The following is a 72089-nucleotide window of genomic DNA, read 5'->3' as shown; positions in this document are numbered from 1 at the left end:
AGTGCACGTGAAAGTCTGTGTGCGCCTTTTAAGGATGGGGTCTCCATTTCCCCCATTCCCGTGGAGCTCCTGTGCACAAGCCCCACTGGCCTTCAGTGCCAGATGCTTCGGGGCTCTTTCTCCCTGTGCCAGATCCCCACATGTGAGAGTTTGATATGGGGCTCAGAACTCTCACTCCTGTAGGTGAGTCTCTGTGAACCAGTTAGTTTCCAGTCTGTGGGGCTTCCCACCCAGGAGGTATGTGGTTGCTTATATCACATAATCATCCGTCCTACCTCTTGATGTGTCCTCCTCTTTTTCTTCTGGAGTAGGTTATCTTTTTTAAGGTTTCCGGTCCATTTGGGTTAAGAATGCTCAGTCTTTAGTTATGAATGTTGTTGTTTTTAAGAAAGAAGTTGAGCTCCAGTCCTTCTATTCTGCCATCTTAATCCCATCCTTCTCTGTTACCATTTAGACCGTAGCAATTTAGAGTCATCTTAGTACAGTTGCAATGACTCCAGCTATTTAGCTTGTATGACTACTTCCAGTTTTCTTCTTCCACAAAAAGTGAGTACATACCTGTCTTATTTAAGTGCAGAGAGTTCTAGAGACTAGTGAACTTAGACTCTGGAGCAGGAGGCAAATTAGTGCTGATCTGGCTCTGGTTGGTATCTTGGAAATTCAGAAATGGTAGAGGCTCATTACAGAGAATGTTCCGTGATTCAGCGAGCCTGGAACAAATGTAGAGAAGGAAATTAATTTGGGAGTGAGAAGTTAGAAGTTTAGGGACATTGTAATGGAGACAGAAAGTAATGACTTTGAGCCGGGAAGTAGATTGATCAGTCTGGCACAGCGGTGCATATTTCAAATGTGCTGCTCACCCAGGCTTGGCATTGCAGGTGTTGATCTCATGGTCGGACCCCGGGCAGGAGGCAGTGCAGGCACATAGGCACTCAGCTGGCATTTGGAGACCAAGGAAGTTGCAGGAGGATCACTCATCGCTAGATCCCATGAGCAAAATGGGACAAACATGGGTACACCACGCTGCTGACTGCTGTTCTCCCCAATGGGCTTATGGTGGAACCAAAGCCTTGCCTCCTTTACTCCACGTGCTTGAATGAGGACAAGCTCATGCTGAACCAGAATGATGAAGAGTGTGTTGTTTTGGCTGGAACCAGATGAGGACAGGTGGTACCACCTGCTATAAGCAATTTCCTTCCAGTTGGCTCTAGAGCCCCCATTCCTGGTCTTTTTGCAGTTTGGTGGGGTTGGGGCTGGGAGGTGGAGAGTGAGAGAGGAAATCTGAAGGTGCTCAGATGTGCCAGTAAATCATAACAGGCTTTCACAGGCTGGCAACCCCTTTCACACACTGCAGCAGACGCACTGGCATTGAGAGATGGTTATGCAAAGACACATCTGAATTATTGATGCTCTAGGATCCCTGTGGTGACCTCTTCCTACTGCAGATGCCTGAGATCTTTCTGTGCTTCATCAAGGTAGTAGAAATTCTCATCATTGTAGAGAGCTGAAGTCTGTGGAGCTGAGAGTCCTGGAAAGGGACCCTCCGGGAGCCCAGCCTTCCTTCAGCTATTTCCCTGGTGGACAGCTCCTCAGCCCATAGATTCATTCTCAGAACCTGTCCTGCAACAACCTCTGGGTCTTCAGGAGGTTCAGCCACAGCAAGACAGGAAGGAGGAGGAAGCTTGAGATGGGTTGTCTAAAACTGTCTCTGTTAGCTATTGAAGGTGACAGCATAATCTCTTGCAAGTCAGGTGGCATCCAAAAGCCCATATTTCCCCACAGGAGCCCAGCGTTTGATCACAACCATGCTTGGTTTTGGGAGTATTCCCTTGTGGGAGCCACTGTGCCTTGGAGCAGCTTGCTTAGACCCTCTTTCTGAGCCTGTCTTTCTTTAACTAGCTTGTTAAATGGATGCTTTGTTCATAAACAACAGGCAGGAAAAGCAGGTGCAGGCACTGTGGCCTCCCCTGGATGGAGGGGGATGTCAGGGTGGGAGGAGCCTTGCTTGCTTGTCTTCAAGGTCTGTGCTCAGCTCTGCAGGATGGCCAAGGTGCTGCTCTTGCTAAGAATCCTGGAGATGCTATGTCCTCTGTTGTTCTCAACATCCTTCATGCCTTGAACCTTCATATGGTTCCACAGAGCAAGGAGTGTGGGGTGTGCCCCTTCGTGAGGACTGTGATCATACTTGTCAAATGCCCACGTGGACCAGACACTAAGCCAGATCCCATGCATAAGTTATCTTTGACCCTCATTGTGTCCCTATACAGTGGATATCATTTCCATGGTAGCTTTAGCAGCGAGGGAGGTAGACAGGGTGATGTGAGTGGGATAATAACATTCCCAGAGAGTTTCCATAGTGGTGCAGTGGAAACGAATCTGACTAGGAACCATGGAGGTTGTGTGTTTGATCCCTGGCCTTGCTCAGTGGGTTAAGCATCCAGCATTGCCATGAGCTGTGGTGTAGGTCGCAGACGTGGCTCAGATCCTGCATGGCTGTGGCTGTAGCTCTGATTTGACCCCTAGTCTGGGCACCTCCTAGCTCAGGGTGCAGCCCTGAAAAGCAAAAAACAAAACAAACAAACAAAACCCAACCAACCAACCAAACAAAAACATTCCTGGGGTGGGGGGAGACTATTACTGTGGGTGAAGGGGTTAGGAATAGCAAAGGTGCCCCTGAAGGGTGAACCGAACAGGAACAACCAGGTTGTGTGGGGTGTGTTCTCTGGGCTTTAGAGGAGGATGCCTTCTGGCCAGAGCAGGAATCCAGGCAGATTTTGTTTTTCTGGCTAATTGGACACTTGTTCAGGTGTCTCCTCACTCATACAACCAGGCAACAAAGTGGCCGGCCGTGTCCGCAGGGGGGAACCAGGCAAAACAAAGCCCAGAGCTGTGTAGTGCTATTCATTCAAATTAATGACCCTCATCCACAAATGAAGCTGATGCCTGACAGATTGCTGGCTCTGTGAGGGCAGCAGGGGAGAGCAGATGAGGTGCTCTTCCCACAGCGGGATGATGGATGTCAGCCTCACTGCCCTGCTCCCCATGTTGCCTCTTCCAGATGTTTCCTGTCTCCCCACCCTCCCATGCCCCCATTGCCCAGAGGACTGCAGGTCCCTGGGTTGCCCAGGGGCTTGTCTCCAAAGGAGGGGTCTGCTCACTGCCTCAGATGCAACGTTCCACAGATGGCAGCACTGGGAATTCACTCCACAGGGGCTGGTCTGAAGTGGGAGGAATTTCCAGGCAGCCTTGAGGATGCGTGAATGCCACGTAGGCACAATTCTGCTATTTATCTCCGCCAAAATAAAGATGTGTGTGATGATAAGGCTTCTTTCCTTCACGCCTTCAGCCACCCAGGCAGTGTAGGTACAGAGTCAATATGACGGGGCTCTTGAGATAGAACTTGATCTTCACAAAAAAACCCTTTGGAGTGGGTTAAGTTTAATTTATTTTGAGCCTGGTGACTCAGGGAAGTTAAGAGATTCTCCAAAGGTCACTGGGCAAGTAGATGATAAGGTAGGATTCGAATCCAGGTCCTCTCGTTCCAAAGACTGATTTTAATTTTACGTCAGTGACTATCCTATGTTTCTCCTTTGTGCTCATTAGCATGGAAATAGAATATTCAAATAACCATGTGTCCAGAGGATCACACAGGCTGGAACTTGAGTAGTCCTGAGACATCATCACCTAATCTCACTGCCGACTCAGCCGTGCTCTACTCCTGGTTGTTGTAGCAAGGAAGGGGTGTCAGGAGGTCGACACACCTGCTGTCCATGCTCTTCCACCAAGAAAGACACCCAAGGGAAAGGGCTGAGTTGTCAGCATTTTCTCACACCCAGCTTTGTGCATGGACACGAGCTCACCAAGTCCAAAGGCACAGGCTGTTTTGTTGATGTCACACATTTCTTCTCCTTGGGCCTATCATTAGAGCTGTAATAGTTCCTGCAACACTTGCCTCCAAGCCTGGATAGTGGTCCTCTGTTCTAGCTGGAAACAGGCTTTCCTGCTGGTGTGGATGGAAACCCAATCAATGTCCCATTCCTGACCTCACCCCCCAGGTTGTGTGTGTGTGTGTGTGTGTGTGTGTGATAAATCCAAACTGTGATTTTCTGGACTGCAGCCTTCGTGGTGAGAGGCACTGCTATTTAAATAACATGTTTTCTTTTCTGTGAAGAGGGAGTCTCATTCTGCACCAGCTCTTCCATACATCTCACTGCAAACACAAAGCCCCGGGAATGTGAGCGGACCTCGGATTTGTCCCGTGTTTGCTAATTGCCAGAGACCTTTCTGTTTAAACAAGTGCTTCTTTCATTGCAGCCTTTCCACAAACACAGCTTTGGAGAGAGTTTATATTTTTAGGGGAAAGTAAATAGCTCCATGTTGTACTATATTAGCAACTGTAGATGGTGTGGAAATCTGCGTCAGGCACAGTATTTCCTGCTTTGGGAGCTGAACCCAAATGCTTCTCTTTGTTATGTCATTTCTTCATTCATTCATTCATTCATTCAGCAAATCCACATTGCATGTCTTCTATGAGCAGGCCACGTGCTACTTGTGGGAATATAGAGGAAAAGGAATTTCTAAATTGATCTCTCAAGGACCATCGTGGTCTAGTGGGGGACAAAGGCCATGATACAGATTCTAATACACAGAGGCAATCATATCCTATGAAATAAAGAGAAGGGACTTCCGACCTCCTATGGGGGAGGAGAAAGGATGTAGAGGAAGGTTCCTGTGGAAGTGGTAAAGTGGTTAAGACTTAGGAGAAGGAACAGAAATGAGCAAAATGGAAAAGGGAGCACTGTCTTGATTTGCAAGAGCATTTTTAACCTTAAAAATTTTTTTTTAATTAAAGTACAGCCGATTTATAATGTTGTGTCAATATCTTCTGTACAATAAAAAGTCCCAGTCATACATATGTATATTCTTTTTCTCATGTTATCTTCCATCATGTTATATCACAAGAGATTGTCTGTAGTTCTCTGTGCTGTATGGTAGACCTTATGCTTATCCATTCTAAATGTTTGTACCTACTAACCCCAAACTCTCATTCCATCCCACCTCCTCCCCTTCCCTCTCGACTGTTGTCTATGGCTGTGAGGCTGTTTCTGTTCTGTAGATAGGTTCATTTGTGCCACATTTTAGACTTAGGGTATTTTTAAAGGCTTGTAAAAGAGAACATTTGTAAAAGAGAATGGTGCATTGCAAGTAGCCTTATTTGATTCCCTGGGGTCTGTGTGACAGAAGGGAGTGCTGAGAGGTTAGATTTTGGAGAGAGAAAGGCAGGGACCAAATTATGAACTCCCTTGCCTAGAATGCTTGCCAAGGGAGGAGCTTAAAAATGATCCCAAAGCAGTGGAATGTCATGGAAAGTTTTTATGCAGTTGACCTTAATGTATTTACATTTTAGAAAAATCATGGGGATTGCAGTGGAACAGAACAGAAGCATTTGTGTCTGATGATCAGTGGCTGAGCAGGTCGGGGAGAGTCGGCCAATCCCGACCTATTTAGAAAGCAGAGTTGAGGAGACCAGAAGGTGGTTTGAGTGCAGGAGAGTGTGAGGGGAGGAGGAATGAGTTCCAAGTTACTGGATTGATGAACTGGAGTTGGGGGAAGAGAAGTTTAGAGAAGGAAGAGCCTGGCTTGTTCCCCAGAGCTCTGGAGACTGAGGGACTGGGCGCCGTCCAAGTGGACATGTCCAGGAAACAGTTGTTTATGTTGATCTGAAGCTCAAAAGAGAGAGCTTCTAGAGACCTAGCCTTGGGAAACAGGAGCAGTTGAACATAGAAGAGCATGTGTGATATTCCAGGGAAAGCAAGAGAGCACCTTAGTGGGGAGACCCTGGAGAACATGGAAATTTAACAGACTGCCGTGGAGAGGTGCTCGAGAGTCTGGAGGTACACTGATGTCTAGAAGTGGCCACCGGAGAGCAAGACAGGAACAAGGTCACCCAAGTCAGAGAGAAGAGACGTTTAAAGATGGAGTTGCCAGCAGCATCAAATGTGGTACAACATAGATGAACTTAAAAACTGTGGAGACCCCAGTAATCTTTAGGAGGTGACAATGTGGAGATGCTTTCAGGAAGCTACGCTGTGAAGCAAAGAGCAGAAGAGAGTCAGCCGCTGTCAGGGCGTGTGCCGTCAAGGGGACTGACTGCCCCACATCACACAGGTAGCGCCTGCGTTTGTGACCTCCAGGCTTGGGTGAGGAGATGCAGTAAAAACCATGGGTCATGAGCTGGTCAAGAAGTAGGAGGACTTGTTTGAGAAAGACGTTGCTCCAAGTAGATCAGGAGAAAAGACCAACGTTGGAACTACTCATTGAACATGGTTTCCTCATTCATACATTGTCAAATCCAGTTCTCACAGTGTTGTGATTAAGAGTGTAGGCCCTGGACTCTGGAATCGTATTGCCTTGGTTCGAATTTCAGTTCTGTCATTCTCTGGCTGTGTGAGCCTGGCAGAGTTCCTTAACCTTTCTGTTAAGGAACAATTCCCCTGCCTGTAAAATGGAGATAGTGAGGGAATCTTCCTTGTAGCATTGCAGTACATTTAAAACACTTTGCACAGTTTCTGACACACAACTATTATTCAGTAAGTATTAGGTTTATTGTCCTTATAATATTTTGTATTCATGTAGTGCTTTTGATCATATGTGATATTTAAAGCTTCTGCACACTTTTATTGACATTAAAGAACTCAGAAAGGGTATTTTTGTGTGAAAAATTTGGAAATAAGGTGTGTCACATCTACATGGCTCTTTCACAGTTTAAACCAACTCAGGGAAACTGGGACCCAGGGGTCCCTGTGACGTGATTAAGATGAACCAGCTCATGGACAGAGCCATGACTTACATCTAAATCATTGATTTCATGCTCAGAGTTCTGATCCTGAGGATCACAGAACTTGAGATTTAAAGAGGGCTTTTAGTGGAGTTCCTGTGGTGGTGCAGTGGTAACACACCTGACTAGTATCCATGAGGATGTGGGTTCAATCCCTGGCCTCACTCGGTGGGTTGGGGACCCGGTGTTGCTGTGAGCTGTGATGTAGGTCACAGACACTGCTTGGATGCCACGTTATGGTGGCTGTGGTGTAGGCCAGCAGCTACAGCACTGATTTCACCCCTGGTCTGGGAACCTCCATTTGCTGCAGGTAAGGCCTTAAAAAAAAAAAAGTAAATAAATAAAGAGGGCCTTTAGTTTAGTGGGTGAATGAGGATGGACTTTGAAACCAAAACTTCTGTTGGATTTAGTCCAAGCTGGACCATCATCCTCCCTCCAATCTTTATCCGTTCAGCATCTTTTCCATCAGTCACTCTTGTGAGATTCAGCAATTCCTGTATTTCAGAAGTTCATAATCTTGATGGCTTTTGTCATGAAGTCTATTTTTATATTGTTATAACTGGAAAATATTATTTTTGTTGGTATTTATCTGGTCAATATTTTGGTTAATATAGGTTTTCACACTTTTACTTTCAAACATCAGCATCTGTGTTACTATCTTCATTAAGTACTTGGTGTTTGCTCATGGCAGGCACCTCCTTTTCTCCTTTCACTGCCCTTGCTTCTCCCCCATTACCTCTCCTCCCGCCTCTCCTCCTCCTCCTCTGTTTCCTGGTCTTAGCTCCTTCAGGCAATGATCCTCATGCTTAGTATTCATTAACATCTCCAGAGGAACATGCTGAAAAGGAGAGTCCAGGGCTCCCCCTCAGGGCTCCTGACTCCTGAGGTCCCCGGTGGGATGGGGGACTTTGTTTACAAACATCTCCACTGGTCCCTTGCTGGGAGACCTTGCCTTGAATGAGGGGTTTCTGGGGGCGTTTGGGTGAGAGGATGTAGTGCTGAATAAAGATGTTTTCATTTGAAGGAAAGGATATAAAACCATGACAGCGCTTCCAGTCCCAGAGAGCATGGGGTTTTGAACTGACTCCACAGTTTGATTTCCTACTTTTCTTATTGAACAGGAAAAGGAGCTTCCCCAGAAAGGGCTCCCATAGGGGACAGTGGCTTCTATTGGGAGGGCTGGGGGTCCACTGGCCCTGAGGTGGAGGAAGGCACCTCTCTGAGCCTTTTCCATAGAGAGACAGCTCAAGTACCTTTGGTCCTGGACTATTTGAAAGTGTCCTGTCGATCTTTTTAGTCTTCCACTTAATAAAATTTCTTAAGGCTGACTTTATTGTATGTGATTGGAATATGACCATGACTAAGTCCAACATCTGTTTCCAAGGAAATCACAGGTTAGTGGAGGTGGGATGGGCCTGGGAGCCTGCAAAGTGGAAGAGACAGGAAAAAGAGGTGCAAACGAGAAATTACAGAGGTGGGAGGTTTACAAGTGTCTACGATTCTTTGGGAGGCTTCAGAGGGAAGCAGAAATTGAACCTGGCTCCTGGTCACTGAGTCCTAGTGACCAAAAGTAGAGGAAAGATTGAAACAGACACAACAATCTGTTATAGTCATATGAGTATGAAAAACACAATTACCTCATCAAGTGGGGTTTTTTGAATAATTAAAAAAAACAAACAAACAGGAGTTCCTGTTGTGGTGCAGCAAAACGAATCCAACTAGTATCCATGAGGATGCAGGTTCAATCCCTGGCCTCGCTCAGTGAGTTAAAGATCCAGCATTGCTATGAGCTGCAGTGTAGGTCGAAGATGCGGTTCGGATCCTCTGTTGCTGTGGCTGTAGCGTAGACTGGCAGCTGTACCTCCGATTCGACCCCTAGCCTGGGAACGTCCATATGTTGTAGATGTGGCCCTAAAAAAGGAAGCAAGCAAACAAACAAACCCAACAAAACTAAACAAAATAAAAAACCCTCAGAATGGATACTCCTTAAAAGGCCCATTTGATCTCTTTGTTTTTCACATTCAGGTGGCTTTTGTAGGAGACTCACTGCCTCTCCAGATAGCACAGTTGCTCCTCCTCAGGCAGCCGGGCTCTCTCCTCACTGGTGGAGGGGTGCGGTGGGGGATGGGGCAGTGGTCTGTTTACCTCACTACTTTTCCATTTCCTCTTCAGCTTCTCACTAACTATCAACGATCTTCTCATTCAATCTGTGTTTCTCAAACCTTCTGTTTATTGCATTTGACTGTGTGGACAGCATCTATCTTTCAGTAAGTCCCCCTTCATCCTCTTCCAGCTCTGCTAAACCAGTCAGGTCATTAAGACACTGACATTATTTCTGCAGAGAGTAGAGTGATTAACTTCTCTCAAGGGTGTCCATCTCTGAGGATGAGGAAGGGATTGATGAGGGGAGAACCTGAGAGGCGATTTGACAGGCTACAGGGTAGTTATGGTGATGCTAATGACACTATCCAAAATCAAGACTTGAGGTGTCCCTTGAATTGTGAGGGGTGTTGGGGCACATGAATGGTAGTGTGTTGGGTCCCCTTCAGGATGGTAAGCTGCAGTTATGTAAGCAGGGCTTATCTGGAAGTTCTCTGAATTTCAGGAAAATCGGGGCTTAGAATGTTGGATGAATCTCCTGCCAAGTCAACAAATGATGGTTCCTGGCAGACAGTGTGGACTTCTCAAGAATGTTGATTTCTGTCCACTACCTCCTTACTTATAGTTTCAATTTCCTTCCATTTTCACAGGTCATACGTGTTTTGGTTTAACCTCCCCAGTACACTCGTGGGACCATGGACAGTCAGCCTGTATTTGGGGGCCATAGTGGGTCAGACAAAAAGAAAAGGTGGGCTCTGGCAAATCCTCCCTCCAAATCAGCTACTGGACATTGCTGAGCTGTCCAGTTTCTCTTCTAAAAAGGCTATGAGATGCTTTAGGCATGGGCAGAAAGCTGGTTTGGAACAGGAGAGGGGTATGGGGGTGCATCAGAGGAGGGGGGAGAACAGAAGGTACTGTTTATCTCACTCCTGCCTTCAAGCGAGACTTCAACTAAATCATACCAGGAGGGTCTGAGTCCTCGTCTTTATTCAAATACCAGAAAAAGACTAGTTTCTATGACACATTACAAGAAAAAGATTTTGTTGCCTAACAATTTTCACTTTAAGAAGGTCATTATCAAAATTAGCACATATTTACTGAGCCTTAGTTGTCATTTATGGAGTCCTTATTATACACCCAGGATGGTTTTCAGTGCTTTAGGTACAGGAGCCTCTTAAAACCAAATAACAGTTGTCTGAAGTGCTGCCAGACTTAGTGTTCAGATAGGAAACCGATGCTCCAATAAATTACTTATTCAGGGCCACGTGGTCAGTAAGTGACCGAGCCTTCATTTCTCTGAGTCTGAATTGCATGCTTCTGATTGCTTCTCTTCACTGCATATAGCACAAGACACAAGGATATGTTTAAAAGAATAAGACACAGGCCCTATTTTCAGTGCTTACAACACATTGTGGATTCTAAGTTCTTCACACTTTATTTAAACCTACTGACTCTCCTAAGACTTAGCAAATCGGAAAAGAAAAAAAATTCTTTGGATATTCTTTTTCTCTTTTCTTTTTTTCTTTTTTTAGGGCTGCACTCGTGGCATATGGAAGTTCCCAGGCCGGGGGTCGAATCAGGTCAGCCTATGCCATAGCCACAGCAACACGGGATCCAAGCCACGTCTTCGACCTACACCAGAGCTCATGGCAACTCCAGATCCTTAACCCACTAAGTGAAGCCAGGGATCAAACCCAAATTCTCATGGATCCTAGCTGGGTTTCTTAACTGCTGAGCCATGAAGGGAACTCCTCTTTGTATATTCTTGATCTTTAATAAAGACAGTTCCTAATGTCACTTCTTAAAACCTTTTTGATGGTTCAAGAATCACTCTCTGATCCATGTTTCCATGGACTGTTGGTTGTTGTCTTCTGCGTGTCTGAATTCCTACTGAGGTTTCTTCCATGGTTTAAGTGCAGGTGACTTTTGTACCGAGAGGCAGCATGTGTCCTGGGGAGAAAGGAGTCAGCTGTCCTCAAGGATCAGTCCTATGTCTAAAGGCCTTGTCTCCTCCTCCACCCAGGCCTTCAGCCCTGAGTCTAAGAGCCCATAATTCCCAGTAAGAACTCAGAATGAAGAGTTCCCAGGTCCCTCTCAGCTTCCACCTGTAACATCCATCCTCTTTCTTTCCTAGCATCCCTGCCTCTCCTTCCCTCCACATGGACACTAGCCCTTCTGAGCTGTTGAACAAGGGCTCTGCCATCCTCTGACCAAGTGGAGGCATGTGACATAAGGGCACCTTCTGAATCCCCTCTCTTGAATTTGAATCTTCAGCTGAGCGAAAAAGAGATTAAACATGCTTGTGTTCACCTGTCTGGCCAGCTCCCCACTTTCTTACTTTTTAGATGGCTAGGGCCACCTCTGAATGGTCTTTGTGTGTTTCTGATGTGAGGACCCAACATCGTACCTCAGATTCCTCTTTGCTAAGTTGACCAGATGTGGGTTCCCTCCTGCCACCAGGTAGGATGACTGATGCTCCTCTCCATGACCAGCACTCACACACTCATTTACTCAGTAAACATTTCTTAAGGGTCTGATGTGTTGCAGGTACTGTGTCCTCTGGGGAAGAAGGTTCTGGGCCACAGCAGCAGCTGGAGCCCTGCTGTATGCACCTTGAGGCCTGTGTCTGGCTGAGAGCCGTGTGTGGTGTTTGCACTGGGGGCATTTCAGGATAATTAATAAGCTTGCTTTTGCACTGGTGAGCTGGTGCTGACACGGGGCTAGCAGGTGCCCTATCTCCCTCTCTTCCATCCGTCTTTATTGGATTTGCACTCCTTTGCTTTTTGTCCTTCTCTTAAAGGCAGCTGGAGATGGATCTGCAGGGGATCCCCTCAGGACGATCCCAGCCATGGGAACGTCCTCTGTGTGCCTGTGCTGGTTCTGAGGACTGCTCTGCACCCCAACCTACCCTCTGCCTTCACCAGTTTTGTCTTCAGTGAACAAGGGGCTGCACGATCACCCTGAGGATGGTGTCGCAGGCATTCCCAGGGCGGCTTCCTCAGTGACAAGCTCTAGTATCACTCCCTCGTCTTTACCTTCACATGTGTGGCAAAAGAGAAGCAGAGATCTTGGCCATTGTGCTATATGTGATTCAGAGGAAACACAGTTTTATGCTATTTTCTTGTTCCTCCCCTTTCTGAAAAGCCTCAGCTTGAGCTCTAGATCCAACCTCAATGCTGCCTTGCTCTAACACCTTCTCGACCCTCCTGCCCAGTTTCTCTTTTTTGCTCCCACAGCCACAGAGACACAGTCCATCCGCTCAAGGCAGAAACTTGGTGTCTGTTTTGTCTCTCCTCTTCTCCATCCCCTACGTGTAATCAATCCTCAGTTTCTGCCAGGCACATCCTCTTATTTCCCCTTATTATTTTTGCATCACTACTTCCATATTAGTTCAGACCATGGTCACTTTTTGGTCAATGTTTTAATTGCAAAATTAGAAACCAAATCATCATGTGCTGGCCATGGAGTTCACATCCATATTATTTTCCTTCTGCTTTCTTCCAGCACACCCCGCCCCCCAAGGGGAAGGCTTGCCCACACAGTTCTGCCCTATTTTACTCCCTTAATCCATGTTTGGAGGATCTAAAGAATAGCCTCATTTTATTCCATTGTTTAAAAATGTTCAGTGAGTTCTGACTGTCCTTGAGACTGGACAGACTACTTAGTGTCCTATGGATCAACTGTTTTTGTTTTCTGTTTTTGTCTTTTTTTTTTGGGGGGGGTGAACCCCTGGCATATGGAAGTTCCCAGGCTAGGGGTTGAATTGGAGCTGCAGCTGCCAACCTACACAACAGCCACAGCAACAAGGGATCCAAACCGTGCCTGAAACCTACACCACAGCTCCTTAACGCCAGATCCTTAACCCACTGAGCAAGGCCAGGGATCGAACCCAAGTCCTCATGGATACTAGTCAGGTTTGTTTCAGAACCAAGACAGGAACTCCTGGATAAAGTTTGACTTATGGTCAGGGCCCCCCTTCCTTTGAAAATGCCTGATCTCCTTCTCCTTAAAGTTAGTGCCCAGCACAAACAGGCCAGGCTGGAGCCACAGGGCCCTCCTTCCTAGGATGTCTTTTCCCGCCCCCATTCCTCCCTCACTCAGCTGCACTGTGCTCCCTTCTCTGTTCATTTCATCTTCTCTGCGTGTCCACAGGAAGCCTTTCCCACTCCTCGTAACCTGGGTCACAAGCCCTTCCCTTGCACCTGCAGATTGTCCGCAGTTACTCACAGCATCGTTTACTGCAGCGTGTTGGAATTACCCCTTTGTGGACTGTTCTTGCCCTGGATGGGAAGCTCTGTTAGGGTAGGGACTGCCTTGCATCCACCATCACTTTCTTCTCGACGCCTCCTCTGGTGTATCAGGTGCTTGGTTATTGGAGGGCTACAGGAAATGCTCTTTATTATTTCCCCTGGATTCTCTGCTGGGCGACTTGCTGATATATGGATGAACGTACAGACAACGCTGGTTTGTAATTTCCTGTCCTGTGCCCACGTTCCCCACTAGGTGGTGTGTTCCACATTGGCTGCACCTGCATTGTTCTCTTCTGTCTGTACCACATGGGACTTTATACAGTTTCTGCGTATAGTAGGCACCGACTGTGTGCTGGTTCTTTCTAGATATTTGGGGTACTGTGGCAATCGTGTGCTCTCTGTCTTTTCAGAGCTCATGTCCCACATGAGGCCATGGACGTGTGTGGTTGGAGGAAGCAGCACCTTTGTCTGTAAAACGAACACGCCTTAGCTGACCCTTGAAGTCTTAGTCCCCTGGCAGGACAGTGTTCTTGAATCCTAGCCCTCAGCCTGGAGTGCCCCACCGCCGCTGAGATGGTTATGGAATTAAGGATGTCCTAATGCCTACTCTGGGGTGAGCCTGCTCAGTTCATGCAGCTCAGAGTGGTTTGTGATGTGGGTTCTGTTGCTGGTATGAAGTCCCTCCTCAAGACCCAAATCCTGACACGTCACTGGTGGACCTTCAAATCCCCAGGAGGTTTCCATGGAAAGCCTGCTCTCAGTGCCACGTGGTGCAGAGAGCCAGAGGTGAGGCGGCCTGGGAACTCTGGTTATTGCCAAAGGTCTCATGGAAGGTTCAGTAAGCTAGAAAGAAGCTGAAGCTCTTACTTCTTTTTACTGTTCCTCATGTGGGTGCTGTGCTGGGAAGACAGAGCAGCAAGCACAGGCTTTCTTAATCTTGCCAAGCAGAGATAACATGGAGAAGAGTCTCTGGGCAGGAGAGTCCTTTGCTGCTTTCCCAGATCTTGCTGGAGATCTCTGGAGATGGAGGGGCTTTCCCTCCCGAACAGAACTCTGGCGTCTGTCCCCTTGCATTTGCTGTGACACTGAGGGTGCCCAGGAGCACCATTATGCTGCACCCTCACCACCCCTGCTCTAGAGGTTAATGGTGCATCCTCACGGCCAGGGCCTCCTGTGTCTATCACTCTGCACAGCACCTCATGCCTAAGTGTCAGCCGCTCAACATTACCTGCTCAGCTCTGGAAGGACCCAGAGCAGCCTGGCTGGGACGCCAGAGCCTACAAGTCCACTTAGGGAAAGAAAAGCCTTTTAACTTAATTTCTTCCTCAGAATTATTTATGTCCCTGATCAAAAAAGTGCTCTTTTACCCTTGCAGTGTCTTCTAAATGATGTCAGATGTTACCGATGTCACCCAGCGGCAGGATTCTCAAGTTGCAGGCTGCTTAATGCTTTGGAAATGATGTGAGGCTGAGAGCTGTGTGCAGTGCAGTGGTGGGGAAAGCTCATTTTCAGGGTCTGGCATCCCCAACTTATCTGAATTAGGGGACCCGTGAGTTACAGCAACTAAGTGGCCTTCAGAATGGATAGCTCCCTCCGGGGCTGAAGGCCGACCAGGAAGCCCCATTTGCCCAAATACCCTCCAGCAGCCGTTTTCCTAGCCAGCTCTAAATGCACGTCCTGAGGAAGTCTCAAAGATCTCTCTTTTCTGATTTGGATTAGTGAGGGGCCTGGGTGCTGAGAGGCATAATCCCTAATGCTTATGGGCCAAATTTAGTGCCCTTCCCTGCTGCCTTATTCCCTGAGGTCTCCCCAGCCTGGTCTGACTGCTGGAGAGTGACGAACAGTTGTGCCCTGAAGATTAAGATGTTCTCATCCACACAATGGGGGGAGAAGAGCTTTTCTTCATGAGTTTTAAAAAGTATTTTGGTAAATGTGGGCTGCCGGAACACAATACCATACACTAGGCAGCTTAGAAACACAGGGATTTATGTCTCCACACTTCTGGAAGCTGGAAGTTCAAGGTCATGGTGCCGACAGGTTCAGTGTCTGGTGGGGTCCTGCTTCCTGGTTCATTGATGGCTGTCTTCTCACTGTGTCCGCACGTGGAGGACAAGGCGAGGGAGCTCAGCGGGTCTCTTTTATACGAGCACTGATCTCACTCGTAACTGCATCATCTGCCAAAGGCCCCACCTCCAAACACCTTCACATTAGGAATTAGGTTTCTACTTATGAATTTTAAGGAGACCAAAATGTTCAGTCAATAGCAACACATCAGGGCATCTTATAAGATGTACTTTCCTCAGATGTGAGCTGTAAGGCCATTTCCTACCTCAGAACTTTCACCCAGTCTTACTTATTTCCTTCAGAGCATTTATGATCTTCTGAAATTATTTCCTTTAATTTTGTTTGTTGTTTATTGTCTGCCTTTCTTTCCCCAATACCCATCAAGATGTAAGGTCTAGAGTCAGACAATTCTGGATTTCCAGATTCTCTGGTTTATTGGATTGGGTTGTAGCAGACCATTGTTCTTGCAAATATTAAATAAAAAATGTCTATTTGAAGACATTGAGGCATGTCTTCAAATATACTGAGGCATGCAGACTGGAGGACCAAAATACCCCAAACAGGAAATCTCAGGGGCATTTGAGCATTCTGCAGCTCTTTTTTTCCATTGGGGCATTTGCTTATTCTGGGCTTGAAATAAGGGGCCGAGGATTCAGAGAAGGTCTCAGGCAGAGGACCACTGCCAAGAGGCTCAGAAACAGGCAGAGGTTTTGGCAAGTCTTCCGGGGCTGGAGAGACAAAAATTAGAGATTTGAGGGGGCCAAATCAGGAAGGAATTCTGAAGAATCGAGCCTAAAACTTGGCCAAAACATTTGCCAAAATCTCAGATTTCAGGAGATGATGAAACCTTAGCAGAAAGCCTTTGAAAAACAGCACACAACCTTTGATCATCTTATCATATAAAGGCAATACGAATTAAAATTCAGGGTGCACCAGTGTGACTGATACCTAGTGAAAATCCCAGGGTTTCCACTGGGGCCTCTAAGGAGCAACTGGAGGTAGGTAGGGCCTGACTAGAACTGTGATCCCTCCTTAAAGGGATGGGTGAAAGTCCAGATCCATATTCTGCCTGAATGTGACATCATTTAGAGCTGCTACAACTTATTATTTTTGGTGTCATACAGTCAGTAAAATATTGTCAGACATGCCAAGAAATGGGGCTGAAAATCAAGGGGGAAAAAACCAACAGACAATAGGAAATTCCAATATTCAAGTCACCTCTTGGTCATTATCCAACAAGAATGTTAAAATAACTACAACTAAAATATTCAGGAAATTAGAGGAAAGAGGGACAAAAATAAAATTTCAGTAGAGAACTTGGAATTTAATTTTAAACAATCAACTGGTGGGGTGACCATTACCCACATCTGAATATGTGAAAACATTTCACAAAAATACATACAATCTGAATAATTACTTTATTAATAGTTAACAGTATTGTACCAACATTGTTGTCTGGTTTTTATAATATATGCGGTAATGAAAGATATTATTATAACTGTGTAATTCTTGCAACTTCTTGTGAATCTCAAACTATTTTAAAATAAGAAGGTACAATGTAAAATAACTAAAATATCCAATGTGAATTCAAGAACTTAAAAGTACAGTTGTTGAAATGAATTCAGTAAATAGGTTTAACATTAGATTTAAGCAAGAAAAATACAGGTCAATAGAAAATATCCAGACTGAAGCACAGAGGGAAAAAATATGAAAATGCAGAAAAGAGGTTAAAGTATGTATCAGACACAGTGAATAAAATAATGCAGTTGTATTCCAGAAATAAAAGAGAACTAGAATGGGTTAGAAAAATATCTGTATAGCACAGGGAACTATATTCAACCTGGGATAGACCATGATGGAAAAGAATATAAAAAAAAGAATGTGTGTGTGTGTGTGTGTGTGTGTGTGTGTGTATGTATGTATATATATGTGTGTGTGTATATGTGTGTATATATGTACATATATGTATGTATGTGTGTACACACACACACACATATATACACATATAACTGAGTCACTTTGCTATACAGCAGAAATTGGCACAACATTGTAAATCAACTACACTGTAATAAAAAATTAATCAGAAAAAAATTAACCTTTTGATGATTTTTTCCAACCTAATAAAAGGCAACAAACCATAAATTCAAGAATCTCTATGAACCCAAGCAGGATAAGTATAAAGAAATTTAGCCTTTACAGAATAAATCTACAGAAAATCAAAGACAAAGTGAAAATATGTAGATCAATATAAATAAATGTGACACACACAAGACAATAAAAATAATGTTTTGTCTTGTGGAGTTGAAAATAAATGTGGGATTAAATATAGAGCAATTACAACACAAATTTTTTTGGGGGGATAAGAGATTTAAGATATTCTAGCGATCTGGCATTGAAAGAAAGTCCTAGAGCTAATAATTTCTCTCAGAATGTAGTTAAAGATTTATGTTGTAATCTCTAGGATTACTTCCAAAATAAGGATAAGTAATAAACTCATAAAGGGAGAAGGTAAAATTATAAAGAAAAAATTAATCAAATAATCAACTATTAATTAAAAATAAAAAAGGCAAGAAAGAGGAGAACAGAACATAAACTGATCTGTCAAATAGAAATAAATAGTAACCTATAAGTATTTACCATAAACCACAGGGAACTATGGTCACTATCTTATGTAATTTATAATGGAATATAATCTGAAAAAATAAAGCAATCATTTTGCCAAACTGAAACTAGCACAGTATTGTAAATCAACTATACTTCAGTAAAAAAGAGAAATAAATGGTAATCTAACAGATAGTAATATACATTTGTCAGTAAATACATTGTCAATGAACTAAATAGCCTAAGTGACATACTAAAATTGTCAGTATGCTGCATGAGATGTCCCTCAAATAAAGACCACAGGAAGTTTGAAAATAAAAGAATGTAAAAAGGTGAAACATACAAACAAAAGATTAGCATATTTATTGGCTCATATTATACACTTAATAGATAGTTGTTGGATAAATACATGTGATTCTTGTTCAAATTCTGATGGTAGTGAATAATCCCAAATAATTTTGTATGGATTTATAAATAGGCATATTTAATTTTATATATTTATTTATTTTACTCCCTTCCCCTTGGCAACCACAAGTCTATCCTGTATGTCCATGAGTTTGTTTCTGTTCTGTAGATAGGTTCATTTGTGCCATATTTAATTTAATTTAATTCAATTCAATTTTATTTTATTTTATTTTTTGTCTTTTTAGGGCTGCACCCAAGGCATATGAAGGTTCCCAGGCTGGGGCTCAAATCGGAGCTGTAGCTGCCAGCCTATGCCATAGCCACAGTAACACGGGATCTGAGCTGTGTCTGCGACCTATACCACGGCTCACAGCAATGCTGGGTCCATAACCCACTGAGAAAGGCCAGGGATCAAACCTGCATCCTCATGGATGCTAGTCAGATTTGTTTCCACTGAGCCATGATGGATGTGCCATATTATAGATTCCACATATAAATGATATCATATGGTATTTGCCTTTTTTGACTTAACTTCACCTAGTATGAGAATCTCCAGTTTCATCCATGTTGTTGCAAATGGCACTATTTTGCTCTTTTTAATGGCTGAGTAGTATTTCATTGTATATATGTACCACATCTTCTTAATCCATTCATCTGTTGATGGGCATTTAGGTTGTTTCCATGCCTTGGCTATTATGAATAGTGCTTCAGTGAACATAGGGGTGCATGTATCTTTTTGAATGAAAGTTTTGTCCAGAAAAAGGCATATTTAATTTTGAAATTCATGTTGACTGATTGTGTTGGTGGTCAGAGATGAACCCCCCTGAAGGGGAGAATCTTAATGGTGATATTTTGTAAAGTTCATAATGAAAGGAAGTCTTTTTTGATATTCATAGGACTAGATTGTCTATATATTCAACTGTTAACTGTTCCTTTATTGATTTACTATCATTTCTGATCCTTCTGGTATTTCTGCTTTATTACAAGCTCTGAAAGGCAAGGGTAGGTTCAAAAGAACTTCCAAGGACCCTCTACTGCTGTAACATAAACTGAAAGAATGTTTGCATTCACTCTCAGATCCAGTGATTGAGTGGAAGTTGGAATACCCATAAAAATTCTGTTAGTAAAATCTGGAAAGACTTCAAAGAGACCATTGGTAAGGGCTCGAAAGACAGAGAAGAAAATTTGCTGGAGGTTAGAGAAAAAGGAGGATTTGTTTTATATATATGTTCATGTATGGGAGAAGTTTTTATGGCATGGTCACCTGTGATAATGTAGAGAAGAGAAAGGGTACTGAATTAACTCATGGATCTGGCCAGAGAGATTTGCAGGCAGCATGTGAAAGGTGCCAAGTGGCTTCTTCTAGCTGCCTGTTATAAAATATGAGTGGAGATGAACTAAAGAAGGACCCATTTAGTTTCAAGCAGAATTTATAAGAAATGGAAATGAACTCTGGCTTACTGGGTTCAAACATAAAATTATTTCTCATCCCCAGTCTCTCCCAGCCAAAGCTTGCCCTCAGGGAAGAGATGAAATCTAGGGCATTATGCATAAATTATGATTTCAGAGTAAAAGTCTCAAAAGCTGTAAGACCTTTTGTTGAGACTTCAGAAAGAGTTAAGGGCATGCCTACTAGTAAGGCTTCTAAGAATATTAAATCTGTGTCTCTTAGACTAGATTTGCTAGAAAGGAATCTTAAGGGACTACCCTGTCGACCCTTTAAGGCAGACAGAAGGCATCGAAGGACCTTAAGAGCCTAGTCCACAGTATCTGGACTCTGAGGCCAGTGGAGGAAAAAGGAAAGAGACCAGCTCAGAAAGAAAAAAAGGACTATGGCCTTTCCATCAGTGAATGGGTTATAATTTGATATACAGGAAGACTACACGTTTTTTTAAAGGAATTATGTCAGCTAGAACTGAAAGGAACAGAGACAGTAGAAAAGTTCTTTAGACTCTCCTTCTTATATGAGTGGGAAGAAGAGGAGGAGGAGGTTTTCAGTTTAAAACAAGGGCTGTTTCTTATGGAGAGAAAATAAAATTCAGGGCATGGAACCAAAAGCCCAGAGGAAAGAATGAGGAGTATTTTCTGGGAGTAGGACTGGGCCCTAAGCAAGGAACTAGCAACCTGTGCCCCACAGAAATTTCAAAAATGCCGTGAAACAGTGACTGCTACATACCCCTTATTTCTCCTCTGTGGGAACAGGTGGGTATATTGTGCTATCCTATTCCTGTCTCTCCATTATGTCAGGGCTGGATGGGTGGGTGGGCAGATAGGTGTCTGTTCATTTCACAGGTTTCAGATCAAAAGAAAATGAATTCAAGGAGCTGTTCCAAAGGAGGCTGATTTGCACCTGAGATGATAGATTCTTAGGTTTTGAGCTGTTCCTGGACGGCATAAAAACTTACCAGCCTGGGGAGAGAGGGAGGATATTTTGCACGAAGGAGGATTCTACATATTTGGAGACTGGACTGTGATGCTTTGTGCTGAGATGGTCACGGTCAGCTCCCTCCTTTCCTGTGGGCAGTACCTGCCTTGAGGCGTGTCTGCTTCCACCCCTTCCTTGAGTTTGTTCTGGCCTTAGGACTTGTTTACCTGATGGAACGTGCTGGCTGTGACACCCTGGGACTCCTGGGGTTAGCCCAGGAGAAGCTTTGCAGCTTCTGCTCCAGCCTCTTGGATGATCATCTCCTGGAAAGCGGGGGAAGATCCAGGTCCAACATAAGTTTGATTTCCTCAAGATCGCCAGGCTGGAGAGAAGAACGGGCTACATGGAGAGGCTTCACAGAGATGTGCTCGACCTGCTCTAGCCCTTCTAGGCTCCCCACCCAGGGAGTAGACCCCAGTGAGGACTCCAGTGACCATGGCCTCAGCCAGCACGAAGATGGCCCTCAGGTGAGAACTTCAAGCTGAGCCATCAATCCCCAGGAGTAAGAGAGATGATGACACACTTGTATGAAGGTCCTCAACATTGAGGAGCAGCAGATAACGGCATGGGTGGTAGCTTTCAGTTTTCACCCGGGTATGTCCATGTTGAACTCCTTAGATGCCTAGTCCTGAAGCTCGAGTCACTGGACATTTGATTGCCTTTATTGGAGAGATAGTGGGAAAAGGCCAGGTCTCTAATCCTAGTTCTACCACCCTGGAGCTCTATCTTTGTGATGGTCAGTTTTAAAATTTCCTCATCCTTAAAATGGGACCAATGCTTTTTCTTTCCTACCTTACAAAATTATGATAAAGGTTGAGTAGATACTGGCATGATAATACCTCCTCCCCCACCCCCACAACACTATACAGCATAGCATCAACCAAATGTAAGGACTTCTGGAGTGAGTCTGTTTATCGGAGATAAATCTGGTCTTGATGCGATGTTCAAGTTGAATGAGAAAGAAATGTTCAGTCAAAGGAAGCCATGGCCCGAGTTCTGAAAACTCAGCCCTAGAGATAAATGTACAAAGTTTGTGGGAGTTCCTTTCATGGCTCAGCGGTTAACGAACCAGACTAGCATCCATGAGGTCACGGGTTTGATCCCTGGCCTCACTTAGTGGGTTGCTGTGAGCTGTGGTGTAGGTCACAGACATGGCTTGAATCCCACGTTTCTGTGGCTGCGGTGTAGGCTGGCGGCTACAGCTCCCATTGAACCCCTAGCCTGGGAACCTCCATATGCCATGGGTGAGGCCCTAAAAAGACCAAAAAAAAAAAAAAGTACCCATTTTGGGATCCTAGATGGTATGGCCCAAGGGTCTGTAGGAGTCTGTAGTATATAATGGGAGAGAGTGTTCATTTTCCGTTTGACAAATTACTCTGAAATGTAATGGTTCAAAACAATATACATATGTTATTTCACATGCTTTCTCCAAGTCAGGAACCCTGGAGTGGCTGCTGGGTGGGTCTGGCCTCAGTATCTCCAGGAGGTTGCAGTCATCATCTGAAAAGGATGATGAAAGGCTAGAGATCCATTTCCAAGATGGAGAATCCACACAGTCTGTTCCTAGGAAGCCTCCATTCCTTGCCTCGTGGACTCCCCCTTTATTGTTTCCTCAAGAGGTCCTCCTAACACAGCAGCTAGATCTCCACAGTGAGGTCTGAGGGAGCCCAACAGAACCTCACAGCTTTTGATGACCCAGACTTGAAGTCACGCCTTCCTCATCTGCAGTATCCCATTGGTTCACCATGTCCTACTGGCCAGCCCCACTCCTCTGGGGAGGGGAGGAGACACACGAGGGGGTGAATATGCAATGGAGGTCACTTTGGAGGGGAGGAAGTTAGCAGGCAAGTGAAATCTCAGGAGAAGGCATAGCGAGCGGGTGTGCCATTTCCCTGCATCTTCTGTCTTCTGGCACGGCTGCTTCATGAAATCTCTGAGTCTCATGCATCACACTCATCTGCAGAAAACCAGTTCTCTCCCTGGCGTCCTGGCACCATCATGGGGGTTCTAGAAGCTTGGAGCCATGAAGGGGCACACAAGGCTGGTGAGGGTTGGGACTGTGTGCAGACACAGGCTCGTCTGGCCCCAGGGCCCTTGTTTATTCCACATCATCTTTTCATCATCGTGTGTTCCAGGACCTTGAGAAGCCATGGTCCCCTAGCTTTTGGTACCTTCACCATCTGAGCTTGCTTGCTTACTTTCTGGGGCTGGGATTCAGACTCAGTGTTGAGATCAGAACCTTCCTGGTCATTTTTGCCTCCCAAGATCACCTCACCGTAGATTTCTACCTCATTGCTCCCATCCTCTTTCATATCTTAGCCTCATACTTCTTCATTTATCTTCCTGCCTGTTGTTATTTGTCTCTGCTAATAGGGTTATTTATCCCCTTAAAGCATCTTGAGAGATGGGTAGAAGGGTGCTGCCGCTAGGTCATGGGGTGTTTAAGACACATCTTCATCTGATTTAAGTAAGAGCTGGATGGCCTTGGTGGGGGGGAGGGATTTAAACTTCTTCACAGGGAAACAACACTTAGGAAGAAACTCAGAGGAGAAGGCAGGTAATCTGAATTCCCACATTTTTAGCACAAAGGTGAGGGTGTTTGCCTGATGATTGGCATTACTCTGACTTTCGTCCTATCAAAGCTTTATATCTGTTTACAGAAGCGGGGGGAAAAGTAGATAAGATACATTTTTGTACCCAGTGGACCCAGGGGATTCCGTGGGACCCAGAATCCCAGGAATCATGGCTTTTGCTTGGGAACTATCTCTTCAACCTTGCTTCTCCTTTCTAATAACCTCCGCCCCACCCCCATCCCCCCAATCCTGATTCAGCAACATACATATTTCTACAGATTCACATGTGGAAAATTGTCTCGGGTCAGTTTGTGTTGGTTTCTTGGCTTCCTTCACCCTTTACCTCTCTGCGCATCCACTATTTAGCAAGATACGACCTCTTCCTGGAGAAAGGCAACGCAGGGCTTGGCCTTCTGGGAGCTTGGTGGATTTCATGTTTGATGTGGCATCTGGAAGAAATAAAGGAGCTTTAGACATGAGTTGTGAGGGCTTTATTGGAATGTCAGCATTTCATGGGTTTCTTTATGGGAGCATTAAATGAGCTGACATGCCATAAACTGTCCCACATGTTGTCTTAGGGGTGGGGAGCAGCTGGAAGGTAGAGAAAGGCTACCCTGAGCACAGTGCAGCCATGGTTTCCCTAAATTGCACGTGGTGACCTGCCCAACTGGGAAAGCCCTGTCCCGTCCCCCTCTGCCCCCTCCCCCACCCCGTGTGGCTGGTCGTCGGAGGGCAGTGGCTACAGGGGAGTCAGATGGCCAGGCCCTGACCTGCTTGTCTGGCATTTGGACAGAAGCAGAAATTATGCCCTTTGCTACTTGAGGGCTACTGAGTTTTTGAGAGTGTCCCACCAGCAGGCTGACTTGGATTCAGGAAGTTGGAGAAGGAGGATGCTGGGAAAAGGGCTAATTTCTAATGCTGTGCACTGATCAGAAAGGGCGTTCTCGCTAGACATGGCCTTGACCCCAACCCCTCCAGCCTTCAGACTGTGTAGCTCTTCACACCCAGAACCCCTCGACACAGCCCAGCACCCCAGCTGCATAGTGACCCAGGAGGGAACATGGGGGGATTCCTGTCCCCAGACCCCCAAAGGGCTCCCTGCCTGGGCCCAAAGGTGTGCATGAGGGTGAGACTCAGGGCCACTGTGGAGGCCTGGGTTCTGCCCTTGCACATCAGGGAGACTGACTGTATTTGACTCTGGAAGAATCTGAAATATGTATCGAGGGTCCAAGGGCATGGTTGTCTCTGCTGAGGAGCATCTGGCCAGCAGGGGAGGCTGCCAGGTGCCCGCCTACCACTCAGCATAGAGGACTGAAGGCAAGGCCACTGCACACCCGGCCATCTATGGCCTGTGTTTGCCAGACAGGGCCTCTTGCTGATGAAACCTTATTTTTCTGTATCCAGAAATGAGGCCCACCTGCTATGTTGTGTTTGTGTGTTTACTCTCATTGTTGTAGTGAGGTTGAGTTGACTTAGAATGTTGTGTTGATAGTGGGTATACAGCACTGTGACTCTGTATTTAAGAAACCTAGGATGTCCCTTCTTGTATTTCAGAGGTTGGGACACTCAGATGTCCTGATGAGGAGAGGCCAGCGAGGCCACCTGCTGGACAGGTGGTCATGGCCTCCTCGTCTCATGGCAGCGGCCCTGGTCTGGGCATCAAGCCTGCCCTGGGTGGAGGGTAATTTCTCTTTGTCACCAAGGCTGTTGGAATTTACACTTCCATCTGACAGGGGATAGCCCTCCTCTTATTCCTTGAAGTACTCTGCCTGGTGGAAGGGTCAACTTTGATATCCAGCATCACAGGCTTCTCTTCCAAGCAGTGGATGAAATAGAGATCTTCTCTCCTTTCTTCGGGGCACAGCAAGCGGCCGCGATTTATTCTTTACAGACATTTCCAGCTTCCTCAGGTGTGATCATCTTCCATGCGCCTACAAGGTACAGGTGAGCAAATATTCTAATGTGGACACAGCTGCCTCCTCCAAGAGGCAGGTGAGGTAGCGGGTGTCACGTGGATGCTGGCCAGGCTGCCTGGCTTGAACACTGGCTCACCGTTTTCCAGCTCTGTGCCATCTCTGTCCCTCAGTGTGTCAGTTTCCTCATCTGTGAAGTGGGGTTGCAAGGAACTCAGACCTTGGTGTAGAGATCGCAGGAGTTGCTATGTATGATATTTCTAGACCATCGTGTGAATACATCCTGTACATTCACCATTGTTACTTTGCTGTTTCCTCCTTTGCTGCACACATGTGAGCTTTAAATTAGGAACTGCTGGCAGCTTCCAACCAGGATACATTCTCTGATGCATTTCCCAGCACTTGGGAGTTTGTGCTTTTGACCAGATCTCCCGGGGTCCAGGTTCTCCAGGGGGAAATGAGAGGACTTCTGACAAGGGGCAGATCTGTATTTAATCGCTTCTCCAGCCCCAGCTTTTGTTACCTGCCTCCTCCCCTGAGGAGGGGTGAGAGGAGGTAAAGAAGTGGGGAAATGAACATCTCACAAGGCCTTTGCCCTTTGATAAAGTTTTAAGTTTCTATGCAGATTTGTCAGAGATGTGATCTAATCATTTACAAGTGCAAAAGCCCCTCTGTTTATAGACACTTAAGTATGTAAATCCAAGTGATCTTTATAAGGATTGAATACCCATCAGTGTGAACCTAAATTTCATGTCATTGTATCCAATGAAAAGGGCAAGCCCTTTTCGGCACCACATTCAACCTGTTGGTTATTTTGGCACTTGAGAGGCACTGTGAAATGGATCATGATCATAAAACACCTGAAAAATGAGCCAAACATAATTTAGAGTGGATACATTTATACTGGGGGAAGTTTGTAAGCTGAAGCTTCCTTCTGTGTAAGTTAATGACCTGTATTAACGTGTAAGTGAGGCTTGACTCACGTAAGCAGGCTCAGTCTTGCTGACCAGTGGAATGAGAAGCATCGTGATGCAGTTGAAGAGGCGAGGTCCCAGGTGTGGTCGTGGGGCCGTGGTCCAAGGGTGAGGAGGAGCCAAAACCCAGCCTGTCCTCCACTTGGCAAACCATGGGATCTAGCTCAGGCCCCACCAGCCACAGGAAGTGGTATCTGCCCAGAAAGGGCACCTTTTTCTAACAGGCATTTTTTTCTAATTTGCAGGAAATGCTGAAAATGGCCCTTAGCAAGTATGCGTTCAAATCCTGGCAAATTAGAAGCAACACATTGAACTTGGGGAGTGGGTCTTCTAACAGGCATGGCCTTGTCCGTGGATGTTGCAGGGATGCTGTGAGAAGTGAGAAGAGGTGTGTACCCCACAAGACCCACTGTGAACCCCAGTTTACACCTGTCTCCATACCAGGCTCTGGTGAGGCCCTGGGAGCCCGGAAATGAGCCAGAGGGAGCCCCTCTCCTGGCTCCCAGGACCTGTCTGCTGTCCAAGTACCTCAGTGGATGGGATTTGGAGCCTGAGCTTTAGGGCACAAGGCCCCTCACAAACTTACCCTGTTAGACCCTGCCTTCCTCCCCATCCTGCTCCACACACTCTCTTTTTCTAGCTTTTTTTTTTTTTTTTTTTGTCTTTTTGCCATTTCTTGGGCCACTTCTGTGGCATATGGAGGTTCCCAGGCTAGGGGTCTAATCGGAGCTGTAGCCGCCAGCCTACACCAGAGCCACAGCAATGCGGGACCTGAGCCGCATCTGTGACCTACACCACAGCTCACGGCAACGCTGGATCATTAACCCACTGAGCGAGGGCAGGGAACGAACCTGCAACCTCATGGTTCCTAGTCGGATTTGTTAACCACTGCGCCACGACGGGAACTCCATCTAGCTTTTAAGAAATACTTGATATTGATGCTGTTTAGCGCTTCTGAGACCCTGCAGGGTCCTCCCTTTGTTAGGACCCGTCCTCCTTTATTTCTTAGTCTAAGCAGCTCTTGCTATTCCATCAAAAGTCAGTTGGAGCGTCACCTCCTCCAGGAAGGCATCTGGTACTGGCTGCACCAGCTTCTTTCACACTTTATCACACTACCTTGGAGGCTGCCTGTCTGGATGGTGAATCCTGGAAGACAGAGACCAGGTCTCAGTATCCCCGTCCCCAGGCGAGACCCTCAACAAATACATTTGAGCAGAATTGCTTTCTAATTGTAAACTGCAGTTATCATCTTAGAGCTAGGCTTCTCACTGTCTCAGCTCGGAAACATGTATATGTGATACATCTGTTCTTATTTACTTTGATTCATTCTGGCTTTCCTTGTGTCCTTGGTCCATGGCTCATGAACAAGGACAGAGGGGAGAGCGAGAGCAGGGTGGGTATGAGCTCCCATGTAGCAGTTTTCCCAGGGATCAAGTTCTGGTCCCAGTTGTGCTCATCTTGGGTGGGAAAGAGGAAAGCTAGTGACAAGAATAAACAGGAAGAAAGTACTGCCTTTTGGGGACACATGGCTGTTCAAGAGCGCTCAACCTGTGCAGAGTGTGGGGTGTGAACCTGCGTGGCTATGGTGCAGAGGTTTGCCTGGAAGGTAATTAGGGCGGCAGCCAGTCTTGTGTGTCTTGACATGAGCTGCCTGGCATCCATGAGGACTGCTTTGTGGTTAATTAGGATGAGGCCTGCAGCCCTGGGACGCTGGCTTCAATAGCGGTAATAACCATTAGGTGGACTTTGGCTCTGCCAGTGTTCTGGAGGCCTGGAGGGACAGATCGGTGATGCTAGGCTGCTTTGGGTCCTTCCCTTAACTGCCCTTGGCTGACCTCATTATTAAGAATTCCTAATTCCCCAGTCTTGTTAGCTACACAATTGCTCTTGCTTCACATGTAAACATACACATGTACTTTCATCTTAGTCTCTTGTGGTCCTAGCTTTTATTTAACAAAAAGAGGCTCCGCAAGCATGGAGGGTTTTAGATATTCTCAGAGTCAGCGTCCATCACTAATATCACAAGATACCTTCTCTTAGAGCATGTGTCTCTGAGAGGAGAGCCTGGGAAAGGCTGCAGGGCAGAGGGCTCTGTTCCGAGCTCACTGGTAGAGAAGCCGCTTTGTAAGCCCCACTACCACCCAGGGGTCCTGCAGAGCCTTGGGCTCTGATCATCCGTAGAGCCCCTGCCATAAGCACTCCTGACTGCTGGGATGGAAATGTCAGCCCCAGATGGTCTGGTGGCTACATTCTCTCAAAACAGTTGAGAGCCTCTGCCAACTTCTCTGTGGAATGGAATAGATAATTTTTTAAAATCCTGATTAACAGAGCAAAATGTACTTGAGCTGGTAACAGATTTCTGCCCCCACCCCCGGCTCCACTTGCTGCTAAACAAACTATGGTGAGTCAAACTCATGAAAGCAGAAGGTGACAACATGGTGGCAAAGGGCAGAGTAGCCCCTGGGGTCACAGGTGTCCAAGGCCTCCTCCTACCCACTCCCCCAACACACGAGGCTCTGACGGGTCAGCACCTGATGCCCGTCCCACATGGGCTCAAAACCCCGTGTCTGCTGGGCTTCTCTGTGCACTTCTGTCTGTCCTGCTGTCCCCACACCAGGGACTAGAAGTCCAGAGGGGCCTCCCTGTGAAATGCACTGAAACCCCAAGAATCAGCAGCATGATAAGGCGGAGACTTTCATTCTTTTTCTTCTTGGTGCTAAGCCTCCTCTTGGTTTCCCAACAGGCCAGGAGGCCTGATCCAGTGCTCCGGCCCATCCTGAAATGAGCCAACCCATTGGACACCTTTGCTCGAGGAGGGCAGAAGCCCAGACACTGCGTGGGTAACTGACTCCAGGTTATTTCTTTGATGCTGGCTGAGCATGGGTCCTCCTGATGGTGCCTGGGCTCTAGATTCTGGCCCTGCCCTGAGATTTGAAGAACTTCACCACCTGCTGTTCCTGACCCTGCGTGTGTCAAGGTTTCTGAGTCCAGTCCTGTCAAGGGAGGCTTAAGAGCTTTTGGCCCTGAACCCACGGCCTAATTTTAGTTTTAACATCAACTATGGTGCAACAGCAGGAGAGGAGCAGAGATTGAGGAGAGGCCACCCAACTCTTCCTGGATGTTTCTCTTCATGGAAAAAAAGAAGATGGCTATGTTTGGCTAATGTGATCCTGCAAGATGAGTACCATAAACCAGTGGGAGTTCATGTTTCCTCTCCTGAAACCTCCACAGTTTGGATGTCAAGGGCCAGAAGTGCCTGCCATTAATGTGAAGCAGGAGCTGTGGGTTCTGCAGGGCCCAGGTCCTTCCCCCTTCCGGTGTTGCCTGCCTGGCTTCTGCCTGGTCACCATGTCGTGGACACAGGGCCCTCAGGGCTGCAGCACAGGTGCTCTGGTATTGAGGGTCCTTGCCTTCCTGCCCTGGTTGCTCCTGTGGGAAGCAGTCATTTTGTGGTGTCTCTGCTGGTCTTCCCCCTTCATGTGGAGCATCCAGGAGGCTTCCGTGTTTACACTGAAGCCCCAGCCCCACCCTGCAGTGGGGAAGCTATTTTGCTCCAGCCCTTGCTCTCTGGCCATCCCCTCCCACCCTGCCTTTCCAATGGCTCAGGTGCCCCTCCTAGCATCGTCCCTGATGTGCGTGGAGTCACTGTTAGCCTATTGGTCCATCATCAGCCCACCGTTGTGGCAGGATATAGGTGGGTCTGGTACCATGAGAGCTGTGTGACACCTGGGCATCTAGGTTAGTCTGTCCCAATCCCCACTCTACCTGCAGTAGCAGGGGTGGTTGATGTTGCCTTAATTCTTTGAGGCACTGAGTCAGAGATGCCAGAAGCAAGTTCAGCTGGACCTGCAAGGCCCTGATTTAGCTCAGTCCCAGGACCTCCTTAATAACCTTTTTCTTTACACTTAGAATCTTCCTTTATACTCTACTGATTAGCATTTATTTACATGTTGCTTCCTTAAGCATCTAACACACACACGGGCACACAAGCATATTTTACAAGTACATTCTTTCAGTTTTTAAAACACAGTTGCAGACTCTCTAGCAATACTTTTTTTTATCTCCTTACTGAAGATATGTCTAAGAAAACTTATTCAATGCACATAAATTAAAAGCAGGTATTATCTTTGCCTTTAAGAAACATTTTTTTAAAAAGAAACATTCAACCACCCAGAAATAATTCCACTCTTAGGTATGTTCTCAAGAGGAATGAAAACATATGTCAAAAAAAAAGTGTGCAAGAATGTTCATGGCAGCATAATTCATTATAACCAAAAAGTGGGAACAGTCCAAATGTCTGTTCCTGATGAACAGATAAATGAAATGTAGTATAGCCATACAATGGAATATTATTTGGCCATTAAAAGAAGTGCTGATACACACTGTAAAGTAGATGAACTTCAAAAACATTGTACCAAGTGAAAGAAGGCAGACACAGCAGACCATATGAAGTATGATTCCATTTATACAAACTACCCAGAATTTGAAAATCTGTAGATGCATAGAGATAAATATTTGATTGCCTAGAATGGGGAAGGGAGGGTTTGGGGATAAATGGGAGTGACTGCTAGTGGTTTCTTCTGGGGATGATGGAAGTACCTAACATTGCTTGTGGTGATGGTTGCACAACTCTGTGAACACAAAATAGCTATTGTTTTGTGTACTTTGAATAGGTGATTATATCTAAATTACATATGCAGGTTATATCTCAATTATATATCTACATTATATATATATTCTTTTTATGTATGTATGTGTATGGACACACACACACACCCATGAAAGAAATATTCAAAAAGGAGTCAGCACAAATTTTTCTACCTAAAGTCCAAAATAGATTTTGCATGGTGTTTCCTCCCTGAAGCCTTCACACAAGAATTCGCCTCTCTCCAGGAGGACATAGTCCAGCAAGTCGGTCAAAGGAATGGTCTTCCTTTCCCAGTGACCCTTTAGAGCAAAGCGCTGGTATCCGGCGTAACCAGAAACAAATTGGAAGCCCTAAAGTTGGAGCACATCTATCTTCTGACATTTACCACTTCTTATATAACGAGTTGAGAGATTTTTATCTCTAGGTTTTACTGAACAAAAATAGCATTAATGCGGCAACATTCTATCTGCTGGGTTGCCTGCACTCCATTTCTCTGATGAGCTGGGAAGAGAGGAGGAGATGGCATATCGGGGAGATGTGGAGGAGGAGGTGCTCATGCCAGGAACCTGGGGATCAACTCTGACACCCCCTCTCTTGCCCCCCGGAGTCTAACCCATCACTGAGCTCTGTGATTTACCACCTGAGTACCTGCTTCTCTCCGCCTGCCCCAGGGCCACTCAAGCCTAAGCCATCCTCCACCTCCTTTGTCAGGAACATCTTCATCATCACCATTTCCCTGAGTTACCATAACAACCTCCTGAACTGGTCCTTCTGTATCACACCCAGCTTCACTTCCCATCTCACTTGCCACCTCCTCCAAATCTATATTCCAAACTGTGATCAAGGAGAACAGGTAAATATGCAGACCTGACCTTGAAGTTCTTTCCAAAATGCCTCCCTTCCAAGTTCTCCTGGATAAAATCCAGAAGTCTTCATGGTTTAGAAGATCCTGCCTACCTCTCTGGCTCACGCCTCCCCAGATCCTGAACCAACCTCAAAACTCCTTCCAGGCTCGAGATTTGGGTGCCAGCTGTTCCTTCTGCCACACCCACCCCAGCCTCTCCTCCTCCTAATGAATCTCTGCCTGTTCCTCAAGCTTCTGAGTGTCATCTTCTCACACAGCGTCTGCTCGTCACCTCCCAGGGCGTCCCCTCATGCCTTTAGAACCCTCATCTCAGTGAGAGTGAATCGGTGCTGTAATTATTCATTCTGTGTCTGTCTCCATAACCATACCACAGGCTTCTAGAGAAGAGGGGTGTATCTGCTCATTCCCCAGAGCATCCAAGTGCCTGACCCACATCTGGACAAAACGTTTAAACCCTGTCCTTGTTAGAAAATGAAGGCAAAACAGAAATTGGGAGGAAGGGAGGGAGGCTGGAGGGGAGAGGTGGGCAGGAAGCTGATCAGCATAGCAGCTCCCCCTTGGTGAGGCCTCCTGGTCACTGGAGATTGTTGAGCCAAGGCCTGACCACACAGAATGAGTTGGGCCTGGGAGCTGGCATGAACAGAGATGCTGGGCAGGTGCGCCATTTTGGGGGTGGACTTGCAGAGGCTTCTCTCGTGTCCAGTGCACTCCGGCAGCATCCAGGCAGGTGGATAGGAAGCTTCGAAGGCGGCAGGCAGGGGAGAGGGGTGGGAGCCCAGATGGCCCTGGCCCTGGTAAGACATTCTCTGAACCTCATGCAGAGGGAGGGGGCTTCAGTGCTCCAGGAGGAGCACCGTTTGTGGGTGTTCTTTTCCTAGGAGAGCAACCATCTGTCCTCCCACAGATGTCTGCTCTGGGGCCTGCTTGGGATCACGGATTTATTTCATAGCCACCTGCTATGGCAGCAGAGTAAGGCCTTTCATCCCATAGGGGTCATTTTCTAGGCTGCCCTGACTCCATCCTACATGGATGCATATTTCTCCATGGCAGAAACCCTGGGTCTGCCCCAGGGGCAGCGCTGGTTATGTGATTGGAGTCAGACACAGATTCAGCTAGGTTCTAGCACTGAACTTACTAACCTGTGACCTCAGTGCTTGGATCCTTAATTGACAAATTGGGCCCCTAGATGGTACCTACCAGCATGGAGTTTTCATAAGAGAGCAGTGAAATATTCCCTGTAAGTCCTTAGTACTTGGAAGAAAAATTCAATGAATATTAAATATTTTCTTAGAAATCTGTCCTGGTGCCTCACTACCCTTCATGCAAAGGCCTGTTTTATTAATCATTTATGACCCAACATTCTCACAGCTCTACTTTGTGCCAATTTTCTCCTGCCATACTTCAGGTTAGTGAGGGACCAGATGGCCATCATCCCCCGAAGGTGGCTTTGGGACAGATGTTCACAAGGTCAAAGACTTAGAGTTTGTCCCTGTGTAGACACTGGCTTTTCCCTCATCTCAGGCTGCTTGCTTTACCTGCATTGCCTGCTCTGTCCAGTTTCTGGCAGGTAGATGTGGAAGAGGCCATACATCAATCTGAACTTGGATCGGGACTCTTGGTTGTGCTCCTCGGTGGACTGGAACCCTGGGCAAGGCCCTTGGTTTCCCACAATCCTACTTTCCTCATTTATAAAGTCAATCTCCTACCACAAAACCTTCCCTCTCTGGGTTGTTGAGAGGATTAAACAACATCAGTATATATAAAAGCCTAGAACAGAGGCTGAAGAGGAACAGTCATATTACACATGCCTCTCAGGGCCTCTTTCACAAGCCACCCAAAACTGTTTGCAGTTTTTGGGACACCAGGCTATTTCATACCTTCATCCCTCCCCTTTGTGTTATTTCCTCTTGGAAAGACTTCCAACGTAATTCCACCACTTAATTTACTTCTACTTATCTTTAAAAATTTACCTCTAAGTGAAAAGATAAACTTTAAACTGGGAGAAAATATTTTCAATTTCTATATCTGATAGAGGACTTGTGTCCAGATTGTGTATAAGACTCAGAATTCAGAAATAAGAGAAACAGAAATAAGAAGAAAACAGATACAAGATTTAAATGGACAATTCACCAAAGAAGAAAACAGATGGCAAACAACACCTGAAAAGATGCTCAACATTGTCAGTCAGCAGGGAATTTGAATTAAACCACAATGAGGCACCTCTACAAATCTGTTGGAATGGATTAGATTAATAAGATGGAGCACACCAAGCAATGACAAGGGCAGGGAGCCACTGGAACTCTCCTCCATGATACTGGAAGTATAAAAGGATTCCACCATTCTGAAAAATAGCTTGGCAGTTTCTTAAAATAATTGGACATATCCCCACCATATGATGGGGTTAATCCACTCCTAAGCATTTGCTTGTGAGAAGTAAATACATATATTCCTACAAAGATTTATGTGTGAATATTCATACAGCTTTGAAGTAGCTGGAAACTGAAAACAACACCCAATGTCCATCTTTAGGTGAAAGAATAAGCAAAGCCTGAGTCAAGTCAGACAATGGGAGGCAGCTAACGTTGAGTAGGGGTAAACTATGCATACACACGATAGCTTGGGCATCTTTAAAATAATTATGCTGATGGGCAGAGCAGACAAAGAGTAAGTACTATATGATGCTATTTATGTAAAATTCTAGGAAATGCAAAGCCCTGTATGGCTTTCCTGGGGAGACAATGTGAGGGGAGAGAGGGAATGATTACAAAGGGCTGCGAGGAAGCTTCAAGTCCTTATTTTGACTGTGGTGATGGTTCTGTGGGTCTGCTACCTGTGACGAGATACATAAAACTGTACACTTTATGTTCTGTTTATTTTATGTCAAGTATATCTCAACAAAGTATGACAAATTATCTTCAGTAAAACATAGTAGCAAAAGAAAAAAGGCAAACTTCTTTCTTGTGTCCACTCTTTGAGGATTTCCCTGGCCACCTCCTGCCCCCTATAGCAGCCCTCTGTGCAAACACCTGCCATGGTACCTCCAGTCTCGGACTGGGATTTCTAAGGGCTGTCTGTCTCTCCCGCTGGTTGTGAGCGACTTTAGGAACAGAGGTTGTCACGGGCTCTGAGACTTATGTCTGCTGGAGTTCCTCATGCCAGAAAGTTGAATCCAAATGATCACCTGCCTTTGAACGCATAACCTAAGATGATTTTGTTTTTAAATGTGGAAGCTATACCCATAGAGCAAAATCCACTTCCTCAGTGAAGTTATTTCTAAGTGAAAATGTAAAACACACATATTTTAGAAATTACAAAAACAATGGCTGTAAATACAAAGGGAGATCTCAGCCTCTGAAGGACAATAAATTCATGTTGGAGGAAGAGTTCCCGTTGTGGTGCAGTGGAAACAAATCCGACTAGGAACCATGAAGTTACAGGTTCAATCCCTGGCCTCGCTCAGTGCGTAAAGGATCTGGTGTTGTGGTGAGCTGTGGTGAGCTCTAGTGTAGGTTGCCGACGCGGCTTGGATCTGGCGTTGCTGTGGCTCCGGCATAGGCCGGCGGCTACAGCTCTGATTAGATCCCTAGCCTGGGAACTTCCATATGCTGTGGATGTGGCCCTAAAAAGCAAAATAAATAAATAAATAAGTTCATGTTGGAGGAGATGGTGGGGGTGCTGAAGGGAGGACATTTTGGGCTGGAAGACATTCAAGATACTTTAGTCATTAAAGTAGCCAATGCTGGCCAAGTGGCACTTTTAGAATGATCCATGCAGGATTTCTCATTTTGGAAAGCAGGTTTACTTGTGAAATTATTAGAAGCATTCATGTCTGGATGCTATTTTCTTGCTAATGATGCTGCAGTGGGTCACCCTGGGAGGACCCCGGCTCTGAGCACAGCTGACCAGAGCTGACTTGATTAGTCCTCAGATATTACCTTGTGCAAGTTTTACACAAGATTTGTAAGACATGTCCATACCCCCACCTGCCAGGTGGGAAGTATGGCCTAGGACAGTGAGAAGCCAATCGTGTGCAGAGCTGAGAGTCAGCAGTGGCCCTGCTATTGTTTGTGAGGAGGTAAGCCAGGCCTTCTGGGCCCTCGATGCACTGAGGCTGCACTGGTCACTGTTGAGATCATGCTTGGGAGAGAGCCTCAAATTTAAGGTCGCACATGAATGTTGCGTGAAACAGTCTCTGGTTTTTACAGAAACCCACCCATGCGTTTTGCAGAGGGAGGTTAAGGGAGAGGACACTCCACACAGGGCTGCAAGCTTGACACCAGAATTTGGTGGCTGGGGCGGATGAACACACCTTCTCTGCATGCGCTCATCAGGTGAAGCCTCCTTTTTGGAATTGCCAGGTAATATATTAATTTCAAGCAGTCCTAATAAAGATGCCAGGTAGTCAAGTGTATGCCTTTCCATGCTCCTGGGTGGGTGAGTTCTCATTTGAGGTGGTAAGGAGACCAGGAGTGAAGCTGCACTGGGTGGGAGGTGGCCCTCGGGATGGCGAGGGAGGATCAGGCCAGGAGGAGCTGGACAAGTGGGCCTTCAGCTCCTAGGGAGGCAGCCTTGCTCACTCACTTGCAGGGAGAGGCAGGGGCTGTGGTAGCAGATTGACTCAGTGGTGATGGCAGCCCGGCAGCACCTTGGCTGGGTGTCCATAGCAAGTTGCTCACCTTGGCTTCCTTAGCCATACAATGGAGATAATATATCTACTCTCATAATCAGATGCCTTTGAAATTACTGAGATGGGAGCTGGCACAGAGTCGTGCCAAATAGGTATTGGTTTCCCCCCTCTTTCTGTCCTTTTCCTGCTCAGCCACCACAAGCTTCCCTCTATTCCTTCATGGCAGCAGAGAGACACTTTGGCTCTGCTTTGCACAGCAGGTGTTGAACATGTGGGTGTGGGGCTGGGATGTGAGTAGACCCTCCCTCCTCATGGTCCCCTCAGAGGGCATCATCTCCTCCCCAGGTGATGCTGGGGACCAGACGATGAGGAGAGGGGAGGCGCCAGCAGGGAAATTCATTTCCATGGAAGCACTGGATGTTATCTCCCCCACACACCAGTCTTTGAAAGCTCTTTCACTTTATTATTACCCGGCAAAAGTGCACAACACCCCTGGCCCTGTCTTTAATGTCTCGCTAAGTGGAATTGCCATTTCAGCAGTGGACAGGCCACTTAGGAGTATTGGGGAGACTCGGGGTGAAAGTTTTAGTGCAGCCATTTTTATCAGACTTTCCCCTAGTGTCAATGCCTGAGCAAGATGCAAAGAAAACAGAGAAATAATACCTGGTTCCTGTCCAGAGGAAGGTAATATTTGTCCAGGAGACTGGTTATGTTTGCCCCTGGTTAGGATGTGATGTGACATGATGGGGAAGTTGGCCCCTCTTTCCACTTGGCCAGAGGCTGGAGGTATCAGGGAACCAGAAGACGTTGTCCTTGAACTTTGTCTGAAGGACAAATAGGAGGTGGTCAGGTGGGAAGAGGGGGTGCTGCTCAGGCAAAGCTTAAATCAGTGTGATCTTGGACAGGTCATCTCATAATCACCTTAGGTGACAATTGAGGAGGTTGCCTTAGCCTCTGGGCCCTTTCTTGGGTCTGATACTTTGTGGTTCTGCATTTGGTCTGGGAAGTAGGCTGTTATGTTCTCCCCTGGAGCAGCCCCCAGATGGAACTAAGACCCCACCGGATGTGGGCACCCTGACTCGCAGGGCATAGGAGTGAGCCTGATGACTCAGGGCCCTGTTCCTACCTTGTGCGCCAGGTCTTAGCAGGAGGTCTGTCGTCCAGGCTGCCTGCACATTTCCTACCTCTGCTGTGGGATAGCAGCCAGGGAAAAGGGGGTCTCTGAAGTGATTGGGAAGATGGGAGACCAGGGGTTTAGGGAGAAAACAATAAGTATTCTGAGTGGGACATCCCCCAGGAAGCCCACTCCAGGCCTTCCTGGTAGGGTGTCTCTAACAGCCTTTCTTCTAGAAACCAAAGCCTGTGTCGTGTGTCTCAATATAGGCCCACTGGCTGCCAGAGAACCTGTCAGAACAACTGTGCCCCAGGGCAAGTGCAGGTAGGCTTGTCAGCATCCTGTCCCCACAGCTGCAACTGTTAGGACTGCAGTCTCTGATGCGAGGGGTTGATGGAGAGGAGGACTCTGTTTCCTTCTTTCTTCTTTCTGAGTGGCTCCAGGACCTTGGACACAACGATGGAAGCCAGGGCTTCAGGGCCTGAGCAATGGGCAGGGGCCCAGGAGGCCAGGGTCCCCCAGAGGCAGCCCGTGTGGCGGTGAAGATCTTGAGCTTGGAGCCAGAAAGATCAGAAAGTTGTCACACAGATGCCAGCACTTGTATGATCCTGGGTGGATAACTGATCTCCTGAGCCTTGATTTCTTCTTGTTCCTGCAATGGAGGTTTTAATGCACCTCCTCGACCGGGTGCTTTGGAAGATACAGGGCAAGGACTGGTACGTGCATGATTAGTATCTGATAAAGTCCGATGAGCCATACCTGCATATCATTGTGACCGCCATCAGCACCAACAGCCTCATTGTCTTCAGGAGGCTGAGAAGGTGAGCCTGTGGCAGTGGGCATGGTAAAGAAGGGCAGGAAAGACCTCAGGAGCCACACCTGCAGTGCCTGTTCCATCGGAGCACCCTACTGAGCAGGTAAGTGGCACATTCCTAGACGTGCTTTCCCTGCTGCTAGAATAGAGCAGCAGGACTTTCTGTCCCACTTCAGTGTTTGGACCCATCTTGGCAGCAGTGATGAGACACAAGACAAACAATGGAGTCATTCCAATGTTGTTGAAGGTCTCCATTCAACACAGGAACCACCCAGCACTCAGCATTATTCGTGTGCTCACGAAAGTGCTAACTTCTTCATCTGACTTCTCTTCAGAGTCTCAGCTAGACTATCTTGTTCAGCTTCTCCCTCTTTAATGCACCTAGAAAACACTTACATACTTGTGATTGAAGAGCATCCTTGTTTTCATTCCTAGTCCAGAACATGTTCTTATTTTTCCTTTTCTCTTGGCCAAATCTCCACATTGATTAACCAAAGCCTTTCAAACCCAGCATGCTCCACACTGATCCTGTCATTTGGTCTGTGACCAAGTACCCAAGTAACACAGCGAAAGCACATGCAGGTCTGATCCACATCCAGGGGGTCTATCCTCTGGGCATCTTTGGTATCCAGCTTTGCACCGCCGCCTCCACTGCTACCTGGGGACAGCAGACCTTCATCCTCGCCCCAGAGTCATCAGGATGGCCTCTTTGAACCTGTTTTCTTCCTGGTCATCCATCTGCTGCCAGCACATCAGGCTGTCTGTCTGAAGAATGCCAAACTGGTCATGGTGCTGCCCTTTAAGCATCAGCAGGCCCTCAGAGCCTGTCTCCATGAAGTCCACGTATCTGCCTCTGTGATCTGACCTGCGGTCAGTCCTGCATCTTGCTGCTCCCTTCCTGGCATCCTAAACTCCAGACATAGTTATTTGCAGATTCCCAGTACCCCCTGCATCTCCAGCCCCAAGTCTCCCTGCTGACCTGTTTGCCTGTGGAGCCTCTCGCCTTTGCCAGACTCCTCTCCAGCCCCGTATTGTCACCGGTGAAGCTCTTCCCTGGCACGCCCCACTGACCACCTGTGACTGACACCTCTCTGGTCAAGTCCATGCAAGGCTATGAAGACTCTGCCACAGGCATCGAATACTTCTTTGCCCCTATTTGTTTCCTCCCGCTGGATTGCAAACTACATGATCAGAGACAGACTCAACTCTTTTTCTCACCCTTAGTGCTTAGCACTCACCTAGGAAGGGCTCGGTGAACTTTGGCAGAATGACCAGAGTCCAAATGTGTGCCCTGAGAAGTGTAAACCTCCACCTAAAGTGGCCGAATGCAAATGAGCACAGCTGGGGCTCAGGGGAGAAGGAAACTAAGGACCCTGCACTGCTGCGAACCTGACGGGCAGGAGGCCTCCAGGCCTCCTCTGTGCAGAGGAAGAGTGCTGAAGCCCACCCTGCCAGGCCATGCTTCCCCAGGCTGCTCCAGCCAGTGGGCGAGAGCCACACAGACACCAGGGTGGCCAGTCTTGGGAAAGGGTGAGACTTCTTACCCAAGACTTTGGCTACAGGCCCCTGTTTGCCTTGTGAAATCTCTCAGAATGGCAGTGCCACCTGGAACTGTCCTTTTCTTCGTCCCCTACCCCCTGTATCCCTCATGGGGACCTGCGAGGAGGTCAGAGAGTACCCCCCCAGGCAATGTTTTGTGCATCTAAACCCATCAATTTGGGTTCTTGGGGAACCCAAGTTGACAGAAGTGATACCAACTGCCAAGAATATTAGAAATTCTGACAATTCAGGGTCTAGGGAAATGGCCCTTGGGTGGGTCTGTGGACCCTATGGGATCACTGTAAGCTGGACCTTGTCACACTCCCATTATTATCTGTCCCCCGTAAATTCTACAGTGGGACCCCATAAATTTCCACTCTCACGGGCATGAGGACATGTCCGGTCTCAAGTATCAGTGTCCACCTAGACTGTGTGTCTACTAGTCCTCGGTGTGTCTGGATATCTCTCTTTCCCTGGGGTATGGTCACCTGGTTAAATGGCTATAGGTCCCTCTGGTAGAGAACTGGGATGGGGGCATCTCTGTGGACCTGCCACAGCACCACCAGGTCCCACCTCCTAGTGACCAGCCAGGCCTTCATCTAGTGGGTTCTGGGCCTGGAAACTGACGCAGGTGTAGGAACTGAAAGGCACTGATGGGTGTCCCATCTTGCCTTTTTGTCATCGCTGTTGTCAACGTTAGCAGATGCTGCTGGCTGCCATCTGCTTTGCCCCCACATACATCTCCACGACTCCCTGTGAGTCAGGACCCCTCGGCAGGTCGTCCAGCCTCTCCAGACATAGAGTAATCATGGCTCCTGCCTTCCTGATGGTTACCTATCACCACCTGGTCTCTGCACTCTGGGCCCATTTTCTCATGGAAAGTAACCAGCCCAGTTCCTTAAGCATCTCATCTACCTTTGATCTTGACAAGCAGAGGGGAGCTACCTTGGGTGTTTTGTGGGTGCTAAGTGCCCTCGGCAGGGCATTCCTTCATGGTGGCTGTTCTCAGTCCTCCTCACTTTACACTTCATCCCAGCCCACTTCCTGCCTTCTTTGTCCCTTTTCCAGCATCTGCCAGGAGAACTCGGGCATCCCCTTCATTGAAGACCAGCCCCTCTTTCCAGGCTTCTGATAAGAGCCCCACAGTGACTTTGCCCCATTCCTGGCCCCTGCCAGGCCTTTAGGTCCCATGTCCTGAAAAAGTGCCTCAAGCCAATAAGCCCTTGCTCTCCTGCCTTACATGTGAGCCTCTTAGATGGGTACCTGCTCAGAAGGCTCCTTCTTGGCTTTGCTGGAACTTCCTGTGCATCTGCTGCCTCTCTCTACTCCTCCCCTCTGCCCTTCACAGGCTCAGGTGAGCACTGGGAGCCAATGGCCCCTCAGCCTCCCATAGCTTCCATTTTCCTCATGGGTATTTCTCCCAACAAGCCTCTTTTGAATCTAATGCTATCTTGGCATCTGTTTTTAGAAAGACTCAAACCAAACAGGACTAAGACATGTCACCCTACTGAATTTGCTTGTAATGTCTGGAGAGAGGTTTTCTTTCGTTTTGTTTTGCTTTTTGCTTTTTAGGGCCACTCTTGTGGCATATGAAAGTGACCAGGCTACGGGTCAAGTGTGAACTACAGCTGCAGGCCTATGCCACAGCTACAGCAATGCGGGATCCGAGCCATGTCTGAGACCTACACCACAGCTCATGGCAACACTGGATCCTTAGCCCCTGAGCGAGGCCAGGGATCGGACCCACGTCCTCATGGACACCAGTTAGATTCGTTACTATTGAGCCACAGTGGGAACTCCTTGGAGGGAGCTGTTTTTAATCCTATCCTCAAAATGAGGGGGGCATGAAGAGCCACCAGAGTTTTGCCCAAAGTCACATGCACAGGAAGTGGAAATCAGAATTCAGTCCTGGACATCATGTCGGGCAACTTCCGCTGTAGCAGGATGTGTCTGAGAAGGGTTCCTGAAGAAGGACTTTAAGAAGATAATTCAGGGGAGATGGTTTTATCTTAATTGACAGGGAGGAAGAAACAATGAACAGAGACAGGAATAAGCACATTTTAGGTCTCTGTGTGAATTTCCTGTTCACACCTGAGAACTTGGTGTGCATGCATGTGTGCACACCCATGTCCAGATGACCCAACACGCATGCTGCCCAGAACATGAGCAGGCCACGTGCAGAGCAGGGACACCAACAATGAGAAAAATCTATATTTGAGGACTTTCTTCAAAATTTTGCAACTTACAAAAAGTCCAGAAAAAAGCTCTTTTAATTTTAATACGCATTCCATTTTTTCTTTTATGTTTAGTGATTCTGTTTGCAATCAGTTTTAGACTAGTTTTGTGACCAAGGGCCGCCTCAGTCTCCTCTGGGCCTGGAGGCCTTGCAGGTCCCTGCTCTGCCTGACCCGGAGGTGGAGGTGGGAGCAGGACGGGCTCTGAGTTTTTTCCCAGGGGACAGAGGCCTCTCCATGAAGCTGTTGAGCCCATGTGAGAGGGACTCCAAAGGTGTCTGGTCCCAGTAGCATGACCCTTTTCTCCTCTCTCCTGCTGGCTGGGCCCTGTTCCCTGGAGGATTCCAGGCTGACGTGGGACCCCTGAGCAGTGAAATGAGAACAATGCCTGCCCTCTGCTGCGGCTGTTCCCGTCTCATCTGAGTGATAGGAGGGGAGACAGCTGAGCGCACGCTCCCTCTGCCCCGCCCCTGCTCTGAGCCTGGCCGTGGCTGTGAACACCAGGCTGTGGGCTGTGCATGCGGGGAGCTGGGGAAGCTGGCAGCTCTGGACGCACGTGACGGGTGGGAGCCGGGGTGGGCGAGGGGGAGAGGTGTCTCCACTCCATATGCAAGTCACTTAATGAGCGAGTGTGCATCTGCTGCGCGGCCCCCACCTGGGGAGGCTGCCAGCTCTCTCGTGGGGGCGGCTGTAGTAAGCCTGCCTGAGCACGCGGGCTCCAGGCGGCCCGGAGCCGCACCGGCCCCGGAGTGATTCCCGTGAAAGAGGGCTGCCCTGCCGGGTGGGGGCCCTAGATTCCAGCCCTGCCCAGCTCTTGGGGGCCTTACTCCCCTTCTTCCCAGTTCCCAGCCTTACCAAGGCTGCGCCCACAATAGTCTCCTTCCCTTTGTTCTGTCATAGCAGGGTCTGGGGGTCTTGAGCCAGACTCCCTCCTCCTGCAGCCCTCAGCCTCCCATGCCGTCTCTACTTCCCTTGGTAGCCAAGCTTTCCGAATTACTCCGTTTATCCATCACTCTCTACCCCCCGACAGCTATTCCACCCTTGCCCCTTTGATGGGGCTCCTCTCTTGCAAAATAGATGCTCCTTGCCTCATAGGCTTGCAGTCCCTTCCTCTGTCCATTCTTTACCTGCCCCTGTCCAGAGTGACCCCTTGTGGCATCAGCAAGGCTGCAGACCTCTCTCTCCTGCACATACCCCTTCCATGGCCTCCAAGGGCCTGTCCCTTGTTCTGTGACTTTCCCATGTCCCCCATTATCACCCTGACCCCTCCCTCTTGGGTGCGCTATTGCTAAGACCCACTTCTCTGTCCTCCTTTTACTGTTTTTCTTCTTTTTTTCATGAAGTATTTTAGACGACACCCAGAACATCTGTTAAAGAGCATTTTTAAATTTTTTTGCAAAATTAAAAAATACAGAAAAGTACAAAGAATAACTCACTTGCGTATCATCACCACCCAAATCAACAACTTAGCATTTGTCTCCTTTGCATCTAATATTCTTTTTTTTTCTTTTTGAAGAAACAAAGTATTGTGGAGAAAGTAAAATTCCCTTCTACCAACGGCCCTGTTTCTTCCTTGTCAGTAGTTCCAAGGCACCACAGCCGGCCATGTGTTCGGCTTTCAAAGCACCCAGCAGTGATGTGTCAGCCTCAAGCTGGAGCCATTGTTTGTCACTGGCCCCTTGATTATCTAGAGAGATCTATGTTTATTCCTTTTAATTGCTGGATGGTATTCTATTATTAAATATACTGAATTATTTTTGCAATGCCTTCTATTTATAGATATTTACATTCTTTCCAATGTTTTGCTAATAACAACAAAAAACATGCTAGTCAACATCCTCACATGTGTTTTCTTGTAAACATTTAGGGGAGTTTCTCTAAGGCATGTATTCAGAGGTAGAACTGCTGGGTTCCAGAGTAGACATATTTTCCATTTTGTAAAATATGCCTTTTTTTCCCCTCCAAAGTAAATGTACCAATTTACATTCCCACTCAGAGTTTATAAGTATCATTTCACCCAAATCCTTGTCAACACTTGATATTGTCATACTTTAAAATTTTTGACAACCTGTGGGTGAAAAATTATATCTCATTGTTATTTTAATTTGTATTTCTCTATTATTAATAATAGCTAACAATTACATGGCACTTATTCTGGGCCAGACACCATTCTGAGCAGTTTACATATATTAACTTATTTAATCTTCACCACAGCCCTTTCAGATTGTTTCTATTGTTCTCCTTCTCATTCTGAAGATAATACAATGAGGGTTAAAACCTTGCCCCAGCTTTCCTGGCTTAACCAGGAGGGTGCCAGGGTCCAGACTCACCTGCACATTCACCATCACATTCAGGGGTCCCAGAGTCTGGCAGAATTCTCTTTCATATGCTTATGGATTATTTGTATTTTCTCTTCCCTATTTATAGCCTTAGCTATTTTTTTTTTTTTTGATTAGGTAATTCATAGGGCTTTTTCCCCTTTTCTTTCCTTTTTTTTTCAGTGTGTGGGAAATTACCTGTATAGCTTGGACATCCATCCTTTGCCTATTGTATAAGACTCAGTAGCTTTTCTCAGGATGGTTCTTGTCTTTCAACCTCATCTGTGGTCTCCTGCTCATGTTTTTGTTTTTGCCACAACCTTTAAAGTTGTTTTTTTCCTTGAACCTATTCTGCCCTGTATTCCCTAGTGTCCTGGTGACTTTCCCCAGCTATTGTCAGCTTCTCTACAAGTTCAAGAGCTGGCTCACCAGTTGCTTCAAAGGCGTCTCCACTCGGTACATCTGTTACCCTCACTCCAGATACTTTGCGGGCTCCTCGATTGTACTTGCCTCTCAGCCTTCTCTGGTCTTATAAACAGCACTCCACTCAAATTCAGGCTGTGATTCTGGATCTTTTTTGCTTTTTCTTCTCTGTTTCCAGTGTTGAATCAGGAAACAAATGACACAAGGTCCTTCAACATCATAGTTCCCCATTCATTCCTGGTACTTTCTTTTTAGCTCTCCCATGACCTGGCTCCATCGCTGTTGCCTCTTATTGCTTTTCTGAAAAACACTTTCTGCTCTGGTCAAGGATTACCACCTCTCCTTGACACAGGGACCTGCTCCTTTCTCGTTCTGAGACTTATTTCTCCCCCTCCTCTGCCACCTGAGCATGGAGCACGGCTTCCCACCCCACCCGGGCTGTGCCCAGCTGTCACAGCCCCTGCCCTCTGAGGTCTCCACACTCCAGCCCTGCTCCTTTTCTCCATCCCCATGTCTCCTAGCTCACAGCCTCTGGACCACTCCCCCAGCTCTTAGTCATGAGTTGTTATTCAGTGGCTTCATTAAGCTCTATTGTTGGATCCCGTGGAGAAGGGACGTGTCTTCCCTTTTCTTCTGTGCCACCCAGGGCACCTAGCACAGTCTGATACACATACAAGGACTTCTGTGTGTGAGATGGCTAGTGCACGGGATTGTTTTTCTCGCAAAGATATCGTTACACCTCCTCACAAACAAATTCACTCTACCCTCAGCTCTCTAATTTAGGAGGGGCACAGAGTTCCCAGGGTCATGCGTGGGTGGACCCATCCAGCTCCCGCTTCTAAAACTATAAGGTTTATCATTGTGTTTTCATGCACTCAGGCACCTAGAAATGAAAAGCTCTTCTTTTTTGTTGCCTTTCTATCTGCTATGACCACACTGACCCCCATTCTCGCTTCCCTCCCAGACACTGGGTCTTACACGTGTGTCAGACGCGGCAGTGAAGGAGCCATATTATAACCTGTAATCGTAAAGGAATGTGAACACCTGAATAAAATAATCTATATTTATTTTAAGCTTATTTATAAAGTTTTTTAAAAAAGCACTGCTTGGCCCTTAGTTAAACTTGCTGAATGAGTGAGACTCTTAGCAGGAGTCTTTAGTTTCTCTGTGTAGAAAGTGAAAAAAAAGAGAGATGATTATCTGCTTTTTTTCCTGACTCCAAAAGTAGGTCTCAGAAATGATACCCAGGAAGGAAGCTTTAGGAACCACCCTGGGGCCTTCCCACCTGCCGTCATCTGTCTGTGCAGGAACCCAGGTGCTCTGCTGGAGCACACCTGCCCGGGGTGGGTGGGGGAAGGCAGGAAGCTCCCTGGCATCTCTGCCTGTCTCTCCATTTCATTCTCGGATTCTCTCCTCCCAGCATATATGCTTGCATTCAGCCTCCTTCCTGCCTGCTGGACACAGGCAGACCTTGGCATATCTTTTCCATACATTCAGCTTGCAGTTGGCAACTTCCTCCCAGGTTTCTGCTGAGGTAGTAACTTGTAACCACAGGTGAACTGTCCAGACTTTGAGTTCACTCTAAGGGGGCTGTTTATGAGTTCATGTTCCCTTTACCCCTGCAACACGTTTATACGGGTGGACCCCTTCACACCTAGACACGGGGATGACTAGGTCCCCCATGACAAACCACATGCAAAAGCTGTCCTTACCCCGGACCCCTTTCTGTCCTTTTCTGTCCTGTGGAACTCGCCCACCTGCTCACCCTCCTGCCAATCCAGGGATTGGACACTACAAGCACCTCAGTTTTGTTCCTTCTAAGGTCCATTTCCTTTCACATAAACAGACATCGAGAAACAGACATCGAGAAACAGACATCGAGTCCAGAGATCCCCTCAGCAGCTGAGCCAGCATTTCTGGAGGGGAAAAGACAAGGGTCCAGTGACATGAGGGCAGCATCTCGTGGAGAAGCCATTGATGGTGGAGATTTCTGCAGGAGATGCAGACCTGGGAGGCTGATCCCCTTCACCTGAGCTGCAAAGGAAAGGGGGGCCCTGGGGTTGGGAGGGAGCATCCTCACTGTCCACTGCCCTATTTCCTTGTCTTTTCTTGTTGGAGAAACTGCTATCAGCATCTTTACTAGTTAGAAAAAAAGAGCAAAAAAACCTTTTCAGCTTCTTTTTGTGGACGTTTTCACAGAGAGTTTTGCATTTCAGCATCCTGAGAGATGGTAACTTTATTCATTTACAATGAAATGCAGAAATGGTATAATCACATAATCATGATGCAAATAAGCAGGAAGGCACATCCTGGTGGGGTGGGTCTGGGGACCAGGGTCAGTAGAGCCGCAGGGACCCAGAGTGGGGAGGAGACATTGCCACACATGGTGCCTGCGTGCAGGGAAGCCACTTCCCCTTGGTTAGCATCTAGCCTGGCCTGGCTGCGGAGTGGGTTCTAGATCCTGAGTAAAACCTCTTCATTTGCTGCATCCCCTCTTTTCCCTGGAGCTGTGTTGTTTGTCTCTCCTGTCTAGCCAGCACCGTGCTCTCATAGAATAGATGCTGAAGGAGTGTTTAATGTTTAATAAATCAACAAATAAATAGAAATTCATGGGGAACTTTTGTTGCCTGCACATTAGAGACAGGTAATGGGAGCCTTCTAATTCTGGCAGCCTCGCTTGCTCAACTGGGTAATGTCAAGTCCCCAAAGGGGTCTTCCAAGGACTATCCATTTTTAGAGAAGAATCAGCTGGAAGTGGTGAATTAAATAAGAATCTCAAGTTGGAAGTCCCCCCCCCCCATCTCTCTGAGAAAAAGGAACACAAAAGGAGACTGTGACAGAGCCAGCTGGCTGATGGGCAGACCCACGGTCTCTTCCTGGGCAAGATTGTTTCCTGGGCTCTGCTGCTGCTGGGGCCAGTCAGGCACCTGAGAATAGAATATGGCCAATAGAAAATGAATGGAGGTGATTTATGCCACATTCAGGCCAACTCCATTTAAAAAGGGAAAGGATGTCACTCAGTCCTCTCTGTTTGTTCCCCATCTGGCTTGACATGACGAGTATGGTGATGAGCTGGGAAACAGAGCTTGGGTCCCTGACTCACCACTTGAAGAAGAGCCTTCTAGAGACAGATTGCACCAAAGGTTTTGTTGTTTGGTTGTTTTCCCCTCCTGTCATTGTCTAAGGAAAGTGCCAGAGTTGAAGGCAGGGGAGGTGCAAGGGATGAACGAGACAGGGGCCTTATTCTTACAGAGTCTCAATTGATGTTGAGAGCGGACCTGATTTGACTTTGCATTTCTGACTTTGGTCTGAAAGCTGGATTCAGAACTCTCAATTACTTCTCCCACTTCAAGTACCAATCCCTATTGTTTTCAATCATGCCCTGGTAACCTGACATAAATTGGTAAATTTAGTTGAGTTGATTTTGGTGCTTCTGACTCTGGACCTGATCTTGACTAATATTAGGCAAGCCACACTGATTAACCTGGAGAGGTCAATTCTTCTTCCTTGGTGAAACTTGGATTGGTGCTGGTTCCCTAAGCAACGATGCAACATAACTTACGTTGACTGGCAAGAGATCGAAGGGTAAAGCCGGATAGCAGAAGTACACTTTGTGCCCGTCCACTGCTTCTGAGGTTCAATTCATTCTAAATGGTGTCAGATGAAAGCCTTCTGTAGGTGCTAGTAATGGCAGCTTATCAACTGAGGATGGGCTGCAGGTGCCTCCTCCCTGATTCGTTAATAGGGTGTGCATCACTGTTCCAAAGTCAGGGTTTCCAAGAGGAACCCCAGTCCAAGGAGTCAGTCACATTCTGATGTCTGGATGGGATTGAAATGTTTACACCTGAATAGTGTAGCTGGAACACATGCCTCTATGTGTTCCAGAGGCATAGAGATAGACCACATAAGTGATTAAGCACCTCCATTAAATACCTACTGTGTGAAGGCATGACATCACATGTGATTTGAGAGGGTAAAAAGACCAAAGCACTATCCCCATCTTGAAGGACTTTAGTGTCTGGTGTGAAAGAATGACACACAGGTGCTTATAACAGGAGGTGTACATTTAGCAATAGCAACATGAACAGGGACTACTAATGAGGAGAGGTAGGGAAGACTTCCTGGAAGAGGTGACACATGAGCTTGGTAGGATGAGGAGGAGTTTGCCAGGTGGTGGTGGTTGGATGGAGGTGTCATGTAGCTTTTAAGCAAGCATATGGCATATCTTCAGCAAAGACATGAGACTTGGCCTATATACTAAGATACATACATACACACATTAACATGTACTTACATAGATATTAATATAATGCATATTTACAACAATATATTCAGATATTTGTGGGTTGTCTCATTTTTTGGACATTATATTCTTAAAAATAATTTATTAAATGAGTAAAATGATTTTATTATGCTTTTCTATGACCTCCCATATTGACAATTTCGAATAGGGATAAAAGTACAATCCCTTGTCAGTTGACGTGGCCCAGTTTGAGTTCAGATAACATGTGCATCGTAGTAACTATCACATATTGAATATCTTTTATGTGCCAGGCTCTTCACATTTAATTGTCACCAGAATTTAATGAATTATATATTCATTTGCCATTTTATGTGTTATGGCTCTGAGGCTCAGAAAGGTTAAGTGACTACACGTGGCCATGCTATTTAGAGATTAGGTAAAATAATGATGACTCCAAAATAGATCTATATACATGTGGTCTTTGATGGGGAATGGGGTCTCTGCAATAAATTTGTGATTCTGTTGAGGATGCCTGGAGGAGAAATGATCAGTTTGAATCTCTGTGTAAACATGGTGATCTCCTGATGGTGATTACTAATGTCTAAGCCCCCATCTATGGAATGCTTTTAAGAGGAATACCTAGTTTCTCTACAATGGTTAATGGTAAACAAATCTGGAATCTATGTTTATCATGTAACTTAGGCCAATTACTAGGCAATCTTGGAATAGATGGAGAGGATTGCTGAACAAACTTGCTCCTTTTGTGTTAGTGGTGCCCTGTGGGGCATGGTCACTTACAAATCTCATGTGCTAGTTCTGGGATGGCACACATCCTAATGTAACAAGAAAGGAATATTGATACATACCAGTCTGTAAGTGGATCTCCAGAGAATTATCCTGATGGAAAATGCCAGTCTTGAATGGGTGCATCTGTACTATCAATCTGTCTGTCTGTCTATCTATCTATCTATCTATCTATCTATCTATCTATATACCTATCCTACTATCTACCTACCTAAACGTTTTTATTTTATTTATTTTAATTTTTTTTTTTTTTTTTTTGCCATTTCTTGGGCCACTCTCACGACATATGGAGGTTCCCAGGCTAGGGGTTGAATCGGAGCCATAGCCGCCAGCCTACACCAGAGCCACAGCAACTCGGGATCCGAGCCACGTCTGCAACCTACACCACAGCTCACGGCACTGCCGGATCCTTAACCCACTGAGCAAAGCCAGAGATTGAACCTGAAACCTCATGGTTCCTAGTCAGATTTGTTAACTCCTACCTAAATGTTTTTAATGATAATATTTTAGAAAGGGATAGTATATCAGTGGTCGTTAGAGATTAGAGAATGGGGGCTGGGTGTGGTTGTAAAAGGACAATGAGAGGGAATGATGGAAATGTTCTTTGTCTTGAATGTGACGGTAGAGACACAAACCTACGCACATAATACAATTAGATAGAATTAAATACAGAAGTGAGAACAAGCAAAACTAGAGAAATCTGAATAAGGCTGGTGGAATTTTGCAATGTTGAGATCCTCACTGAGTACTACAATTTAGTAAGTGCTACCTTTGGAGAAAGTGGGTAAATAATGCAGGGTATCTGTATTATTTCTTTTCTTTTCTTTCTTTCTTTTTTTTTTTTTTTTTTTGTCTTTTTGTCTTTTCTAGGGCCATACCCATGGTATATGGAAGTTCCCAGGCTAGGGGTCTAATCAGAGCTGTAGCGCCCAGACTACGCCAGAGCCACAGCAACATGGGATCTGAGCCACGTCTGGGATCTACACCACAGCTCACGGCAATGCTGGATCCTTAACCCATTGAGCAAGGCCAGGGATCGAACCTGCAACCTCATAGTTCCTAGTTGGATTCATTAATAACTGAGCCACAACGGGAACGCCTGTATTATTTCTTATGACTGAATGCAAATCCATAATGTTCTCAATGAATATTTCAGTCAGGAAGTCTAATCTGAGTCAATATTGTACCATATACCACTTCAGACACTTGTTACATCATTTTACAAATGCAGTCATTATAAAACAATATCATTCCATTTACCCAGCACCAACTTTACTTCTGTCTACATTATAAATTCTGCCTACAATGTTGTATTTGTTTTCAAAGCAGATTGCTCCCACTTTGCATAGTTTTGAGATATACAAATTTCAGTTATCACATTTATTTCATTAATATCAGTCTTCCAACTGCATAATTTATATATCAGTTGCCAGTGTATTCACTGAATAATTGTATGGAATACAAGCTTTTCTTTAACTTTCCTGTTCGCAAACCACAACATAAATAGCAGATGGACGTCAGGATCAGTAACAACCATGTCACTTCTTGCAAAGACTGTGATTATGGCATCTGTTACTTAGTTTGTGCACAGACAGCAAAGCATTTGAGTGTGTTACCTCTTTGTCTCCCAGTGACAAATGCACAAAACATTGTACAAAAACAGTTGTACACATGCGGGAGTTGTAACCAAATCAGGGAATTGTCCAACAAAGGTAAAGTTGCAACAAAGAAATGAAAATGAAGAAATAATTGACCATCGGAATGTTGGCACTGCCACCACCTGAGAGACTCTGGATAGACAGTCAGAGGACTTAGTAAAGAGACGCAATGAAGGAAGCAGTTGTGATAAAGAAGGTAATGGTTTCGGGAGTTCCTGTCCTGACTCATCAGAAATGAGTCTGACTGGTGTCCATGCGAACACAGGTTTGCTCCCTGGCCTCACTCAGTGGGTTAAGTATCCAGTGTTGCCATGAGCTGTGGTGTAGGTCACAGACATGGCTTGGATTCCTCATTGCTGTGGCTGTGGCATAGGCTGGCGGCTAAAGCTTTGATTCAACCCCTAGCCTGGGAAATTCCATATGCTGTGAGTGCAGCAATTAAAAAAAAAAAAAAAAAAGGTACCAAGGGTAATGGTTTCATTGAAGTAATGCCACAAAAAAAAGTTACATTATCAACTAATCTATGACAAAGGATGCAAGAATATACAATAGAGAAAAGACAGTCCCTTCAATAAGTGATGCTGGGAAAACTGGACAGCCACATGGAAAAGAATGAAATTAGAACACTTCCTGACACCATACACAAAAATAAACTCAAAATGGATTAAAGACCTAAATGTAAGACCAGATACTATAATACTCTTTGAGGAAAACTTAGGCCAAACACTCTCTGACATAAACCACAGCAATATCTTCTCAGATCCACCTCCTAGAGTAATGACAATAAAATCAAAAATAAACAAATGGGACTTAATTAAACTTAAAAGTTTTTGAACAGCAAAGGAAACCCTAAACAAGACAAAAAAAACAACCCACAGAATGGGAGAAAATATTTGCAAATGAAGCAACTGGCAAGGAATTAATCTCCAAAATTTATAAACACCTCCTACTGCTCAATACCAAACAAACAAACAAACAAACAAACAAAGAACCCCATTGAAAAATGGGCCGAAGATCTAAACAGACAACTCTCCAAAGAAGATATACAGATGGCCAAAAAAACCACATGAAAAGATATTCAACATCACTCATTATTAGAGAAATTCAAATCAAAACCACTATGAGATACCACCTTATACTTGCCAGAATGGCCATCATCAAAAAGTCTACAAACAGTAAATGCTGGAGAGGGTGTGGAGAAAAAGGGACCCCATTACACTGTTGGTGGGAACGTAAATTGGTGCAAACACTGGGGAAAACAGTATGGAGATTCCTCAGAAAACTAAAAATAGAATCACCATTTGATCCAGCAATCCCACTCCTGGGCATCTATCCAGAGAAAACCATGACTCAAAAACATACATGTACTCCATTGTTCATTGCAGCACTATATACAATAGCGAAGACATGGAAACAACCTAAATGTCCTTAAACAGAGAAGTGGATAAAGATGTGGTACATATACACAATGGAATGTTACTCAGCCATTAAAAGGAAAGAAATAATGGCATTTGTAGCAACATGGATGGACCTAGAAATTATCATGTTAAGTGAAGTCAAACAGTGAGACACCAACATCATATGCTATCACTTACATGTGGGCAAAAAAAAACACACAAGGAACTACTTTGCAGAACAGATACTGACTCACAGACTTTGAAAAACTTCATGGTTTCCAAAGGAAACAGGTTGGGGGGTTGGGGGATGGGCTGGGGGTTTGGGATGGAAATGCTATAAAATTGGGTTGTGATGATCATTGTATAACCATAAATGTAATAAAATTCATTGAGTAATTTTTTAAAATCTCATAAAAAATTGGAGATATGTTATGACATTGAAAGTGCAAAGACTTAATCACTTAGAAACTTAATCAGTTAGAAATGGATTCAAACTTTAAAAAGAGGTTAAATTTTTTCTGAGGCATAGAAAATATGTTCACTCTGTATCACCCTCATGTTACATGAAGAGAAAAAGAAAGCACTCCTCAAACTACTCTTGATTTTTTTTAACAAAGAAAACACTCCAGTTCTCAATGTTTCTCATGTTTTAAATTACAGTATACTAAATTGATACTAATTTTACTATTTTTTTTTACTTTCCTATACATTTATGTAATCAATAGTACAGAGTTAATAGTTTGACAAAGAATTTTAAACATCATAGAACTTTCTTTTTTTAGCTGTGATGTGTAGCAGCTTGATCTGGGATCTGTTTCTAGAACCAGGGATTGAAACCAGGCTGCTCTAGTGAAAGCACTGATCCTAACCATTAGACCACTAGGGAAATCTTCTATCTTAATTTTATTAAATTGCATTTTTAATGGAACTATCTTAATATTCCCACTGGTTGTTAATATCACTTTGCACAGCTTTAATTTTTATGATCCTTTAATACCATGAAAAGAAAGGGCTACCTGTAGTCAGGTGGTTTTGGAAATAATAAGAAGGAAAAAAAAACCCACATTATATTTACCTACTGACAGTTTCTGTTGCTCCCCTGGCCTCTCTACAGAACTGAGCACCCATCTGGCATTATTCTTTAGCACTCCTTGAATCTACTGGTGAAAAGTTCTTTCAGCATTAGTTTATTTAAGTATGTCTACATTTCACCCTTATTTCTAAGGGATATTTTCTTGGGTAGAGGGTTCTAGGTATTTTTTCCCCTCCCTTTTTTGTGTATGTGTCTTTTTAGGGCTGCACTCATGGCATATGGAAGTTCCTAGGCTAGGGGTAGAATTGGAGCTATAGCTGCCAGTCTACCACAGCAATGGCGGTATTTGAGCCGATTCTGCAACCTACACCACAGCTCATGGCAACGCTGGATCCTGGAGCGAGACCAGGGATGGAATCCGAACCTGAATCCTCATGGATTCTAGTCAGATTTGTTTCCACTGCTTCACAAAGGGAATTCCTGGTTCTAGGTTGAGAGGTGATTTTCCTTCAGCACTTTGAAGATGTTCCATTGTCTTCTGGCTTCACTTGTTTGAAGTTGGAAATAAAGCCACATAGCTGTTTCCCTACACATAACATTCACCACCCCTTCTCACCCACAAGGTGTTTCAAGATTTTCTCTTTGTTTTTTAGACGTTTTCTTATGTTGTTGCCTGGCCATGGTTTTCCCTGTATTTATCCTGCTTGTGTTTGGTGAACTTATTGGATGTGAAAGTTGATATTTTCCATCAAATCTGGTAAATATTTAGCTGTTGTGTTTTTTCAAACAATTTTCTGCTTCATTCTCATCCTCTCCTCCATGTATCTATTATCTGTAGGTGAGACTGTTTGGATTTGTCACATGGACGCCTGAAGTTCATTTTCCTTTCATCGTTTTCTCTCTCTTCTTAATATTGGATACTTTTCATTAATAACCTTTCAAGTTTACCAACTCTTCTATTACCTCCAACCTGCTGTTAAGCCTGCCCAGTAACTTTTAAAATTGTAGCTATTTTCCTTTTCCTTGTAGAATTTCCCTTTGGTTCTTTTTATTTGGGTATTATTTATAATTTTATTTCTCTGCTGAGAATCTCCATCTGTTTTCTCATTAAACTATGCTTTCCTTAAATTTTTAACGTTCCTTGAACATATTTGTGGAAGTTTAAATATTTGCTTTAAATATTTGCTAAAACCAACATCTGGATGATTTGAGGATGTTTCTGTTAACTACATTTTTCCCCTTTACTGTGGGTCCTATCTTCCCATTTTTTAGCACCTCTAAGAATTTTTACAGTTTAGTGGACATTGTCAATAGCACATTATAGAAACTGGATTCTGTCATTTTTTTCTCTGAAAATGGTAGTTTTTACTCTAGAAGGTAGTTCAGTTACTGACTGATGGACTTGAACTCACAGAGTTGAGTTTTATGTTGTCAGGATGATCTGAGGAAACTCAAGGTGTTTCCAGAGTCCCTCTAGTGTAGCATTCTCCCCCAGGACTTCATTGGTGCTTGTTGCCTGTTGATGCTGTCAGGGAGGGTCCAGGATGTCTTGGTCCTTAATCCTAAGGCATGTCTTCTCTGGTTTCTCCTCTGGATTCTTGGAGAGCTAACGAGATGTGAATGTGGTCACTCTGCTTGAGTAGGGCAGTATTTCCAGGACTCCCCAGAGCATCTTCTATCTTCAGCCTGTAGGACTCACTCTCTGGTGAGCCCTGTCTAGTCTCTCCCTGGACACATGCAGCCCAGACTTTGGCTGTGGATTTCTGGGGAACCCTTAATACACTTCTGACAACTGTCTCCCCACAGACATGCCACTTCCTTCCCTCTGGTTCTTTGCCCTAAGGACCCCAGCCTCTTCAACTGTCCCAGGGTCTGAGCTCTGCATCTGCAGCCCAGTAGGTCTGCTGTGTTGTGCTGCACTCCAGCACGTGTTGCTAATGCCAAGGACTGGTCCATAGGCTGATCCAAGGTACTCATGAGGCTTGCTTTGTGTTTTTCTTCTCTCAAGATGGAGGTCTAGAAATGCCTATTGTCCAGTGTCTAAAAACATTGCCTAATTGATTTCGTTCCATGTTTATGGTTATTTAAGGTGGTAGGGATAGTCCATTACCAATGACTATGTCTTGTTCAGTGTCCTCCCATTCCATTTGACTGGATCATTGCCTAAAGGCCGGAGGCAAAGTGCATGGGCGAGAAACACTAATTTGGCGTAACTGTAGTTTCTGGAGTGTCATACAAATCATCACTCCTGATACCCAGTCATTAATTTTATACTCAGTCTGAGTTTTTCTAAGACCATCCTTTTTGTGAAAGTTATGAATCTACATGAAATTAATCCCAGTGTTGAGTGGACCCAGGAAATAAACCCTGGCTTTCATGTTCCATATGGTTAGTGCACAGTTAGTTTCATGAGAATATTAGAATGACAAGCAATGAAATGAGCAAAAACAAACAAAACCATATTCCCTGGGTTCTGAGGTACACATCAGCTCTCATTTTAACAGCTCTGAAATGTTAATGTATCTTACAATAGAAGCTTACGTTTTTTTGCCACCATAAAAAGCTAAAATAAAACTGATGATTTGTCTTAAAACCAATGGAATTTATAATCAGGAAAAGATATTTGTAGGCATCTGGTAAATTGTACTCTATTCAGTTGCTATTTCATTTGGCTCCAAATTTCCAAATACTTTCAGATACTTTTCCAGATAGTGTCAGTAGAAATTGCCTCTTTTCTTCATAGAAGATAAAACAATAGGAAATTGATTTTTTTAAAACATCAGTGGATTTTAGGAAAAATATTCTGCCTTCAATGTGGCTCTATGTTGAAATGCATCTGCATATAAAAATCTGAAAAATAAACTTTAAGTGTCTTTACATAAAGGACAATACCATGTTGATGAAGATGGTGGGGATGGAAGATGGTGAGTTTATGGGGGCCCTGGCTGGGAATAAGGACATTGACCCAAAGACCCCTGAGGGGCTGACCTTTGAACTCTAGAATTCCATTCCCAAAGCCACAATGTTAATTGCCCCATCAGTAGATATCTCCTGACCCACACAGATTAGCTCAAATTATGACAGTTTATTATGTAAGATTGATTACAGGCATATTGTTCTCCTACCATGGAACCACATTTCCCATCACGTCGTCATTTCTTGTTTAAGGAAAGAAATGCTTCTCCTATCTTGACATGTTTATCATTGCATGCCTGAGCTAATTATCTCTATGGGCTTAGCCTAGCTCCTGAAACTGATAGATTATTATCATGTCCTCTGGAAATGATGCATGCCATGCGTGTGCAGCTGTGTGCCAGAAAGAAACAGGTTTTGAAGTCTTCATCTGCAGAGTTTACAAGCAATTGCATCTTGTATTCAAAGGGCCAGTTGCATGCATGCCAGCATGCACTAAGATGACATAGATAAAGCCATGCATGTACAGTATGTGTTATACATTATGCGTAATACATATATGTGGGCCCTGGGTTTGCTTTGCTGAGTAGCTCAAGCTCAGTAATGCTCTTATCAGCATGATGTCTTAGCTGAGATCTAAGGTGTTTTGTTTCTCATCTGTTTATCTCTAATTTTTCTCCATGTCAGGTTCAGAATTTAATAACTCTTCTCTCCTTCTGTCTCTGTCTTCTGATCTAAACCCTTAAGGCATCTTAGCAACTAACAGGAGAGATAAGGAGCATTCTTTCTGAAACTGGAAAGTTAGGGCTCCATTTTCATTACGACTTCAAATCTGCCCAAACCACCCACTGGCACAGAGGCACAGGACAGAACATCATCCAGGGGCTTTGTCTAACCATGGCTCTGCTGCTCTTCTCTTTTCTCATACTAGCCATTCAGAGCTGGGACAGCCAAGGGTGGCAAACAGCATTCACACTCTCCCAGAGTGGTCTCCTCGGTCCTCTGGTCTCCATGGGCACCATCTTTTCCCCGAATCCAGGGATTATACCCAGAGCTCAGTCCAGTTGATATATTGAATGATTGATGATATTTTCTGGCTGGCAGGAACACTGGCTGGATGAAGTGAGAGCTATCCACATGGCAAATGGCCCTTCTGAACATGTTTGAAGCTCTGTTTCTCTAAAAAAAATACTACCAGACCCAAGAAATGTAAGATTCCCGATGTTTTAAAAAAAATTGAATGTGGTAGTTATGGCATATGAAAAATTGGTTGGATAAAGTAGAGGTTGCACAGGACACCTGTGAGGCCAGCTCCAACCTGCAGTTCTAATGGCCTGTTGCTTAGATTCCAAGCCCTGTGTGTTGTTTTTTTTTTCGGTCTCAGAGACCTTTAAATCCCCAAGGCTCCTAGTTCCTTATATGCAGTGTGTTCTCTTAATTCCCCTGCAGACATTTTCTCACACATTTGGAGGTTGAAAGGAAGGGGGGAAATTCATCCAAAACATAAACCCCAAACTAAAAAACATTACTAGGACATGTTGAAGCTAGGAGCCCAGTTACCGTGGCAACTTGGGTTTGCCAAGCTCCCCTCTCAGAAAGCTGGAGCTTTGCTTGAATTGGTTGCTTCTCGGATGGGCCTCCACCACTGGGTATGTGGCTGTGGCCAAGTGCTTTGAAGGGAAAGCTGGATTTGGAACGGTCCCCTCTCTTGGGAGCATTGTCTACATGGCAGCTACTGACTCCTTTGTTTGAATCCATCTCCGGCCCCACAGCCTCTCTCTGGGGAAGATAGAGTAGGCCAGAAGCTTCTTGGCCATAGTAGCTTGGAAAAGACTTTAAAAAGGTAGGGAATTATCTGGTCTGTACAAGAACAAGACTCTATAGAGCCTTGGTGAGATATTTTGTCCTGCTGATAATTCTTCTCAACAAACATTTCTGGCTTTTTTTCCGGGCACAGGGAACCAGACTACCGGTGAGGAATAAAAGTAGAAGCTGGGGAGTTCCCATCATGGAGCAGTGGAAACAAATCTGACTAGGAACCATGAGGTTAGAAGTTCGATCCCTGGCCTCGCTCAGTGGGTTAAGGATCCTGCGTTGTTGTGAGCTGTGGTGTAGGTCGCTCAGATGCGTCTCAGATCTGGCGTTGCTGTGGCTCTGGCGTAGGCCGGCAGCAACAGTTCTGATTCGACCCCTAGCCTGGGAACCTCCATATGCTGCAGGTGCGGCCCTAAAAAGACAGAAAGACCAAAAAAAAAAAAAAAAAAAAAAAAAAAGTAGGAGCTGGGCGTACCTGCGATTGTGCAGGGGATTAAGAATCCGACTGAAGTGGTTTGAGTTGCTGCAGAGGTGCAGGTTCCATTCCTGGCCCCACGCAGTGGGTTAAAAGATAAAATGTTGTCTCAGCTGTGGCTCAGATTCAGTCCCTGGCCCAGGAACCTCTATATGCTGTGTGTGCAGCCATTTAAAAATAAAAGCAGGAGCTAAATAGACCTCGACCTTGAGGTTCTGGTGGTTTCCTTAAAAAACTATGGCATATATAAGGTAGCCAATTAAAAGTGTAGATAACATTTTCAGAGAAGCTAGAAGATGTTGAAGGCAAGTGACTAGGCAAGCAAAGAGGATAACACAGAGAAGAGGGGCTGGTGCTCAGGATGGAAGGAAAGTGATGGTGAGCCCAGGTCACAGCATCGTAAACACCTGCTAGATGGGTAGGCCACCTGGATGCTGTGTGTGTGTGGGAGCAGGATGGAAATGACTTAGGGCTGGTGGTTGGGGCTCTATTCTGGAGTGCCTTTAAAATAAGACTAAAGACTTAACAAAGCCCCACATAGATGGATGCACATAAACTTTTCAGAACTTTAACATGGATGGTACACTGCTCCAAAAAAAAAAAAGGGGGCGGGGAGAAACAAAGGAGGGAACTCACAGGACACTCTTCCAGTTTGACTTTATTTACTCTTTCTTGAAAGCTTACAATGTTCTGGCGCTTCACAGAGAAGGTAAAACCATTTTTGAGCCAAGTTTTGTCACTCTTGTTTATGAGGCAAATTGGAATCCATTGAATATGTCTTTGGTTCACGTGTCTCAAGGTCCTCCATCTATCTGTCAAAAACTAATTTCTATACTTACGTCGACATTATTTATCTCGGGAAATACAAATTTGGCTTTTTTCTGTAGCTGAATGTGACATCTTTAAGCTCACCAGTCTCCCATCCCTCACCGGGAGAAGGACCTGTTTGTGAAATACCTTTGCAGGGAGGCTGCAGGGCCCCACTTGCATTATCCAAGATAAACATCATAAGTTTCCCTATCACAAGCCTGTTACAGATTTTATGCAAAAGAAACATGTTATCATCATTTTATTCCTCTTACTACTAGTGAGAAAATTACATTTCTGTTCTATGATATTTTTTATTTTCTAAGTACTTCTAAATAAATAATAAAACTCTCTAAACATCTACCAATGGTGGTAAACACCAGTATGAATTAATGGAACATCTGAATGCTAAAATATGTTTTTAAAAAAGGAATGCCATTAACAGAAAAAAATATCCAATTCAAGCAGTAGCTGTTGGGAAGGCTACCTGCTGGTGCAGAGTACGGGTCCCTCTCTTATTTTCAGAGATGTGTTGATCCAAGGCCACCCAAGTAAGTAATAGTTTTCATTTTAACCAACACAATTGGCAGGAAGAGGCACCGGCTGACGCAGAGATGCTGCCGCAGAGGGACATTGAGTCTCCTGGTGGTGTTCTCTACACCACAACTCCAGTTACCCTACAGCTGGCATTCTGTGTAATGTAAGCATGTCGGATATTACAGCGGAAGGAAAACAGTGACAGAGAGCGGGAAGCATCAGAACAGGCAGGAGAGATATTTTGCTGCTCGGCAAGGAATCAGTACTAGTACCTCACATTGATCCTAAAGTAAAAACATCTATCTCTTTCAAATGTATACGGCTGTGATTCAACTACTAAGCATCTGTGGGGGAAGAATAGTTACCAAAAAATAGTGATAATTTTTATGACCTCTTTCTGTTAACCACCATTAGAACCCAATGAAGTAGCTGTTATTATCCCAATATTATAAAGGAAGGAACTGATGTTCAAAGACATCAGGTGACTTTCTGGGACCACGCAGCTAGCGGGGCCGGGGGTAAGGATGCAAATGTGTGACCTTGCCTACTCAGCGAATGGGTCCTAAAGAGGAATTTGCAATTAATGTAGAAAATGTGCTTAAATTAATGCTTCTAAAGAGCCTGATAAGGCTTGGATATCTTACGCTCTCCTAGAAAGCAAAATGTTTTCCCAGTGATCCCTAATACAGAGACATGCACATTCAAAGCCCACGGTGCCCAGATAAGAAATTGGAACATGTGAAATGGGCAGGGAGAAGGATCACAAGGAGCTGCTGGGCTGGGTTGGGGGCGGTTACTGCAGCATCCTGTCCTGCCGAAGACAGCAAAATTGGTTGAAGAAAAGCTATTAGTTTATTATTCAGTACTCCAGCTTTTCAGCTGAGGAATGTACAGAATTTTCATATGCATATTTTCCCCATCAAATATGTTAAAAAGACCAGAGCTTTGTCCAAGTATGAACTAGTTGGCACCAAATCAGAGAAGACTTTTTACAAATTTTGGCCCAGAACAATGATATATTAGGAAAGCGCAATGAGAGCCAGGGCTGTGTTGGGTTTACTTAAAGATGAAAAACAATGTGCCAGGCTACTCAGTTAGTCGAGAAGTTCGTACCAAGGCTCAGAGTGGGTGGGGTCCAGGCGGGAATGGGAGTTCTCAAATCTGACACAGAGATCGCCTTGAGATGCAGGTCTGACTGGGTAGAAGCTGCAGAAGCTTTGGCAGCTAAGGATGCACTCGACCACGTGTAAAAAGCAAGAACAAACATGTACAATATTCTGAATAATGAAAAAAAGTCTTAAATGATTCTAACAAATACTTGTAAGGGTAAAAGGGTGCTTACATCTTTATGAAATCAAAAAGACGTTAGTCTGCTGGGAATGTAAAATAATGCAGTCACCGCATAAAATCAGCCAATTTGCTCTTAAGTGTATACCCCAAAGTGTGTGTGGGGGAAAAAAACAGATGCTCAAACACAAACTCGAATGTGAATATTCATAGCAGCTCTATTCACAGTAGCAAAAAGGTGGCGTCCACCCAAATGTCCATCCAGAGTGGATGAGGAAACAAAATGTGATGTCATGTGTGATGGGTATGAAGGAAGGAAACAGGATTCGGCCGAGGAAAGGTATGCGGCGCTGGCACAGGCTGCAGCATGGCTACGCCTTGAAAACATGATGCTGAGGGGAAGAAGTCAGTCACAGAAGACCACGTGTCATACGATCCCGTTCCTGTGAACCATCCATCACAGGCAGGCCCACAGGGACAGAAGGTGGGTTAGTGGTGGCCTGAGGCTGGGGAGGTAGAGAGTGGGGGAGGGAGCAGCTAAGCGCTGTGGGCTTCCCTTGATGGTGATGAGAAGGAAGCATGGGATAGACCTGTGCACCTGTGAGAAACCCTTTGAATGAGTGCCTCGTGTGTATCGGTAAAAAGGTAAAAACCTCCCAATAAAGGAGTTCCCCTCGTGGCGCAGTGGTTAACGAATCCGACTAGGAATCATGAGGTTGTGGGTTCAGTCCCTGCCCTTGCTCAGTGGGTCAAGGACCCGGCGTTGCCGTGAGCTGTGGTGTAGGTTGCAGACGCGGCTCGGATCCCGCGTTGCTGTGGCTTTGGCGTAGGTGGGCGGCTATAGCTCCGATTCGACCCCTAGCCTGGGAACCTCCATATGCCACAGGAGCAGCCCTAGAAAAGGCAAAAAGATAAAAAAAAAAAAGGACCTCCCAATAAAGATGTTCCTAAAAGAGGTGTTGCTGCCACGTGGGCCTCCTGACCCCCAACTCCTCTCAGAACCCATGGCTTCCATAGCTCATGAGAAGGGCCGGGCTTTGGTGGCATCTTTCCTTCAAGGATGTCAGGCAGTTTGCAAGCACTATTCAAGTCTGTGGGCTGGCAGAGTGGTAAACATAGTTTTACCTCTCAGATCAACATTCCAGGAAAGCCGTTTGGGGCTCCTGCGCTGATGCAGCAGAGGGAACCCACTTCCTGCGCTGGCTACTCAAGAGCATCTTGAAGGATGTAGGAAGGGAACTCATCCGAATAGGAGGTCTAACAGGATCGTCCCTTTTGTAGGACATCCCACAAACCCTAACTGTTGCTTACCTCTCACATCAGCTCAGGAGGTGGGGATTGTCCCGCTGAAGCAGTTGAGCTCTGGAGAAGCTGAGGGCACCAGGCAGGGTTCTTGGTTTCCAGCAATAGAAAGCAACCCTGCCTGGACTTTGGGGAAGAGGCCACACTCTCTGCCTCATTCGAGCTTAGGCCAGTGGAGGAGCTGGTAAGGGAAAACATATGAAAATGCAATGTGTCACACGGAGGTACCTTGAGGGCCTGATGGGAGCATGGGGTGGGGGCGGGTCCACAACCCAGCCTAGGGCATCAGGGAAGGTTTCCTGGAAGGAGGTCCAGACCAGCATGTGGATGAGCCACAGTCCAGATCTTCGCTTCCGACGAGCTCTCTTTCCTCTTTCCTGTTAAGGACTTGCTGAACGCATAAATAACCATCCTGTTATATGTACTACTCTTCATGAAAAGGATTCTTAGTATAGTGAAAGCACTATCCACAAGAGCAGAGGTGGGCTCCTGCTCATGGAGGCATCACGACCATCAATGCCTCACCTGCCATTCATTCGTTCACTCGTGTGGTCAACAGATATTCATTGGGCACCTACTGTGTACCACGCCCAGTTCTAGGCACTGAGGAAGCACTGTGAAGTACACAGTGTTGGCTTACGTCCTGGTGGGGAAGGCACACAGCAGACAAACGAATATATACCATTGGGTCTGGGACTAAGTCCTAGAGCCGAAGCAGAGTGAAAGCCAGAGAGTAACGAGGTGGAGGGCCTGCTGCTTTAGCTAGAGGTGTCAGGGGACACGTGGGAAGTGCCCAAGACCAGAAAGCATTTCTTGTGTCTTGAGGGAGGTATGGAGGGACACCAAAGGGAGGGAGATGCTCTGGAGGGAGTGACCCCCAATTTCTCTGACCAGGTCAGACTGAAGGTTTCTGAAAGAGTGGAGGCTTTCTTCACAAATGACATCTGGCCACTTGCACGTTAGTTGCTGCACGGAATGTCCACATTGTCCAGGGCGTAGGAAGCACATGGGTGAGAGGGAGAGGGTGGTAAGGGCACTCGATGGGGCCTTGGACTCCCCCTTGATGCCTGCCAGGGACTAGGCATGCATGGGTCAGGCCCTGGGGAACTCTAAGTAGTTTTGAGTGGAAGGCTGAAGTTGGGTTTGTGCCATCAGAAAGCTGAATCTAGTGGCAGGATGCAGACACGATTTGAGGTGGGGCCAAGACTGGGGTCAGGAATCATGGTCAGCAAGCTATTGTGGGCTCTCGATTAGAGGTGGCGAGGATGGAACTGGAGCCGTCGAGGGAGGCGAAGGGGAGAGGGTGGCTATTTCCTCCCTGATGTTAGCATCAGTCATGCCCTGTATGCAGAGAGAGAGGCCAACAGGGCCACCAAATTTATACCATTTGTTGAAAACCCCTGTGAGAGAAGGAAGCTGCTTTTTATCTTCTGTAGACTTGGTGAAGGCCTAAAATATAGCAGTGTGCTCAGTAACAGTTGTTTTATTATTTATTTATTTATTTATCTAAAATTGGTGGGTTTTTTTTTTTTTTTTTTTTTCTTTTTCAGGGCTGCACCTCACCTGTGGCATATGAAGTTTCCCAGGCTAGTAGTCAAATTGGAGCTGCAGCTGCCGGCCACAGCAACACAGGATCCGAGCCCCGTCCGTGACCTACACCACAGCTCATGGCAATGCCAGATCCCCAATGCACTGAGCGAAGCCAGGGATCACACCCGCATCCTCATGGATACTAGTTGGAACTCCTAAAATTGGTTTTTATTGAGAACAGAAATCCAGATTTTTTTTTTTTTTTTTTTGCTTTTTAGGGCTGCACCTTATGTATATGGGGGTTCCCAGGTTAGGAGTCGAATTGGAGCTACAGCTGCAAGCCTACACCACAGCCACAGCAACATCAGATCTGAGCTACATCTGCGAGCTACATCACAGCTCGTGGCAACACCAGATCCTTAACCCACTGAGCGAGGCCAGGGATCGAACCAGCAACCTCACGGTTCCTAGTTGGATTCATTTCTGCTGCACCAGGACGGGAACTCCAGAAATCCAGATCTTTACATGAAATGATAGTTGGGGGAAAAGAAAGGAAGTGGTTATAATGAAAGGACAAATTGTACTTATATTTGTGAAACTGGATGATAATGATTTTGATCCCTTCAATGTTATCTCTTCTAGAGCTTGATTTGTTGATCATCCCCTCTCTCTTTGTATCTCCAACCTGTCCTCCACTAATTCTCCCTCTTAGATTACACATATACTCAAGAAACTTTCATCCTCAGCAACATTAACGACCCTTACATTCATCGTTTTCTCTACACAGTATACAAGCGATTGCTATTTTTTACCTCTTACTATTACATTTCAGAAAGTACTTTGAAATTTCACATATTTTGCTTTCTTCATCTTTTCTTCATGTTTTAAAGTTTTATTCAAGTGTAGTTGATTTACAAGGTTGTGGTCATTTCTGCTGTGCAACAAAGTGACTCAGTTATACACACATCCATTCTCTTTCAGATTCTTTTCCCACATAGATTATCACGGAATCCCGGGCGGAACTCCCTGTGCTATTCTGCAGGTCCGCACTGGCCAATCATTCTATATACCTCAGTGTGCATATGCCAGTCCTAAACCCTCAGTCCATCCCTCCCCCAACCTGTCACCTTTGGTTCCCATAAGCTTGTTTTCAGTCTGTGAGTCTGTTTCTCTTCTGCAAATAAGTTCATTTGTATCTTTTTTAGAGTCCACAAAAGTGATATCACATGATGTATGTCTTTCACTCTCTGACTAGCTTTCACTTAGTATGATCATCTCTAGGTCCATCCATGTGGAAATGGCATAATTTCGTTCTTTTTATGGCTGAGTAATATTCCATAGTATAACATATATATATATATATATATATTTTTGTCTTTTTAAGGCCGCGCCCATGGCATATGGAGGTTCCCAGGCTAGGTGTTGAATCAGAGTTGTTGCTTCCGGCCTATGCCAGAGCCACAGCAATGCCAGATCCAAGCTGCTTCTGCCACCTACACCAAAGCTCATGGCAACGCCCGATCCTTAACCCACTGAGCAAGGCCAGGGATTGAACCCTCAACCTCATGGTTCCTAGTTGGATTGTTTTCGCTGCACCACGTTTCCGCTGCACCACGACAGGAACTTTGTAACAGTTATTTTAAATAGATTTACTGTTTTGGTTTTGCATTTGCCCCCCATGACTGTGTTCCACTGAGGTGGGTATATCCAAGACTAAAGGAAAGATTTTTGCTTCTCAGCTTGCTCTCTCGTGGCGTGTTGGATACTGATAGGTGTTCATGGGGCGGGGGCAGCATCTTCATGAACACTTTCATTTTTGTTATTACCTCTCTCATGTTCCTTTACTCCAAGGTAGTAGAATGCAGCATCCCAAGGGCTCTGTCCTATTGGAGTCAGGGCTGTTTCACTCAAAGCCCATCGTGAAGCTGCCGTCACATCCAGTGACCATGATTTGCTGGTGTTCCTGGTCCAGATCTACTGAAAAGCGGCTGCAGCCCCACTGCCTGTTACCCGTCATCCAGAATGGGCTGGTGCTCCGGGTGGCACCCTTCCCTGGTTACCACTGGACATCCACGCCCTGTGGGGGAGGGGAAGCTCATCTCCTTTTGGATGGGGGGTGAGCACTGATGTATTGCATTGTACTGGGACCTCACAAAACCAGGAGACTCTTAGACTGGGATCTCCTCCTGAGCATGAGAACTCTTTGAGCCTCCATCTGACTCAGGCCTTTTGGCTTTGGTAAGTCTTTCCACGACATGCCCTTGTTATAGACTCCGGTGTGCAGAGGAAAATTAACTTGGCTCCTGCCCCAAAATTGCTCACAGTCTATTGGTAAAGAATGATAAATAAACAGATGACTAAAATATAGTAAAATAAGAGCTGTGGTAGAGATTTATCTTTCCACTTTTAGAAGGTTTTTAAAGAAAAAAATGAGAGAGGCTTATAAATTTCACTTTAATTTCCTGTTAGAGGGTTTACAGATATATTTTAATGCTTCGCCAACCCTACATCAAGGAAAAAAAAATGTTACCTCAATCTCCTCATCTATATTTCTCTCTGAGAGTCAGTTCCCTAGGTCAGGAGTCACGGGCACAAGTGCCTTCCAGGGCCTGACAGGTGCTGTGAACAGAGTGCTGGGCTTCAGGGAGGGCGGCACGGGTAAACTGAGGCTGCTTCTCTTCCAACGCCGTCAGCTGCTACTCAGAGCAGGCAGATTGTTGCCGGGCAGAAATACGCTTCCAATGATGCCAGATCTTATAATTTTTCAAGAGAAACTGGGTTTTATGTGAAATCTCTGATTTTTAAATGTTAGCAATGAACTCAAAAAAAAAAAAAAATGCAGTGCCAATGAAATTCTTTTGGGGCTGGATGGTCCAGAGTGATAGCAGTTAGTGTCCTAAAGGAAAGGTTGTTTGAGCTCCTGCACATGGGAAGTAACGACCAGGACAGAAGTGCCTGGAGTTATCAAATAGCTCTCATCACCGAATAATGCCTTTGTTTTGGAGAGACAGAAAGGGAAACTCAAATGCTTGTCATTTGCTTTCTTCTCTTTGTTATTGCAAAGCACTCTGCAGTATTTGAAGAAAAACAACTCAATTCAACAATACTGTTTTTCTCTGAAGATGAAACAAATCCAGAACACACCCAGTGGAGACTTTGACTAAGGCTGACCGTTTTCCTGCTCCCCCTGCACCCAAACCAAATGAGCTACCCAGTGCAGGCCTCTCCTTTGCAGGAACAAGCAGAAGGCTGAGGGTTAGGGGTGCCGGTTGCCCTGGAATAGGGGTCCCCTCTGACAGCAGGTCCAACCAATCTCCCAGTCCTTGGACTCCCAGGACTCTGCCTCCCTCCTTCCCTGTTCTCTCTCCTCTGAAGGTGTTGGAAGGAGCACCTGGGGTGGAGGGCAGCCTTTTGAGCTGTGCCCTTTCTGTGCCTGACCCCTAACTTGGGCATCATTCAGTATGTCTGTGTCTGGCAGCTACTGCCCCAAGGAGGGAGACATGCTTGATCTTGGACTATTTAAGGTAAAACTGATGTGACTTTGCTCAGAACGCAAGGCGGGCATGAGCCGCTGAGAACAGCGGAGCCTCCTCAGGGCCTGGGGGGGTGGTGGGAGGTGTGGTTCCTCGGGCGGGCTGTGTTCCCTTGACTGTCGATGGGGGCCAGATGCCCTTTTGCTTTCCACCAGCCAATGGCTATAAATACAGTCACATTTCCCACATACTGTATTTATGTTTCAGAAAATGTCTGCGTTGCATACGTAATGGAGGAGATATAATTATAATATTTCAAAACTGGCCAAATTTCGTGAAATATAAAATAACAGATGGCACCACACAATATTGGTGCGGTGCGCTTCATTTAAATCATAACTCGGGCCGGAAAATGTTCCCAATTGGTGCAGGGTGGTGAGGAGCATGTGTGTGCTGGGAATGTCCCCAATTGGTGGAGGGTGGTGTGGTCCCCCTCTTTGTCCTCTGGAAGCTTCTCTTTTCAGGGAAAGCAGAGTTATAAAGATATATATTCCCAGGAATCTCAAGTTTGGTCTTGTGGATCTACCAGTTTTTTTTGCTGCTTGGGTTTCCTTTGGCTGAAGAGTAGAAAGTGTGAAAAATAGAAAGTGTGACGTCTGAACTCTGGCTTGGATGGTACCAGCTCATCAGACAGTGCATCGGACGGTGGACCCTGGGCACCATGGCTGATACGGACACTGTGCCACTGTCCATTCTTATTTAACCATCAGGAAGCTGTTGCTAACATTTAAAACCATCAGATACACATTTCCATTCTTGCCTGCAGCTGCTCTAGCCTTCCTGTGAAGCTCGGAGTACTAGCAGGTGGCACCGACTTTGTCTGGACTCTGTGGCTTGTTCCCACTTTTGCCCAAAGCCAACACAGCCCAAGATCTCCCTGCCTGCCCCCTCCAAGAGGCCGCAGGGCACTGGAGAGGGGGTGGACAGTTAGTTCTCTCTCAGAGACATAGGCTTGTCCAGAGGGAAGGCCAGGCTGCAGGACCCCTACGCCCTAGGCCTCTCCAAGTGGTAGCATGTCTGCTTCTTTTTCCCCATCTCACTTGCTCTTCCCATCCCACCAAAGAAACCATATGATTGGCAGTAAGATTTCAGACTCCTGAATTCACAAAAAATACAGGCCAAGGAGCTTCTGGTGGCTGGCCTCCTAACCCGAATGTGAGGTCTCCTAGCTCAGCCTCTATTGAGTCAGGGGCAGCAGGATAAGCCCCACCTGGGCCCCCATCATGACTAAGACTTCCCTCTGGGAGCCTGGTTGGTCTTTGCCTGTTCTAGTCTTTTTTTTTTTTTTTTTTTTTTACATCCATACCTGTGGCATATGGAAGTTCCTGGGCCAGAGGTCAAATTGGAAATTCAGCTGGAGCCTACACCATGGTAACGCCAGGTCTGAGCCACATATGCAGCAACACCAGATCCTTAACCCACTAAGCGAGGCTAGGGATAGATCAGGTCCTTAACCCTCTGAGCCACAATGGGAACTCCTGCCTGTTCCAGTCTTTACTCAGGAGGAGCTTCTGGAGAAGTTAGAAGAACGGGCAGTGCTAATGTCCAGGGACTAGCACAACGGGGGGTGCAAATGTAAAGGCATTTCATTTTCTCTCTCTCTTCAGAGGACAGACTCACAAATGAGGTCCGGATTAGCTTTGAACTGCCTTCTTTCTGTAGACTGGGATGTGCCCTTCTCTTCTGGAGTGTTCTTCCTTAACAGACCCTCCAATCCAAGCTGGAAACATGTCTGTTCTGTTGTGCCATAAACACAGCGAACACAGAAACCCCTCAATCCATGTGCGTGCTGCGATGTCTCCTCTGTGCATCACAGAAGGAAGGTGGGGGCTGGGGAGCGGCTGGCGGAGCTCCGGGAAAGGAGTGGGCTGCCTTCCGTGTGAGACAGGCTGGTGGGGGCTTTGGCCGTGGTCTATGACTTGTTGGTATTTATCTGGGAAGCCAGCGAATTACCACAAAATAAAAATAATTAGTGGTTATGCTTTTGAATTCTGCATTTATCCTGCTGAAGGGAATTATTTTCTATAGTTCTTACTCATCACAGATACTTGAGAATCAGAACATCAGGAAGTTGATCTTTGAACAAGTATGGTCACAGTGTTACCTGAGAGAGGGGCTAAACCTGTTCCAGTGGTGTCTAGTGGGTAAAACAACCTTTAATGGGTGGGGTGGCAGATTTCAGCTCAATGTAAAAAGGAACATTCTTTTTTAAAATTGTTTAAAAATTATAGTTGATTTTCAGTGTTTTGTATAGCAAAGTGACTCAGTCATATATACACACACACACATATATACATTTTTTTTTCTCATAGTGGATATAGTTCCCTGTGCTGTACAGTATGATCTCATTGCTTGTCCATTCTAAATGTAATAGTTTGCATCTACTAACCCAAACTCTCCATCCATTCCACTCCCTCCCCCTCCCACTTGGCAACCACAAGTCGAATCTCCATGTCTGTGAGTCTGTTTCTGTTCTGTGGATAGGTTCATTTGTGCCATATTTTAGATTCCACATAGAAGTGGAATCATATGGTATTTGTCTTTCTCTTTTTACTTAGTATTAGAATCTCTAGTTGCATACATGTTGCAGCAAATGGCATTGTTTTGTTCCTTTTTATGGCTGAGTAGTATTCCACTGAGCACATGTACTGCATCTTTTTTATCCTTTCCTCTGTCATTGGACATTTAGGTTGTTTCCTTGTCTTGGCTTTGGTGAATGGTGCTGCAGTGAACATAGGGGTGCACGTATCTTTTTGAATGAGGAAGAATATTCTGATAACCAAGTAGTCCAAAATCGAAGAAACTGACTTAGGAGGTGGTGAATTTCCTATCAGTAGAGAAGCCCAAGGTAAGTCCGGGTGGCCCCCAGGTGGTACTGTAATAGAAGGAATTTAGAGTCTTGTTTCTCAAATTGTATCAGCATCACCTGGGAGCTTGTTACAAATGCAGTCTCCCAGGCCCACCTAAGACCTAGGAATCAGAATTAGCATTTTGGCAAGATCACCCCCTATAATTTGTTTGCAGAGAAGAGTGTGAGAAGCGCTAGTGTACATAGGATTCCTTCTCAAGTTCTGCTCAGCTTCTCTGAATTGGGCGAGATGCCCATATTTACCATGAACGTAGACTTGCTTCGGCACTCAGCACCCACTCGACCAGAGAAACCACACTTGAGGGAGGTCTGGGGAGACACCCAGAGACTCCTTCACTCAGAGATGTTTCTAAACCATTGGACATTAGAACCTTTCCTACTCTTCTTCTGCCCCCCACTCCACCCTGACCTGCCAAGTGTGCCGAGATGCAGGTAGGTTATTTCTCTCAGACTGAACATTGAAGGACCCCATGAAAATGATGACATCTTAACAAGATGGGTGATGCTTTAAGCCATTATTGCCAATTAAGCCAGTAATGTTAATTAGCACATCAGTTTGCTATCAGAAAGCAGGGTGTATCATCTTTCTATCCCTACCATTTAGCATGTTTCCTGACAAATGTTACTATATAATTTATTTTCCATAATAGCTCTTTCCAAAAAAAAAGGATTTAGGGTGACATTATGATGGCTGGTAAATCCCTGTTGAAAGGGAATGGTTCAGACTTGGGAATAGGTCAATGTCTACCAGATGGAAGGATTCTTCTTCGTGTGATTCCTGAGGACAAGGGTCAGGGCAGGTGGACGAGCAGGTGGTAAAAGAGACCACAGGTATTCTCCTCCATGGCCAGGCTCGGAGGCTCAGTGAGCCCTGCACCCCTGCTCTTTGCCTTACTCACATGGGCTCTAGAACTTGGAGCCTGTGCCAAGATTTACAAGTTCAAATGTGTCAGAGTGAAGTGGCTCAGAGCCGGAGCCCAAGAGCCAGAATACCTGCATCAAACCTTGGCTGTGTCCCTGATGAGTTGAGTCATAGCCTTGGGCAAGTTACTTAACCTCTTTAATCCACGGTGTCTAAAGGAAAAGAAAGGAAAGAAGTAGGACCAACCCAGGGCACTCTTGGGAGGATAAAATGGCATAACACCCCGTGCTTTGCACAGA

Source organism: Sus scrofa, chromosome 9 (genome assembly GCF_000003025.6).
Source record: "Sus scrofa isolate TJ Tabasco breed Duroc chromosome 9, Sscrofa11.1, whole genome shotgun sequence".
Lineage (NCBI taxonomy): Eukaryota > Metazoa > Chordata > Mammalia > Artiodactyla > Suidae > Sus > Sus scrofa.
This window is presented reverse-complemented; position numbering follows the sequence as displayed.